Source organism: Neoarius graeffei, chromosome 12, assembly GCF_027579695.1.
Source record: "Neoarius graeffei isolate fNeoGra1 chromosome 12, fNeoGra1.pri, whole genome shotgun sequence".
Classification (NCBI taxonomy): domain Eukaryota; kingdom Metazoa; phylum Chordata; class Actinopteri; order Siluriformes; family Ariidae; genus Neoarius; species Neoarius graeffei.
This window is the reverse complement of record NC_083580.1, coordinates 8900077-8972165: the sequence shown is the minus strand read 5'-3', so window position 1 is coordinate 8972165 and position 72089 is coordinate 8900077. Positions and strand designations below refer to the sequence as shown.

The 72089-nt window shown below is 39.4% G+C and overlaps 2 protein-coding genes across 3 annotated transcripts in view; both read right to left on the bottom strand.

The window, feature by feature from the left end:
* Nucleotides 1-4936, bottom strand: part of cd8a (CD8a molecule) — an 18175-nt gene extending 13239 nt beyond the window's left edge. The window contains exons 1-3 of one of the 2 annotated variants that reach the window (XM_060934983.1): nt 4922-4936; nt 4367-4468; nt 3078-3383 (exon numbers count right to left, since the gene is read on the bottom strand). In XM_060934983.1, the coding sequence (XP_060790966.1) occupies nt 3078-3383; nt 4367-4415 (355 nt within the window). In that variant the 5' untranslated portion in view covers nt 4416-4468; nt 4922-4936. Of the gene's footprint in view, nt 1-3077; nt 3384-4366; nt 4517-4921 lie in introns of those variants that run through there. The other variant, XM_060934982.1, reaches the window with a different exon arrangement.
* A 31782-nt stretch (nt 4937-36718) lies between these two features.
* Nucleotides 36719-52585, bottom strand: cd8b (cd8 beta). Its single transcript, XM_060934981.1, has 6 exons — nt 52401-52585; nt 49514-49864; nt 44621-44704; nt 44445-44531; nt 39325-39358; nt 36719-37145 (listed from the first exon to the last, which is right to left on the bottom strand). The coding sequence occupies exons 1-6, from the start codon at nt 52444-52446 to the stop codon at nt 37127-37129; spliced, it is 621 nt and encodes a 206-aa protein (XP_060790964.1). The 5' UTR covers nt 52447-52585; the 3' UTR covers nt 36719-37126.
* Between the last annotated feature and the right edge of the window lie 19504 nt (nt 52586-72089).

Sequence of the window (72089 nt, the reverse complement as noted above, 5' to 3'; positions counted from 1 at the left end):
TCCTGGATTCTTATACCGGTATATGTCAAATTGGACAGGTTTTAAAATTAAACTGATTGATTTTATGGCCAAAAAAGGCTTGAACATACTGTAAGTTTTATTAAGGTTCATAATGCATATTTGAGCTTAGATGGAGCTGAAACAATCCTGTGCAAAAGTCTTAGGCTCCCTATTGTTTTTTTGTTTCATACAAGCTTTGTTATAGATTTCTATTTTATGACATCTACGTTATCGAGTCAAAACATTAGAAAACATTTTAGAATCCAAACATTCGTATTTTTTCCAGAGCAGTATATTTCAGAACAGAAGAGAGCACTTTTCAGGATAAAAAAGAAAACAGAATGAAGGCTGCTGGGTTTGGGTGCAAAATGAAGACGCGACTGTGACAAAGTGTCCAGGAGAACTGCGGCTGGTTCTGGAAGATGCTCAGTAAAGCCTACAGCTCATTTCCTTATCAAACTGCACTCATTGGACCTCAGACTACATTTTTTTCTTTTTAAAGCAAAGAATTGTCTCACACCAAATATCGACTTTGGGTCATTTATTATGGCTTACTGCTTATAATATCTTTTTTTAAATGTTGAAACATTTCATTTCATTATTTTTTAAGCCATTTTTGCTCTACAGCATTTCTTTACATGTGCCTCAGACTTTTGCAAAGTACTGTGTATATGTCTGGGATGGAGGTCAACCCCTTCTGAGAGTGTTATGGTGGATACCAAAAAATAAATAAATTAATAAAAAACTAAATTAAAAAAAAACGTGTTACATTAATACCTCTAGGTTTGGATTGGGGATTCACTCTTAGTGTTCATGAACCCTTTAGAATTTTTTATATTTTCACACAAGTCCTAAAAGCAGATAAAGAAAACCCAGTTAAACAAATGAGACAAAAATATTATACTTGGTCATTTATTTATTGAGGAAAATGATCCAATATTACATATCTGTGAGTGGCAAAAGTATGTGAACCTCTAGGATTAGCAGTTAATTTGAAGGTGAAATCAGAGTCAGGTGTTTTTAATCAATGGGATGACAATCAGGTGTGAGTGGGCACCCTGTTTTGTTTAAAGAACAGGGATCTATCAAAGTCTGATCTTCACAACACGTTTGTAGAAGTGTATCATGGCACAAACAAAGGAGATTTCTGAGGACCTCAGAAAAAGCGTTGTTGATGCTCATCAGGCTGGAAAAGGTCACAAAACTATCTCTAAAGAGTTTGGACTCCACCAATCCACAGTCAGACAGATTGTGTACAAATGGAGGAAATTCAAGACCATTGTTATCCTCCCCAGGAGTGGTCGACCAACAAAGATCACTCCAAGAGCAAGGTGTGTAATAGTCGGCGAGGTCACAAAGGACCCCAGGGTAACTTCTAAGCAACTGAAGGCCTCTCTCACATTGGTTAATGTTAATGTTCATGAGTCCACCATCAGGAGAACACTGAACAACAATGGTGTGCATGGCAGGGTTGCAAGGAGAAAGCCACTGCTCTCCAAAAAGAGCATTGCTGCTCATCTGCAGTTTGCTAAAGATCACATGGACGAGCCAGAAGGCTTTTGGAAAAATGTTTTGTGGATGGATGAGACCAAAATAGAACTTTTTGGTTTAAAGGAGAAATGTTATGTTTGGAGAAAGGAAAACACTGCATTCCAGCATAAGAACCTTATCCCATCTGTGAAACATGGTGGTGGTAGTGTCATGGTTTGGGCCTGTTTTGCTGCATCTGGGCCAGGACGGCTTTCCGTCATTGATGGAACAATGAATTCTGAATTATACCAGTGAATTCTAAAGGAAAATATCAGGACATCTGTCCATGAACTGAATCTCAAGAGAAGGTGGGTCATGCAGCAAGACAACGGCCCTAAGCACACAAGTCGTTCTAGCAAAGAATGGTTAAAGAAGAATAAAGTTCATGTTTTGGAATGGCCAAGTCAAAGTCTTGACCTTAATCCAATCAAAATGTTGTGGAAGGACCTGAAGCGAGCAGTTCATGTGAGGAAACCCACCAACATCCCAGAGTTGAAGCTGTTCTGTATGGAGGAATGGGCTAAAATTCCTCCAAGCCAGTGTGCAGGACTGATCAACAGTTACCGGAAACGTTTAGTTGCAGTTATTGCTGCACAAGGGGGTCACACCAGATACTGAAAGCAAAGGTTCACATACTTTTGCCACTCGCAGATATGTAGTATTGGATCATTTTTCTCAATAAATAAATGACCAAGTATAATATTTTTGTCTCATTTGTTTAACTGGGTTCTCTTTATCTACTTTTAGGACTTGTGTGAAAATCTGATGATGTTTTAGGTCATATTTATGCAGAAATATAGAAAATTCTAAAGGGTTCACAAACTTTCAAGCACCACTGTGTGTGTGTGTGTGTGTATATATATATATATATATATATATATATATATATATATATATATATATATATAAACTAAAGCAGTGGTTCTTAAACGTTTGTGTATAAATTTATTTCAGGGAAAAAAATTTAATGATTTTTTTGCAGCTATAGGACTTTTTTTATTTCTTGAAATTTACACTGAGAGAAGACATGAGGTCTGAGTTGACTTTGACGCTTGGACCCCTAAATGTAATATCTTTGATAATGTGACATTGGGATTCCACCACTGGAACAAAATAAAAAAAAAAAAGTTTCACGGACCCCACTTTGAGAACCACTGGATTAAAGTGTTGAGCTTTCTATAGAGTGAAGATTATTGTTATCCAACTGCTGGGGAAAAAAAACGCAGGCCAAACTGGAACAACTGGGAGATGGAAACAGTCCCTAAATTACTGCTTTTAATGCAAAATCATACATACATACATGATATAACATTAAAACAAGTAGAAAATCTTAAACATTTATGAATTTATGAAGTAATTAGTTAAGAAGTTTGAAAATAACAACATCTAACAAAGCCAGTCTCCAAGTTTGATCAGCTCTGGGTGTGTTTTGGCATCTAGAGTGTGGCCAGACCAAGCTGCCATCTACTATGCGCTCTGAATGAATAGTGTTGGCATTATAAGAGCTTATTATCTGTGCAGATGTGTGCAGAAGTTTAGTGACCCACCTTTCACTCCACGCAGTTTGGTGGTGCCGCTGAAACGCAGCTCATTGTCGTTGATGAAAATGCAGCTGTAAGTGCCACTGTCTTCCTGCTGCTTAAACCCGATTACTTTCAAAGTTTGCTCAGTCATTTTGAATTTATTTTTGTCACTTGATCTGAATTTCTTACTCGAGGTGTATGTTGCCATGTACTCAAAGTCCTGCTTATTTTCTTTCATCCGAAGCCAATAGACCGATGCCCCTTGAGAATCACATTTGAGGGTCACATCTGCATTCTCCTGTACCTCCTTCTCTTCAACAGCTTCAACACCTAAATACAAGAAATGAAACTGATTAGACACCAAAAGTCATTTATTTACAGAACTAAAAGTTTTAGGCAACTTTTTTTCGGTTTAAATTATATTATAGATTTTGATTTTATGACTTCTACATTATCAAGTCAGTAATAAAAAAAAGATTCCTAAATGTTAGTTTTCCAGGACAAAATGAAACGAAATGCTACAAGAAAATACTTGTACGTCAGTAAAGAAAGCAGCATGTTACATAAGAGACCACTTTTTATTGAAAAAAAAATACAACGAAGGCTGTTGAGCTTCTGTTTTGCTCGAAAACTAAGAAGCAGAGTCTCTCTAGAAGAAGTAGATGCTCAGTAAAACTTACAGCTCCTGATAAAACTGCACTCATTGTACCCGAGATCTCCTCTTTATAGGATTCTTTCAGGTAGAAACATTTAATTTTATTATTTTTGAAGGAATCTTTGCTCTACAGCATTTGCTGAACTTGTTCCATTCGAGTTTTTCACAGGTATATTAGATATAAGAGGCTGGGAAAATCGTGTGGTTTAATTAAAATTAAAATTTAAAAAATAAATAAAACAAACAGCACAAATGTAAGATATTTACAGTAATATAGACTACTGTGAAGTTCAGAGAGTAGGTATGCTATAGGCCAGTACATTATAGATTTATAATAGGTCGGTTCAATTTATTTATAAACAAATCCATAATTTTTTTTTATTATTATTTTTTAGAAAGTGCCTTGGATTGAAAAAGATCTGAAAATTTGAAGAACTAGAATCCAAAACTGATTTTAAAAAAACCTCCTGGTGAAATAAAAACAAATAATTTGAATAACCATTAAATCTCTATTCAGTTGTAATGTACCGTAATGTTCATAATGGTGATAATAGTGATAATGTTCATCTCTTTATTCGACTGATATGAATTGCATCACCTCTTCGAACCTCATATAACTTCAGTCCAACTTTTAAAGAAGAGAAAACACATTTCTTACCATGAAACAGGACCAAGAAGACACCAAAAACACTCCAGATCAGCGTCATTTTCTTGTTTTTTCTTCTTTAACAATGTTTTTTTTTCCAGTTAATCCCAGCACCTAGAACATGAAGAGAGTGAAGAAGAAATGTGTCATGAACATGATCTTCTCTCCTCCCAGTTTCTCATTCTCTTCTCCTTTCTTTTTTACTCATTGCTTCATCTTTGGTAGATTTTTTTTTCTTCTAACATAGGTAAAAAAAAAAAAAAAAAAAAAGGCTTGATATGGACTAAAATAAAAGAAATGTTATTTGAATTTTAAAGTAATATTAGAAAACATTTTAAAACACTGACTGGACTTTTTTATCATAATCTTGATCACATTTAAATTTTCACACAGTCATTTGATTAGTTTACATGATTCGTTTATTTGCATGTGGTGACATTTTTTAATTTGTATGTACAATTTCGGGGTATAACATTTTAAAAGGAACTTTTTTCATGCCTTTTTCCCCCCTTACATAATGATGATCACATACAAGAGCAGCGTTTCTTTAAAATAAAATAAAATCACCTGAACAAGAAAAGATTTTGTGAATATTATATATATATATATATATATATATATATATATATATATATATATATATATATATATATGGTAAATATTTTTCAGACTGGTGCATGGTTTTTGCTGAAAGTCAGTCACTGCTGAAAGACAGCAACATTCTGATCTAATTTCATCCCCAAATGCTCACAATCGAATGTTTCTATCCTATAGACATTTCAGAGTGAGCTTACAGAATGGAAATTGGATAAATGTTACTTGTGATCTTTTAAACATCATGCATTTTGCAGCAGGGTTGCAGAACCATGCACCAGTCTGAGGGTCTTGCAGAGCGCGTGGAGCACCGAAACCCACCAATCAGAAGCTGAGCTGAGACCCTCTCTAAAACCACAAACACTTTATACACATCAGACACTAAACATCATCCATCTGCACTTCAGCCATTTTTATTGTTCATTTTCAGCGCTATAAAGTCACCTGGACACATCTGTATTACTCAACACAGGAAGAAAAAAAAAAGCTGCCTTTTTTTTTTTTAAATAAATCCAGATGGACATGTGAACACAATTTGGAAATGTGTTTTTAACACAATAAAAAACTCACTGTTCAAAAGAAGCAGATTCAAGGTTTAAGAATCAGTTGCTTGTTCAATGCCATGCATGACTGTGAAAGACTAAAGACCATGTGATCTCACACACACACACACACACACACACACACACACACACACACACACACACACACAGACAGTGTGTCCAAATCAACACAAAAATAGTTATCGGACCACAGAATCAACCTTCTACCATGATCATCTCAGTCCCCTGACCTGAACCCCAGGAGTGAACTGAAGATGAGAGAGCACAAGAGAGGGCCTCGGACCCTGGATCATCTGCAGGGATTGTGTAAAGACGAATGCTCTCAGATGCCCTGCTCTGCATCTCCAGCCTTATAAAATGTACAGGATCACTGTATGGCCATAACTGGCATGCCAAGTCTTGCAAGTCTGGAGGAATGAAGAGATGAGGCGACCATACGTGAGCTTGAAAGAATTATAAAGGACCCTAAAAATCCAAATCATGTGTTCCGTCCAAGAATGGTGGCCCACAAGTACGCAACTAGGAACAAAAGTTGTCTCGCGATATCATTATCAGGAACTGAAAGACTTAAAAAGTCTTCTATCTCAAGAGCATGTCGCCTCCTTAACATCTGGACATAGTCAAACTTCATGATTGATTTTTTTTTAGATACGTATTTCCATGACTTTGTTGTTTTTTGTTGTACATTCATCGTATATATTTTTTTCAAGATGAATGAATAAAGTTATCATTATTATTATTAAATGTTATAGGAAGAGACTCAGTGCTGTTTTACTGATACAGGGAGGTTGTACATCCGTCCATCCATCTATCTATTATCCGTAACCGCTTATCCTGTGCAGGGTCGCCAGCAAGCTGGAGCCTATCCCAGCTGACTATGGGCGAAAGGCGGGGTACACCCTGGACAAGTCGCCAGGTCATTGCAGGGCCGACACATAGACACAGACAACCATTCACACACCTTCACATTCACACCTACGGTCAATTTAGAGCCACCAATTAGCCTAATCTGCATGTCTTTGGACTGTTGGGGAAACCGGAGCACCCGGAGGAAACCCACACAGGCACGGGGAGAACATTCAAACTCTGCACAGAAAGGCCTTTGTTGGCCGCTGGGCTCAAACCCAGATCCTTCTTTCTGGGAGGCAACAGTACTAACCGCTCCACCATTGTGCAGCCCAGGGAGGTTGTACAAAGTATTAAATGCAGCGGTGCCAATAATAGTGAAAATAATTATTTCTTGATGAGGGATTTGTTTTTCTCTGAATAAATTTCTTACAATTAAAGGTTGGAGTTTTCTCCGGGTGGCACGGTGGCGTAATGGTTAGCACGGTCGCCTCACAGCAAGAAGGTTCTGGGTTCAAACCCAGCGGCCGACAAGGGCCTTTCTGTGTGGAGTTTGTATGTTCTCCCCGTGTCTGCATGGGTTTCCTCCGGGTGCTCCGGTTTCCCCCACAGTTCAAAGACATGCGGTTAGGTTAATATGGGACAGCCTTGGGCTGGGGTGCCCTTGAGCGAGGCACCTAACTCCCGATTGCTCCCCGGGCGCTGTTACAGTAGCATGGCTGCCCACTGCTCTGGCTATGTGTGTGTGCTCATTGCTCACGTGTGTGTTCACCGCTTCAGATGGGTTAAATGCAGAGAGGAAATTTCACAAGTGTGTGATGAATAAAGTTGTGCTTTCTTTCTTTCTTTTTTCAGTGAAGCAACTTCACAAAAAGCTGGATATTTTCTAACCCTTTTTACGAATCTTTACAAGAGGTGCCAATAATTGTTTAAAGCACTGTGTGTGTGTAATGCATATCACTTTCAGTAATACTAAAATTAATCATAACATTATGCAATTTATTTATTAATTAACTTGTCATTGTTATGAATTATTATTGATTATATATACAGTAACTTAAAGTGCCATTCCACCATTGGATGTATTCTTTGGCATAAAATACAATATATTTTATGACAACATGACTAGACAGAGAAATCTTTTAGCTTCAAAATGATATATCAAACATAATTTTTTGACAACGACAAGTATATTAATTTTGCGACCAAAGTCGCCTACCCTTTTAATTTCCGCGCGGTAGTGAAACGTGATGTCATCGGCAGGTTCCCCTTCTTGTGTACTACGTCACGTGTGACGTGGTACACAAGAAGGGGAACCTGCTGATGACATCACGTTTCACTAAAGTCTAAAGTCCTTCCCGTGCCATATGGCGCATCGGGCGGCGCCGATCTCTGTTTCTGCAGCCCTCGGACTCTCGCCTATTACATAGCTAGGGTTACAGTGGGGGGCCAGTCCTCTGGTAACCATGAGATTTTAACTCCCTTACTAGCATCTGTATTGCAGCGTGCCTTGCCAGATGGTAGTAGGTACCATTTTTATGATGGTCTTTGGTATGACCCGACCATGAATAGAACTCACGATCTCCCGATCAAGAGGCGGACACGCTACCACTAGGCCACTAGCCTGTATCACGTTTCACTACCGCACGGAAATTAAAAGGGTAGGTGACTTTGGTCGCAAAATTAATATACTTGTCGTTGTCAAAAAATTATGTTTGATATATCATTTTGAAGGTAAAGATTTCTCTGTCTAGTCATGTTGTCATAAAATATATTGTATTTTATGCCAAAGAATACATCCAATGGTGGAATGGCACTTTAAGGGTACTTTTCCTTGTCGCTGGGATGGTCGCATTATGTATAGACATTTTGTACTTTGAGTATGCATCTATTAACTACAAAAGTGCCTGCAGTGTCTCCTTAATCATCTTCAATCATTTAAGGTACAAACCCTAAAGGTATACCACATTTATGTATGATGTAGGATAATTATTAAAGGTATAAAAGATAAGAGTATGACCTCACCAACAAGAAAAGTTACAGGTGCAGTACCTTTATTAGTACCTTTTTTTTTTTTATTTTGTACAGCTGGACCGATATAAATGTATTAAATGGTCAATTTTGTTGTCTTGTGGTACAAGAAAATCTATTTTTCTGAGAACTGACAAAAGACACATTCGGTACCATGCTAAAACATAAAAGGTACATTCTAGTTTCATTTCCCATAATGGAACAATTGCGCTTCCTCAATAGCATATGGGACTTTTTTTTAACCAAAACCATCTCACATGTTTCATTTCATCATTTATTTTAAATACTGAAGACTTCATCTGGCTCAACTATACAGTGTATACTATTATTATACATACAGGACACTTTTTCGATGGAATAAAAACGTGTTCTATTCCCTTTTAGCGGGTTTCATTCATTTGGTTCAATAGCATGCAATATTGTTAGCATATCGCTTATCCTACATGTATTACGTCACTCTACCCAATGGAGAATGAGCGTTGAATATGGTTTACGATATTGCATGGTTGTCAAGACAACATGGCGTCACATGTCAGAGACGTAAAACTTTCGCACTAGTGAGCGACTGGGACAATTTGTGAACAAACATGGCTGCCAGGTTTGCTTCGTTAAATACAGAAGACTTTGAGAGAATTTTGAAAGAGAAAGACGCGGTGAACACCCAAAAGGAATGTATAATAATAATAATAATAATAATAATATTGGCTGGCTTTTTTTTCGTGGTATATCAGATATATTCCATTCAGCTTCTCGTCTTCGACTTGTTCAACATCATGCTAGCTGAATGGAAGATATCTGATATACTACTCAATGCCGGCCAATATTATTTAAGTATTTATCTGCACTTTTTAAAAAAAGAAAAAAGAAAACAGACGATATTTTAGCTGTCCAGACATCTGAAAGAAATCTGCAGTTTTTTTCTGGGACACCATATTTTAAGTTTCTGTTGAACTGCTGAAGCTGTGTTTTGTTTTGTTTTGTTTTTTTAATTATTATTTATTTATTTACTTACTGACTTATTTTATGATTGTTTATATATACAGGATCTTGAGGAACTTCATGAAGACATGGTTGCCAAGGTTGGAGTAGAAGACCTTGAGTGTCCCTGTACAGAGCCCAGGTTCGAACCTCACAGCTGATGGAAGCCTTTCTGTGTGGAGTTTGCATGTTCTCCCCGTGTCTGCGTGGGTTTCCTCTGGGAGCTCCGGTTTCCTCCACAGTTCAAAGACATGCAGGTTAGGTAAAATACCAAGGCACTGGGGTTGCACAAGCCAGTGCATACTTGGTGCTGGTCCCAAGCCTGGATAGACTGGGGAAGGGTCGTGTCAGGAAGGGCATCCGGTGTAAAAGCAATGCCAAATCAAATATGTGGAACAGATCCGCTGTGGAGACCCCAAACGGGAGCAGCCGAAAGAAAAAGAATACTACATTATATATCATATAGTACCTTATCGTATCATAGCATCAGCAGTATCATAAAAAAATCTAATAATTTGCTTAAAAATTAAAATCGTATCATATTGTGTCGAAGCCTGAGGTTTGCAACCCTAGCAGCTTCACAGGCCTACAGTGTCACCCAAGCAAATTGCCATCCTTTCTGAAGTACAAACTTGCAAAACTACTAAACAGCCCATTTCACTTCTGCTGTCTCTCACGTAACCTGAGCATAATTTGACCCAAGTGGCATACCATTTTAAATAAGCAGCTTCACAATCGTTCCATTAACTAAAACACATTGAAAACAGCATAGCCTCCAGTAAATCCCATTAGAATTTATTCATCCCATCCCATTTTATCCCGTCCCCTTAATCCCAAGGAGTTAAGGGTTCCTTGAAGAGTAGTACCTCACTCGTGGCCTTCATGGTCTCTCTATACCCATACCCAGCATCATGTGAAGCGTAACCTATGGTCATGCAAGACCTGACCGCTCCAGCGTCTCCATGGTGAAGACCATCTGTTGTACCTTCTCATGGTAACCCTGTTTACATCACTAAACTCAACACGGCAGATCTTGGGAAGCATACCCTGAAAACAAACCCACCGTTTTTACCATCATGGTGGAGCGGCATGAGGACTTGCGACCTTGCCATTTATCCTTCTCACATTGTAAAGTTACATGCCATGGAGAGTACATCCCATTTTCATGGTAACCCTGCTTGAGTTTGCTGTATTAACTAGCCAGAAATGTACGAAGGGTAGGCATGGAAATTTGAAAGGGTAGAGGTTGAACATAGGTTTGGTGGAGACTAGTTTGGATCCTGAACTGAAACACAGTGTGTATGGTGTGTCCAGGGACAACATGTGGCTTACATGTGTATGTTTCGAGGACCACAATGGAAATAAGTATTTTTACTTTTTGTGTTATCTTCCGCAATATTTATATTTATATTATATGTTCACATGTTATGTATATGTTTCTATTGCGAAATCAATCAATCAATCAATCAATGCAACACTTTTTGAATTCTCAAACCTGCTCATAAATAAATATAAGCTCATTGTAGGATATTTGTGAAATACTGAAAGTATTCAGGGAAACTGTGCTTTAGTGGCCATGGTGAAACTTCTATAACATAGACCTGGCTGCCAAGCAAAAAGGCAGGCAAGGAGGCTTAGGTGACTACTGCCCCCTGTGGGCTTAAATTATATCTTTTTTTTTTTTATATCTTATGTCGCTCGTGTCAGACTCCCTCAGCTTCCTGAGTTTAACAACCATACTTTATTCTGTCTGATTGCACTCCTCATTTTAACCCTAGTAATTAGCTTTTCTGTTTGAATAAAAACTTAGTAGTGATGTCGCCCTCCTCAGCGGGGTTTTTGGTGACTTGAAAAGGCATCAGATCACAATGAGTACTGGGTAATTGATGAATGATTATTTAGCATTGTGTAACATTAGATTGGAAGCTTACAAGTAAAGCAGGACAATAGTTATACATACAGTACTTACTTAACTATTTATTTATTGCTTATAGATGTAAAAAAAATATGACTAATAGAGGCTATGGAAAGGATTTAAACCACACATACACACATTACAGGGTCGCAAACAAGCTGGAGCCTATCCCAGCTGACTACGGGCGAAAGGCGGGGTACACCCTGGACAAGTCGCCAGGTCATCACAGGGCAGACACATAGAGACAAACAACCATTCATGCTCACATTCACACCTACGCTCAATTTAGAGTCACCAGTTAACCTAACCTGCATGTCTTTGGACTGTGGGGGAAACTGGAGCACCCGGAGGAAACCCACACAGACACGGGGAGAACATGCAAACTCTACACAGAAAGGCCCACTGGGCTCGAACCCAAGACCTTTTTGCTGTGAGGCGACAGTGCTAACCACTACACCACCATGCTGCCCGGATTTAAACCATTTTTAAAAAATTATATAATCCTATTCTATCTTCTATCCATCCATCATCGATACCACATATCTGTCAGGGTTGCAGATGACCTGGAACTAATCCCAGCTGACTTCGGACAAAAGGCAGGGTTCACCTTGGGCAGGCCACCAATGTTTTCCAGGGCTAACACAGAAACAAACAACCACTCACAGTCACATTCGCACATATGGGCAATTTCAAGTAGCCAGTTGACTTAACCTGCATGTCCTTGGACTGTGGAAGGAAACCGGAGAACCCGAAGGAAACCCACTCAGGCACAGGGAGAACATGCAAACTCTTCACAGAAAGGCCCCAATTGTCTGGCAGGTTCCAGCTAAGAACCTTCTTGCTGACCACTGTGAATAGAACAGTGCTAACCTCTGCACCACCATGCCACCTCCTAGTTCTTATCAAGTAACTTTTATAAATGTTTTTGTTTAATGCATGCCTAGCAACATATTATACACATACGTCTTGGCATTAGTTGAGATTCCTATTTCCAGTAGATGGGTGACTGCATGCTTAAGGAACAAATTTATTCGGTTCAACAAATTTATTTAGTTTAACGAAAGAATCAAAGAGTATAGTACAAACACACATGTACAACACTTAAAATGTCAAATACACTCGTAGACCTATGGACCATCAGAGATAAGTGGAAGTGTCTCACAGGGCACGCAACTATATATATATATATATATATATATATATATATATATATATATATATATATATAGTGCCTTGAAAAAGTGTTCATACCCCTTGAAGTTTTTCACATTTTTCCACCTTACAACCACGAACTTAAAAGTTTTTATTGAGATTTTATGGGATGGACCAACACAGAGCAGCACATAATTGTGAAGTGAAACGAAAATGATAAATGGTCTTCAAAATTTTAAACAAATAAAAATCTGAAAAATGTGGTGTGCATTAGTATTCAGCCCCCTGTACTCTGATGCCTCTAAATACAATCCAGTGCAATCAATTGCCTTCAGAAGTCATCTAATTAGTTAATAGAGTCCTACTGTGTGTAATTTACTCTCAGCATAAATACACTTGTTCTGTGAAGGCCTCAGTGGTTTGTTAGAGAACACTGAAGAACAAACAGCATCATGAAGACCAAAGAACTCACCAGACAGGTCAGGGATAAAGTTCTGGAGAAGTTTAAAGCAGGGTTAGGTTACAAAAAAAATATCCCAAGCTCTGAACATCTCAAGAAGCACTGTTCAATCCATCATTCAAAAATGGAAAAAGTATGGCACAACTGCAAACCTACCAAGACATGGCCGTCCACCTAAACTGACAGAGCGAGCGAGGAGAGCACTGGTCAGAGAAGCAGCCAAGAGGCCCATGATCACTCTGGAGGAGCTGCAGAAATCCACAGCTCAGGTGGGAGAATCTGTGCACAGGACAACTATAAGTCGTACACTCCACAAATCTGGCCTTTTTGGAAGAGTGGCAAGAAGAAAGCCATTGTTGAAAGACAGCCATAAGAAGCCATGTAGGGGACACAGCAAACATGTGGAAGAAGGTGCTTTGATCAGATGAGACCAAAGTTGAACTTTTTGGCCTAAATTCAAAGCGCTATGTGTGGTGGAAAACTAACACTGCTCATCACCCTGCACACACCATCCCCACTGTGAAACATGGTGGTGGCAGCATCATGCTATGGGGATGCTTTTCTTCAGCAGGGACAGGGAAGCTGGTCAGAGTTGATGGGAAGATGGATGGAGCTAAATACAGGGCAATCCTGAAAGAAAACCTGTTGGAGGCTGCAAAAGACTTGAGACTGGGAAGGAGATTCACCTTCCAGCAAGACAATGACCCTAAACATATAGCCAGAGCTACAATGGAATGGTTTAGATCAAAGAATATTCATGTGTTAGAATGGCCCAGTCAAAGTCCAGACCTAAATCCCATTGAGCATCTGCGCCAAGACTTGAAAATTGCTGTTCACAGATGCTCTCCATCCAATCTGGCTGAGCTTGAGCTATTTTGCAAAGAAGAATGGGCAAAAATTTCAGTGTCTAGATGTGCAAAGCTGGTAGAGACATACCACAAAAGACTTGCAGCTGTAATTGCAGCAAAAGGTGGATCTACAAAGTATTGACGCAGGGGGGCTGAATACTAATGCACATCACATTTTTTCAGATTTTTAAGACCATTTATCATTTACCATTAAGAATTTTCAAAAAGAAATTTTGAAGACCATTTATCATTTTCGTTTCACTTCACAATTATGTGCTGCTCTGTGTTGGTCTATCACATAAAATCTCAATAAAAAACTTTTAAGTTCGTGGTTGTAAGGTGGAAAAATGTGAAAAAGTTCAAGGGGTATGAATACTTTTGAAAGGCACTGTATATCCATGAGTGTCTTGCTTTTTTTCCAGTAGCCCATTTCTCATCAGGTTGCCCTGGTTCCTTGACACCTGACGCGGACCTTGTTCGACTGGGCGACGTCCGAGCTGGTATGACTCTTGTTTTTCTGTCTCTCATTGATGAAGTAGCATTAAGGACCTTGCCTACAGGCCCTCACTGGAATTGCCTTCAACCGAGGCATGAACCTTTGACCTCCTGCACCAGAGTGCACCAAGTCAGTAATGCTATCAGGAAGAGCATACATGGAACGCCATAACCAAGTGGCTGGCATAGTGTACAGAAACATCTGTGCCGAGTATGGACTGGAAGTCCCAAGGTCAAAGTGGGACACACCTCCAAAGGTGGTTGAGAATGACCAAGCTAAGATTCTGTGGGACTTCCAGATACAGACGGACAAACCGGTAATGGCTAACCAACCGGACATGGTAGTGGTGAACAAATGGGAGAACAAGGCTGTGGTGATAGATGTGGCAATTCCAAGTGACAATAACATCAGGAAAAAGGAACTTGAGAAGTTCGAGAAATATCAAGGGCTGAAAGAAGAGCTAAAAAAGATGTAGAAGATGAAGTCAACAGAGGTCCTGGTGGTGATAGAAGCCCTCGACGCAGTGACCCCCAAACTGGAAGAGTGGCTCCAACAGATCCCAGGAACATCATCTGAGATCGCTGTCCAGAAAAGCGCAGTCCTAGGAACAGCTAAGATACTGCGCAGGACCTCAAACTCCCAGGCCTCTGGTACCCGAGCTTGAGGGTGGGGGGGAAAAAAAAGACTGCCCGAAGGAGGGGCAAGTGGGGTATTTTATATAAAACTCATTATGTTATCATTGACCAGGACAACTCCATAGAAAGCAAGTTTGAATCTGTAGACAAGCAATAAGCCAATACTTTGTCAACAATGTCACTTTGGAGACATCAGCCAAGATTTGAACGATATTACATCCATGAAGTCACATGATTTTGACCACATGGTGTCACTAACAAGGCAACATTGAAGTCCTAAGTCTTGTGAGGCCAAGAAATAAACAGCAAACACAAAATAAAAGTATCAGAAAAAGGTTAAGACTAAAGACATAGAGTAACTACAATAGAGTAGTGTTTATGCCATTTGACTGAGGGTTTTATCCAAAGCAACTTATAACTGAGTCAGGATACAAGTGGCATCTGAATTCATGACTTTCTGATCAGTAGCTCAATGCCTTAACCACTGAGGGACCACTGCCCTAGCTTGGTGACTTAGAGGAAGGAAAACACCAAAATGTGCAAGGTGTGGAACTCTAGAACCATTTGTGGTCGCCTGAGGAGCCATCTTTGGTTTCCCAAAGAACCATTCAGCACATAATTCTTTGTTGCTTCTGAAATATACCTACCCCTTCTACAACCCCGATTCCAAAAAAGTTGGGACAAAGTACAAATTGTAAATAAAAACGGAATGCAATGATGTGAAAGTTTCAAAATTCCATATTTTATTCAGAATAGAACATAGATGACATATCAAATGTTTAAACTGAGAAAATGTATCATTTAAAGAGAACAATTAGGTGATTTTAAATTTCATGACGACAACACATCTCAAAAAAGTTGGGACAAGGCCATGTTTACCACTGTGAGACATCCCCTTTTCTCTTTACAACAGTCTGTAAACGTCTGGGGACTGAGAAGACAAGTTGCTCAAGGTTAGTGATAGGAATGTTAACCCATTCTTGTCTAATGTAGGATTCTAGTTGCTCAACTGTCTTAGGTCTTTTTTTGTCGTATCTTCCATTTTATGATGCGCCAAATGTTTTCTATGGGTGAAAGATCTGGACTGCAGGCTGGCCAGTTCAGTACCCGGACCCTTCTTCTACGCAGCCATGATGCTGTAATTGATGCAGTATGTGGTTTGGCATTGTCATGTTGGAAAATGCAAGGTCTTCCCTGAAAGAGACGTCGTCTGGATGGGAGCATATGTTGCTCTAGAACCTGGATATACCTTTCAGCATTGATGGTGTCTTTCCAGATGTGTAAGCTGCCCATGCCACACGCACTAATGCAACCCCATACCATCAGAGATGCAGGCTTCTGAACTGAGCGCTGATAACAACTTGGGTCGTCCTTCTCCTCTTTAGTCCGAATGACACGGCGTCCCTGATTTCCATAAAGAACTTCACATTTTGATTCGTCTGACCACAGAACAGTTTTCCACTTTGCCACAGTCCATTTTAAATGAGCCTTGGCCCAGAGAAGACGTCTGCACTTCTGGATCATGTTTAGATGCGGCTTCTTCTTTGAACTATAGAGTTTTAGCTGGCAACGGCGGATGGCACGGTGAATTGTGTTCACAGATATTGTTCTCTGGAAATATTCCTGAGCCCATTTTGTGATTTCCAATACAGAAGCATGCCTGTATGTGATGCAGTGCCGTCTAAGGGCCCGAAGATCACGGGCACCCAGTATGGTTTTCCGGCCTTGACCCTTATGCACAGAGATTCTTCCAGATTCTCTGAATCTTTTGATGATATTATGCACTGTAGATGATGATATGTTCAAACTCTTTGCAATTTTACACTATCGAACTCCTTTCTGATATTGCTCCACTATTTGTCGGCGCAGAATTAGGGGGATTGGTGATCCTCTTCCCATCTTTACTTCTGAGAGCCGCTGCCACTCCAAGATGCTCTTTTTATACCCAGTCATGTTAATGACCTATTGCCAATTGACCTAATGAGTTGCAATTTGGTCCTCCAGCTGTTCCTTTTTTGTACCTTTAACTTTTCCAGCCTCTTATTGCCCCTGTCCCAACTTTTTTGATAAGTGTTGCTGTCATGAAATTTCAAATGAGCCAATATTTGGCATGAAATTTCAAAATGTCTCACTTTCGACATTTGATATGTTGTCTATGTTCTATTGTGAATACAATATCAGTTTTTGAGATTTGTAAATTATTGCATTGCGTTTTTATTTACAATTTGTACTTTGTCCCAACTTTTTTGGAATCGGGGTTGTACATAATGGTTAGAAAATCAAACCGGATGCCATGCATGTCTCGTCCAATAAATTTAAGGGAGGAAATGAAGCGGCATTGAATATTTTTCGCCCTCTGAAACATTCTTTTAAAACTGTAAATTTAGCATAATATAAAAGTTTAGCATGCATTGTTAAAAAGGAACTAATATTGGAGCTGTGTTATGCTGTGGAAAAAAAATACTGCAAATGTCAATAACGTCTTCATGAACGGCCGCTTGCTGAGAACAATGGAAAAGAGTCTTGAGCTCATGAAAGTTTCACATGTGTGTTAGTTTGTGGAAGATAGCCCACTCTGGGCTGTAGGCGTACAGAAATCCTCCGAAGTGTAAAAAGGAAAAGCTGCCTACACTACAGCAATCCTCACTCACCTGACGCTTTTAATGTCGCAATAGGGTCTTGCGTCACGTGGTTTATGTTGAAACTGTTGGTGGGAAAATAACGCAATTTCACCGAGGCTGTAAGTTACTGAAAACATCCACCCAAGCATGACGTTATAAATATAAGCATACTGAGATAAAGTGAATATACAGTACAAAATGAACAACATTTAACATATCAGTATGTAATCCAGTGTGTATTATTTTCCAAAAAAAGAGCATGTCCTGAATTGTTTTTATTTTAATCTAAAAGCTTTTATATTTTGTATCAAACACATCACACACTCAGTTCAATTATAGTTACATTTAATGTTATGGAACATTCACAACAACAACTTAGTTCCTGTTATCGCTGACATTATAAGAGCTAAAACCTCTCTCTCTCTCTCTCTCTCTCTCTCTCACTCGAAGCTAATAATACAAAAACCTGCAACTTGCCATATTTAACAGTTATTCCACGAAATCGCGTCGTACGTGAGCTGCTAGCCGATGAGGTGCATAGCGCTGAGTCAGCTATAAGCCATGTACAACAAGATTGGGTGGAATAACTGTTTTATTCTATCCATATTCACCGGATTTTGAGAAACAGAACATTTTTTAAATTTATTTATTTATTTATTCATTCGCAAATTCGATAAATTAAAACTTTATACAAAACGTCCAACAAAATCATTTCCACTTAGGCGGACTTCTTAAAATCCTATCGATGGCGGCACAAATTAACTTTTTTTGTTGTTGTTTTTTGTTTTGTTTTTTGTAGAAAGTGCCATCTTGCTGTTGTGGCGAGCTATAGACTAGCTTTAGACATTTATTTAATTCTTCCTTGGACATTCCAGTGATATAATTTTCAAACTTCTTTGAGCTTTTGAACCAGCAAGAAAAAAAAAATCAACAAATTTTAATGCTTAAAGATGAAGAATGTAAACAAACCGGTGAAACGACAGGAGCAATTTGTGAAAAATGTGCTAATAATAATTCTTGAAAAATAAAAAGATATGCCATTACCATCAAATACTTTCATTCCATATTTTATTGCTTTTTTTCCCTTTTTTGGGGTTTTGTTTTCAAGTAGCGTTTTTATTTCATCCTTGGTTGCTTCAGCAAAACGCTCCGCCATTTTGTTTTTCTCTACTCATGGTATATGAGTTGATATCCTAGTAGTAGAGTAGCCAATCAGAACATGCAATTGCTCATATCCAGTGAATGTGGATAGAATAATATCAAGTATCCAGTGTGATCAAAAACTGAAACGAAGTCTGATAAGTATTAGATATTCGATATTAGATATAAGCTAAGCATTCAGACCTTTAGCTTAAGATCCTACAATTCACAAGACATGCCATATCAAAACCCAAGCCATGAAGCCCATGTACCTTTGTATAGAATAGAACTCCCTGATCAAATTTTGTCAAGAGATCTGGACAAGAATCTAAAACCATTTCTAAAACTTTGAATGTTCTTATAGTGGGTTCTATTATTGTAAAATGGAAGAAGTTTGGAAACACCAGGATTCTTTCTATCTAAGTAACAGGACTAGAAGGACCTTGGTTGGGAGTGGAAGGGTGTTTGACCAATAACTTAATGGCCACAGCTTGAGAAGTACTCTGTGGAGATGGGAGAACCTGGCAGAAAGACAACCATCTCAGAAACACTTCATCAGTCAGGTGGGCCCTTTCTGGTAGATCATCTTGATGGAAGACTCTCCAAGGTAAAGTGCATATGGAAGACACTTAAAGGACTTTGTGAGCATGAATAAAAAGACTGAAACAAAAACTAAATTCTTTGGGCTGAATTCCAAGCACTAAGGCCAAGTTTACATTAGACCGTATCTGTCTCGTTTTCTTCGCGGATGCACTGTCCGTTTACATTAAAACGCCTGGAAACGCCGGGAAACGGGAATCTGCCAGGGTCCACGTATTCAATCTAGATCGTGTCTGGTCCGGTGCTGTGTAAACATTGAGAATACGCGGATACGCTGTGCTGAGCTCTAGCTGGCGTCGTCATTGGACAACGTCATTGTGACATCCACCTTCCTGATTCACTGGCGTTGGTCATGTGATGCGACTGCTGAAAAACGGCGCGGACTTCCGCCTTGTATCACCTTTCATTAAAGAGTATAAAAGTATGAAAATACTGCAAATACTGATGCAAATACTGCCCATTGTGTAGTTATGATTGTCTTTAGGCTTGCCATCCTTCCACTTGCAAGTGGTAAGTGACGCGCATGCCCGACATGCACTGAGATCACACACACAGCGGCTCAGTCCCAAATCACTGCTCGTGCGCTCCACTCGCGCGCTCTGTGAGCTGCGCAGGGCCGGAGTGCGCACCCTCCAGAGGGCACTCGCTGTTCAGGGCGGAGTGATTTGGAGCGCAGGATGCCTGTGGAGCCGAGCGTATCCGTGTATTGGTGTTGCTGTGTGCAGGCGAATCGTGTATTGGCGTTGCTGTGTGCACACTAATCATTTTAAAAACGTTAATCTGATGATCCGCTGATACGGTCTAATGTAAACCCCACCTAAAGGTACTGCTCATTAACTGGTAATACATCACCATTATAGAGTGAAGCATGGTGGTGGCAGCATCATGCTAGAGAGGTGCTTCTCAATGGCATGGACAGGGAGATTTGAGAATCAGAATTGAGGGAAGGATGAATGGAAATCCAAATGTTTCACCTTTCAGCATGACAACAACTCCGAAGCAGACGTGTGAGACAATGCTGGAGTAGAGCTTCGAGAGACTTACTCAAGAATTAAAGTGTGCAAACACTGAAGGGGTCTGAACCTACTGTACATCACAAGCTATCACCATGACCAGGATAAAGCAGCTACTTTATGAATATGAATGAATAAATGGGTTGTGAAGCGCCATCTACTGGGCTGCAAATTTTTTTCAAGTTGAAGCTAATTTTTTGTAGGGTACAATTGCTGGGTTGCATCGGACGTCACATTCACCTCATGAGATGAGCAAGACACAAAGTGGTGGTCAGCTAAGCTCACTGTTCATCACTGGAGCGCCTCACTAGTCATTAAAATGACTGACGTTTGCATTGTTTCGGGTTGCTCGAATCGAACAAACCGTGAAACTGATCAAATTTTCTTCCGGTTTCCCCTTGAAGTGATAAAAAAGGGTGAAAGAGCAAAGGATTTTACCAAAAGATGATGAGAAAAGTGGATCTTGAACCTTTTGCTGCGATGGAAGGGAGCGAGTTGAAGAACGCTCTAGTTTCCAGTGATTACTTTGTGAAAGGTTTGTAAATTCCTCCGATTTATTTCAGTTGGATTCGCAAATCACTTTTCTTACCATTTTCTGTTATTACCTCACTCGGGACGGAGTCCACCAGGGGGCGAGGTATTGTTTTCGGTGGGGTTTGTTTGTTTGGTTGGTTGGTTAATGATATTACGGGAAAACAGCTGTACCAATCTTCATGAAACTTTCAGGATAGATGGGCATTGGTCTCAAATAGAACCTCCAACATTTTAAGAGTCATCCGGTCAAGGTCACCAAAAAGGTCAAAATCGTTTTTTCGCGATATCTTCCTTCATATTCATTCAGATGTGTTCTGATTGGCTGAGAGCAGTACGGTGTGCAAATGAGAATCAGAACCACGTTTATTGGCCAAGTATGTTCACACGCAAGGTCAAAATCAAGGTCAACGTTACCAAAAAGGTCAAAATCTTTTTTTTTCACGATATTTTCCTTCATATTCATCATAAGTGCTACTGGGCGAGGTTTGTTTTGCCTGGCAACACTTGTTTCATGATGTTTTGAAGTTCAGGAGAGTTTAAGTCCTCAGATGTGTTTTTGTTTACAGTTTGACCATGGCCGCCATCTTGTAAACTCATGCGTATCTAATTCGTGCAACACCCAGGCCTTTAAAGGGGTCTCTGTGGATCTTTGTGAATGAAGAGAAGAGCAGGGAGGACTAATAATCAAGCGATTGGGGTTTGTTTACACCTGATACTAAAACTTGTAGTGTGCTAGCAATCATCACAAAGACGGGTATAAAAAGCCCAGAAATGAAGAAGAAGAAACCTTTATTTGTCACATGCACACTTGAAGCACAGTGAAATTCATCCTCTGCATTTAACCCATCTGAAGCAGTGAACACACACACACACCCAGAGCAGTGGGCAGCCACACTGGAGCGCCCGGGGAGCAGTCAGGGGTCAGATACCTTGCTCAAGGGAACTTCAGCCCAAGGCCGCCCCACATTAACCTACTGTAAACGCATGTCTTTGGACTGTAGGGGAAGCCGGAGCACCCAGAGGAAACCCACGCAGACACGGGGAGAACATGCAAACTCCACACAGAAAGGCCCTCGCCGGCCGCTGGGTTCAAACCCGGAACCTTCTTGCTGTGAGGCGACCATGCTAACCACTACACCACTGTGCTGCCTCCTTACCCGGGCATAAACAATATCTTGTAGTGTCCTGATCCCCAGATCTTTAACCCAGCAACATAAAAAAAAGTTATACTCCTTCATGTTCTTCCAGGTTTTCATCTGTGTGTCCTTGTAGAACGATGTCTGCAGCACCAGGTAGTTTGAGATGTCGGAGAAATCGATGGATTGATAATTTTCCAACTCGTTGGAAAAATCCTTCTTTGTTAGCGTGTAAGGATCTAATCCCATTGAGTGGTTTCTACAACCCCGATTCCAAAAAAGTTGGGACAAAGTACAAATTGTAAATAAAAATGGAATGCAATAATTTACAAATCTCAAAAACTGATATTGGATTCACAATAGAACACAGACAACATATCAAATGTCGAAAGTGAGACATTTTGAAATTTCGTGCCAAATATTGGCTCATTTGAAATTTCATGACAGCAACACATCTCAAAAAAGTTGGGACAGGGGCAATAAGAGGCTGGAAAAGTTAAAGGTACAAAAAAGGAACAGCTGGAGGACCAAATTGCAACTCATTAGGTCAATTGGCAATAGGCCATTAACATGACTGGGTATAAAAAGAGCATCTTGGAGTGGCAGCGGCTCTCAGAAGTAAAGATGGGAAGAGGATCACCAATCCCCCTAATTCTGCGCCGACAAATAGTGGAGCAATATCAGAAAGGAGTTCGACAGTGTAAAATTGCAAAGAGTTTGAACATATCATCATCTACAGTGCATAATATCATCAAAAGATTCAGAGAATCTGGAAGAATCTCTGTGCGTAAAGGTCAAGGCCAGAAAACCATACTGCAGGGGTCTTCAATCCTATCCGCAAAGGGCCGGTGTAGCTGCAGGCTTTCATTACAGCCAAATTGGAGGCTCACTTGATTGTTGATTGGAGACAAGGGTGAAATGATTAAACAAGTGAAATCAGGTGTAGCTCCTGCTTGGTTGGAATGAAAGCCTGCAGCCACACTGGCCCTTTGCGGATAGGATTGAAGACCCCTGCCATACTGGGTGCCCGTGATCTTCGGGCCCTTAGACGGCACTGCATCACATACAGGCATGCTTCTGTATTGGAAATCACAAAATGGGCTCAGGAATATTTCCAGAGAACATTATCTGTGAACACAATTCACCGTGCCATCCGCCGTTGCCAGCTAAAACTCTATAGTTCAAAGAAGAAGCCGTATCTAAACATGATCCAGAAGCGCAGACGTCTTTTCTGGGCCAAGGCTCATTTAAAATGGACTGTGGCAAAGTGGAAAACTGTTCTGTGGTCAGACGAATCAAAATGTGAAGTTCTTTATGGAAATCAGGGACGCCGTGTCATTTGGACTAAAGAGGAGAAGGACGACCCAAGTTGTTATCGGCGCTCAGTTCAGAAGCCTGCACCTCTGATGGTATGGGGTTGCATTAGTGCGTGTGGCATGGGCAGCTTACACATCTGGAAAGACACCATCAATGCTGAAAGGTATATCCAGGTTCTAGAGCAACATATGCTCCCATCCAGACGACGTCTCTTTCAGGGAAGACCTTGCATTTTCCAACATGACAATGCCAAACCACATACTGCATCAATTACAGCATCATGGCAGTGTAGAAGAAGGGTCCGGGTACTGAACTGGCCAGCCTGCAGTCCAGATCTTTCACCCATAGAAAACATTTGGTGCATCATAAAACGGAAGATACGACAAAAAAGACCTAAGACAGTTGAGCAACTAGAATCCTACATTAGACAAGAATGGGTTAACATTCCTATCCCTAAACTTGAGCAACTTGTCTCCTCAGTCCCCAGACGTTTACAGACTGTTGTAAAGAGAAAAGGGGATGTCTCACAGTGGTAAACATGGCCTTGTCCCAACTTTGAGATGTGTTGTTGTCATGAAATTTAAAATCACCTAATTGTTCTCTTTAAATGATACATTTTCTCAGTTTAAACATTTGATCTGTCATCTATGTTCTATTCTGAATAAAATATGGAATTTTGAAACTTCCACATCATTGCATTCTGTTTTTATTTACAATTTGTACTTTGTCTCAACTTTTTTGGAATCAGAGTTGTATGAATAGGCGGGGGCTTAAAGTAGAAAAGGTTGCCGTGTCCGATGTGCTCCACTGTTAATCAATGTAGCCTACATCCTGTGAACTTCATATCTGATTATATCTGTTTCCTGTCTTATTGATGATCTGTTTTCTTTTTTTTTTTAGCTTCCAAGTGCACTACATATCTGAGCCACGCTGCTCTGTGTTGCTCATTATATCTGCAAAACGAAACGTCATTTAAAAGGTCGAGAAAAAAGAAATGATGCATTCAAAATATTATACAGTATGGTCATATAGAACTAGGCAAAAAAAAAAAAGTATCTAAAATAGCCCAGTATAATAATAACGTGCGTTTCTGTTTATCTGTCTCTTCTGTGAAAGGTGGGTGCTGCTAGATTGAGAGTTACCTTATGACTGGTGGTCCACCCTCTGTTTCCATTCCCCTCATGGAGCTTTGAGTCATCACGTCCCTTCTGGTACTTTCTCACTCTGCATTTAGGTCTGACCTGGGGATCCCTGTGTGACTCACAAAACTGAAAAGCTAAGGGTTCCTGCAGAAAATAACACCCATAAACTTGTGTATATGTATATGGTTCTGAAAAAGGAGAGAGACTGTGGGACGGGGATTACCTGGGCATTCCTTTCAGAGTGAGACTCCAACTCATCTCCTTGTGCACCACAATAGAAGAACTGGATGAGTCACACAGCGTCCTACACAGCAGACTTTACTCAAGTAGAGAGCAGAAACAACTCAGAATTATGATCGTAAGGAGACAATAATGAGACACAATCAGTACAGGTGAGGCTTAGATTCAGAATCAAGGTCCAGGAAGAACAGGAACGTCACAGGAACGTCGCAGGAACATCACAGGAACACGAGCACACAAACTAGCGAGGACTAACAGGAGGCTGAGAGCGTGCAAATGGAAACCAGGTTTCTTTATTAAATCTGTGTCAAGTTGTTATTTGATTGAATTTTTTATATCTAGATTTAGAAAAGGAATGCGAGTTAGTTTTCTTGATTATGTATCAAATAGACGTCGATTTTCTGTGTGAGATCTGATATGTTGTCAGTAAATATTTATCAGATCTACACTACCGTTCAAAAGTTTGGGGTCACCCAGACAATTTTGTGTTTTCCATGAAAAGTCACACTTTTATTTACCACCATAAGTTGTAAAACGAATAGAAAATATAGTCAAAACATTTTTCTGGCCATTTTGAGCATTTAATCGACCCCACAAATGTGATGCTCCAGAAACTCAATCTGCTCAAAGGAAGGTCAGTTTTATAGCTTCTCTAAAGAGCTCAACTGTTTTCAGCTGTGCTAACATGATTGTACAAGGGTTTTCTAATCATCCATTAGCCTTCTGAGGCAATGAGCAAACACATTGTACCATTAGAACACTGGAGTGAGAGTTGCTGGAAATGGGCCTCTATACACCTATGGAGATATTGCACCAAAAACCAGACATTTGCAGCTAGAATAGTCATTTACCACATTAGCAATGTATAGAGTGGATTTCTGATTAGTTTAAAGTGATCTTCATTGAAAAGAACAGTGCTTTTCTTTCAAAAATAAGGACATTTCAAAGTGACCCCAAACTTTTGAACGGTAGTGTACTAACTATAGAAAACGCTACTTAGTTAGTTAGTTAGACACCTTTATTTAAATAAAACAACAGCGTAGTCCGATCGGTGGCTCTACACCTCTGCTATCAACAGGATCCCTGCGTCACACATACAGTACAACACACAATAAATCAAAATTAAATAAAAGAAACCAGTTATGATCAATATACACAATATGTACATATCCAGTATATTCAAATTAATTACAAATACAAAAACAGCACATAAAATACATTTGTGAATAAAATTTAAAATACAGAATGCATGCTGTAAAGTTAATCTTTTAAAAACAATACATCCATGATCATAAAAGGATTTCTAAAGGTGTTCGTTTGACATAATATATTTGATCAAATCAAAGAAAGAAGTAATGAACATAAATTTAAAAGAACGTGTGTGTGTGAGAGAGAGAGTGAGAGAAAGAAAGTGGGCGCCATATAAAACCATAAACGTCGGCTAACCTCCGAGGTACATCTGAATATATGGATTTGCTTTGACGAACAGCATTTAATTTGAAGTTTATGCGAATATTTACAAATTCTTTAAATCCTGAAGAATCTTTTTGTTAGATTTTAGCTCATGCAGTTTGGGAAAATGGATCTGGTTGGATTATCTCGCAGTTATGTAAGCATGCATTGATCTTTTTCTCTTTTTTTAAATTTATTTTCTTTTAGTCACATTATTATTATTATTATTACTACTACCACTTGCTTCTTATGATCCATGATCTATTTATGCAGTGTCCTTTGGAACCATTTATTTATTTGCTTATTTAAATTATTGTTGTCTGAAAATGTACAGTACCAGTTGCACAGTGACTATCATGATGTTTCCAGAATAATGTTTAAGTTTGCATATTACATGGAATAATTTAATTCATTTTTATTTTTTATTTTATTATTATTATTATTTTTTAACTGTTATCCATTTTGTAATGTTTAAACCAAATCACAGAATCCATTAAAAGCTCTCGACGGATTAAACGATGACAATAATTCAACAATAAAATGTCCCTTTTCTTGCAAATACAGTATTCTGATATTTATGTACAGAATTTGCAGCCAAGGTCAAGTTCATTTTCCTTCAATTTTTTCCTTTACATTTTGGATCTGTTTTTAAGAAGTTTAAAAAAAAAACATTAGTGTTAAACTGCTAAACTGTAAATGAGTCATGGTGAGCTGAAGAATAAGTACACCATATAACAGGACTATACATTATCCAGATAGAGATCTTTCCTTGGATGTTACGGCTCAGTGCTACACTGAATAATGAATGTGATTTTAATTCTGAAGAATTGATCGCAATGTTTATTAAATAAAACTGACTGAAATCCTAAGTTTGTTTGCAGTTTCTCTGTCTGTACCTTTATCTCATTTTCGTTGCACAATGAACGCACTTTAGGCTCCAGCGTGCTGCTAATTAACGATGGAACGGTGTCAAGAATTCATGGTGTGCTAAGTATTACAGCTCAGTGTTACTGCTTTTGTTAGAAATATATAATCAGCGATGAATAGAGAACACACAAACAAAAAAACAAGCAAGTAAACACATGAATGAATGAATGAATGAATGAATGAATCTACCTATAAGGCAAACAAAGCAACCTCAAATAATTAACAGTTATTCCATGAAATCAAGTCGTACATGAGCTGATATCTGACGAGGCGCGTAGCACCGAGGTGCCTATAAGCCGTGTACGACGAGATTGAGTGGAATAACTGTTTTATTCTATCCACATTCACTGGATTTTGAGAAACGGAGCATTTTTATTTTTTTCTTTAATAATTTAATAATAATAAGACACATTCTTACCATCAAATACATTCATTCCATATTTTGTTGCTCTTTTTTTTGTATTTTTTGAGGTTTTGTTTTCAAGAAGAGTTTTTATTTCGTCCTCGGTTGGTTCAGCAACATGCTCCGCCATTTTCTCCTTCTTCAGGGATTTTTGCCGGTTGGCAAACCAACTTAAAAACTTAAAAGTGCATTACAGCCACTGACTGGGCTGGAGCGTGGAACAGGAGATATTGGGGGGGGGGGGGATATATATTCTTTAAGCTATTTCTGTTTCTTTTAAATACTTGATAAAGTGATATGCGCTCCACCATTTTGTTTTTCTCTACTTACGGTATAGCTGATATCCTAGTAGTAGAGTAGCCAATCAGAGTGCGCGATTGCTCATATATATCCAGTGAACATGGACAGAATAAATAGAGGATATTACACAATTGCGTGAAGATATGAAGTTTATCTATCTATGAGCGGTGAACATAATGTATATATCACAAGTGAGCATAGCGAAAGAGTGAAATATTTTCAACACAAGAAGATAAACTTCATATCTTCAAGCCAACATGTGATTTTCTTTTTATTATATCGACACATTCACAAACAAAAAGTCACCAAATTTACCAAAATAATTCAATAATAGAGGTTTGTGTCACGGTTTTGGTTCTCCATGTCCCAGATGGAGCTCGTATGAAAAATACAAGCGGTGTACATACTGTATTATCCAGTAAAACATTCATGTCCATATAATATATACATTTATTTTTTTCGCGGTGCGGTTTCCGTCAAATCCTGCGCTCTGATTGGCTGGCAAGCAGGTCCGTATCCTACAATACAGACCACAGTTACAGACCCCGGTTACGGACCTCTGGCGACTCACTCATTCACAACAACAAACTTAGCAGAATTTTTGTCAACATTTATCTTTTTTTATAAGATTTATTTCTAAGATTATCAAAAAATCTTATAAATTTTGGCCAGCATTTCTCAGGAGAATAGCATTCATTTTACAGCATGGATAGCGATAACGACAGTGTTCACAGCGAAAGCGAGTTTTACTACCCTGAGGAAGAAGAAATAAAAGAAAACATTTCAGGAGAAAGCTAAAAACCTCTAACTGTTGCTAACGCCGAGCAAAAACATGGCTGAATCCTGAATGACTCAATTTTGTATAAATAGGGGACTACATAGGCGGTAAAATGTAGTTTTTTTCCTGCCATGGAAGTGCACTTGTATACCGAGGAGGAAGCAATTTGCATTACAGCTGTGAATGAGGATTCAAAATGGCGGCTCGGCTCGGTTTTCCCTTTCGGGTGCTCTCGTTTTCTGTTAGAATTTGGTAAAGAAAAAAATAAATATATTATTTACCAGCTTAAGGTCGGTCCGTATGGTGAAACACCGTGACCTCGGCCTTGAATACTGACCTCGGCCCAGAGGGCCTCGCTCAATACTTTCAAGACCTCAGTCACGGTATTTCACAATATATATGTATTTATTTCATTTTTGACCATTTGTTCAATCAATTCCAGTAGAAACTGTATAACGGGAAACGTGTACAGTACAATTAATATATAATGTTAAATTCAAAAATATTTTTTCCAATCAAAGCCATTTGTAAAATGCAAAAAAAAAAAAAAAAAGATACATTGCTAATATTGAGATTTTTGCTGCTTTTCATATATGGGACAATATATAAATCATAGTAACAAGGAATGGAATATATGTACGGTATATTATATAACAATTTATCATATGATGGATTTGGAAAAAAATCATATCTAAAGCACGTGATACATGGCATGGCATTTATTTCATAATGAAACCAAAAATGGAGTTTTGCGTTGGCTGAAAGAGGTCATACAGCAAGTACGCAAACATATACCCTATCGGTATCTGTGTCATATACGGTATACTGTGAACACTTACACACGCAGGATTCATTCAGTAAGATATGTACGAAATTGACAAAACTGACTCGTATCTTTAAGCAAATTTTCCAAAATATTCAGAAATGTAGTTTTTTCAGATGAAAAGCCTAAAATTCTTGCACCACATTTGAAAGGTGACCTTGCACCTGGGGGAAAAAAAAGTTGTGATGTCATCACATGTAGCTTTAAAGCATAAACTTAACATTACAATAAATTTCTGATTGCACCATCATTAGCATATTATCATTCTATACTTTCAAATGAACCTGTACTACGATGTTGGCTTGGCGATAATCTGCTACGTAGTAAAGACTATAGTATCGTAAAGTATAGTACATGCAGAGAGTATAACGAGAGCCTGAGTTGTTCTCTCTGTGCCTGTGACGCTGGAGCTGCGGCCGGGTCTGTGGTCTCTCTGTGGTCGTTTTGTTACAGATCAGCGATAAAGGAGCTCAAAGCTGAACGAGCGATGAGAGAGAGAGATAACGTTCTCGCTGCCTCACTCTGTCACTGCACAGGAAAAGGGGTTGCTCATATAAAACAAAACAGCTGCGGATCTCATCGCAGCGGTACAATGGCGCTAGAAAACCTGTCACGACATCTACAGTACGATCCTCATTACCGATGGTGTTTTCTGCTAACTGCGTTTCATTAGACAGTAAAATAATCAGCATTAGCGCTGAGAGCTGGTTAGAGAGCCTGATACAGCATATTATACTTTTCTATCACGTACCGTATCCTAGTCTTCAAGTATCATAACATAACATTCATGTCATATCGCCCACCTTTATAACACACACACCCTCAGAGAGGGAAACTCATGCTAAGAGTCAAACACATAACCACCACACCGTCAGATATGTAACAGAGAAGCAGTGTGAAACTAACGTGGGGCAAATTCACACTTTATGTCAAAACAATCACAATAAATGCAAATAATAAAACAAAACAAACAATACAATTTTTTTTCCTTAAAGTTCATTTATTCAGTATTTAAAAAAAAAAAAACACTACGCATAAAACCGTGATGTGATCTGATGTGTATTGCAGGTTGCGAAAAATATTTTAACAACGAACCTGGACAGCTTTTTAAAAGGAACAAAATGCAACTTCAATCGAAAACAACAATTCATGCATTCAGATTTGATCATCATTTGGGGCTGAAATAGTTCAAGAAAGGTTAAAACAAACCAAAAGTAAATATAGCAAAAGAAAATACAAGGTGTCTTTTGTTTTAAACAGGAATAGTTTATAACTGAAAGAAGGAAAAAAAATCCCCAAACTTTAGATAACAATATCATTCTGGTGGACGAGCCTAACACTAACACCCTTCAGAAACCACATCAAATCCTGCAGAGTCAATCGAATAATTAATTAATAATACAGGGTTTTTGGGGTTTTTTTTCATTTTCTTTACAAAAATTCAGGGAAGTCATGACCTAATAGTTAGAGAAACAGCTTTGGGACTAAAAGGTTGCTAGTTCAATTCCCTGAAGTGCCCTTGAGCGAGGCACCTAACTCCCAACTGCTCCAGCAAGAGTAGTGGCGTACCATGTGTCTGATTAGCCAAAGAAAAATTAATGATGCAAAAATAATAATAATACAAAAACTTCCCCGTAGTTTGAAATTTAACCTGCTGTAATATTCATCAACATTAAAGCAGAACTGAAGTCATTTTTAAACTTACTTTATTTCTTAATTAACGTCATATTCAATTACGTTTTCGGTTTTAATAACTTTATATCGTGACTCGTATTGGCAACTAATTGCGATTAAACATTATACTGATCGGCCTATTTGGTTTTTAGCCGTGTTGAATTTAGTTCGTTTGGTCCACGGAAGGCGTCCGCGCGATCTTCACGAGACTTCAAAACGTTAAGAAGTGTCAGCGCCGCCATTTTGAAAACTGTTTTCCCAAACGAAGTATTGCCCAAAAAAAAGAGTTTAAATGACAATCACTGCCTACTTTTTTCAAACTTTTCCCGATTGCTATCAAAACAAACAAAACTTCCGGCTTGATTACGTCAGCATTCGAAAGAGGGCGCGCGCGTCTTTTGGCAACGTTGGCAGATGTCGGTCGCTTTGATTTCCGCTGTACGTTTTACTTCCGTCCTACGACGTCTCGCGCAGGTCTCGACGAATCTCGTTTATGCTTTGACATTGCATATTTCAAACACTCGTAACTTGCTATAGCAGCGACAAAATAGCGATCAAAAATGCATTCCGATATTTAATAAAATGAGATAAATAGAATTTTGAGAATAAAAAATTTGCCTTCAGTTCTGCTTTAAGTTTAGCGACAATGTTAAATGTTACTCAGCCTGCCAGCTCGCATCCAGCACACTAACTCACACAAAGTATGACGAATAATAAAGTAGCATTAAGGATCATTTACTAACATTACTCACAGTATTTACGGTAAGCCATGAATGCTGTAATGTCATCATTAATCCATTTAACAAAATCAGTAATTACTGTCTTAACAGATTTTTTTTAAATGTATTTTAATTCATGTATTAAACAATGTTTATAACATTTATGAAAAACAAGAGCGCTCTGAGAGCACAATATCCCCCGCTGGCAACTCGGCCGGAACTCTGGTAAAATGCGACTGAATTGAACAAAATTGTAATATGCGTATTACCGACATTTAACAAAGAATTCTGTCAAGATTCGTGAAATTCCTCCAAAAATTGTGAGAGGAGTTGATTTCAGAAGATGAGTACCCTTCCCAGGATGGATGGACAGACAGATATCACCACGACATACTGTAATTCCCATCCGGGCCTTTCAGCCAGCGGGGGATTTAAAAAAAAAGTCCATATTCAGTTCAAAGTAACATGAATTTAAATAATTAACATGTTTGTCGTTATAAATCGGCAAAATTTATAACCCAGGGATGAGAATGGGACATTTAAAAAAACTGAAATGTCTGCCAAGGGCAAAAAATTGAGCATAATGTCCCCTTACGCCAGCCTAACCTGGCCGGTCTAGGGGGCATTTGCCCAATTCACAATCCCCCTTTCCCATATTATATATATATTAGTGCTGTCAAAAATGTTGCGTTATTAACACGTTAACTTGACTCAATTTTAACGGCGATAATTTTTTTATCGCGAGATTAACGCTCTGTGACATGATGTAGGTTTTTCATAAGCTTTTGAAACTGCCAGGAACTTGGAACAGAGACTTTGCTTAGAAAAACGATAGCAGCTAGACTGTAATGCCCCGCACAGCCAGAGTCCTCTGCCCTCCCCCGAAGAGCCACGGTGCTCGGCTTAGGTTTCGTTTTCCCATCGGCGGCTCCAGACCCACTTTGCAGTGGCTGTGACAAGACGTGTTATGCTCTGCAATAAAAAAAAAAAACATTGGTACAACCAGTGTTCGAACTATGCCGATATTTTCGGGGGGTCCCTTTTTTTCCCTTGGGGGTGTTTGCGCTTGTCTCAGAGCACAGCTCTCCATCGCGCGCTCACTTCGGATATGCAAATGCTTCCCGTTACACACGATTGCTATGTCAATAAACATCATTTTGCCAATATTTTAGAGACCCCCCAACATTTACCAAATCATGTTTTCAAGGGATCTCATGTCTGTTTCAGGGGATCTCAGATCCCCCGAGTACCCCCGTAGTTCGAAGGGTGAGCAAGCCCATTCACTTTTTTATGCTGATAAGAGAATTACAATGGTTTTTCGTGTGACAAAAATGTGCAATTAAATTGCGATTAATCGCGAGTTAACTATGACAGTCGCAACATTAATCGCGATTAAATATTTTAATCGCTTGACAGCACTAATATATATATATATATATATATATATATATATATATATGAATGAATGTTTTCAAATTCACTGATGGTTTAAAACATTTATAAGCTTTAAGATAACAAATCCCTACAGATATAATTTTATATATATCGTGAGCGATAATGGAAGTAACCGTAACGATATATTAGATTCCTCCTGACTCTATCTTTGACAATTTAAGTAAAACGTACCTTTGTGTGCTTTTTTGTTTTGATGTGCTCCTGGATGTTTCTAGCTCCTCTGTTTCCATAATTGATCATATCTGAGCACAGAATACACAGAACCTTTCCCGGCACGTCCACTTTTCGGATATGTTCCGTCAGGCACGTCGTCACAGTTTGTGTCCCTATCTGCACGGTAACACTACTATCGAGCCATGCCCATCGGAAACAGTTCTTTATCCCGTTCGATTTATCGATTTCCCTGGCACGATCCTCATTTTTGCGGTCCAAAACTTTCGCCATATTGGCGAAGTAACTTTGAAAACTAACCAAAATAACTAGAACTTAAGAAGTGATCAAAACCGTGTACGTATAGCTTGTTTCTCTGTGAATTGTAGAAGTGAGAAGATGAAACTAGCGCCAAAACGTTGCCGGAAATCGTCGTGAGTTGTCGTTAGCATAAACATTGAAGAAAGCAACGACGATTTCTGTTATCACAGCTGCAACTAATTTTGCGATGAGCGTTGCCGAAAGATGCTGGCGGGTGGGCGGTCCTGCCTGCTTGTGCCACCACAAGCCTCGCCCCGCCTCAACGGATTTACACGTTTCACAAAAATGACATTTTCAGTGGGAAAAACTCGGAATTCCGCAGATCCACGGAAAATTCTCATCCCTGATAACCCTGGATACAACATACACAAGTTAATGAACATGTATTGTTAACGTTAAGGAGTAAAGATGATTTTAAGAAAACTGTTAAAGAACATTTTATGTCGCAATTATGAAACAACCAAGATGATCTTACGTATTATTCGTATTACTCGTTCTTGTCTTTCCAATTATTGTATATGTTATCAACTTATTTTTTTTGGACCAGTGTACTTTGTTAACATTCTGGTTGTCATTTTCTTTTTTGAGGACCACAATTGCTTTTTTGTGTTATCCTCAGCAATGTATTGTTTTTTATGTATTCTATAGACATGTACTTTTATTGCCAAAAAAAAAAAAAACCACTTCAATGCTGTTATTCTCAATTCTGACTGGACAAATATGTTCTCGTTTCTATAGTAACAGCTTGCACAGGGACTCGTCCTGTATAGTGGATGTTTCTACTTTCTACATAAACGGATAAAAAACCAAATCCTGTAAGTGTTGATGTGTTTATTCAACGTTTACAGAAGGAGTCTCCAGTATCAGTGGGTTTTTTTTGTTTTGTTTTTAAAGTCAGATGTCACGCTGTAACTTCAACGGTAAAGAAGTTTGAGTTTATTTCTTCGTAACAAGACAAGCTGCATTTCTAATGAACGTCCTGAGAATCAAGAACAGGAACGACTTGATATGTGGATGTTACAAACCTTGAAATGTAACCGTAAATGGATAAAAATAGACATATTTCTTTAATAAAGGAAAAAATTGTAATTGTTTGGCAAATTGCTGTGGTACGAGAGGAATAAAAGACTTTGAGACATTGTGTTTTGGGAAAGTAATCAACAGTAAGAGTAAGAAACACCACTGTGGTGTTGATTCTTTTGATTTGATTTCTTACTTACGGTTAAAGTTTAAAAGTTTTTTTTTACAAGTCTTTGGAGCTGAAAAGAATTCTCGAGCTGAATTTTCTTGAGGATTTCTAGAATTTTCGAGTGTTTGCTTTCAAATCCACCAGAATCTTATGAACGTCAGCTAATATATGTTTTACACGTAAAGCAGGACACACAAGCATCGTGATGTTTTCTATCACTATGATGTAAAACTGAAAAAAAAAAAAGACACAGATGAGAAATACGACCCGGCCGTCCCTGCAGCACTAACACGGAAGGTTATTAGTTCAAACGTCAACCAGCCACTTAAAGGGCAATTCTTCAGCAGAGAGGCCAAAATTATAAAATGATTAAAGTGCTGATGACACGTTTTTGACATCTTTGGCGATGTTTTATAACATAAAAAGTAATTCCCGATGATCCATATATTAATTCACGAAGGCGCCTATTTTACAAGTTATGATAAAAAACGCGGCTATTTGGGCAAATTTGACGGGGCTGCAGCACCCAGGAGACGAAGGAGGAGGAGGAGCTATATGACGTCAGCGAAAGAACCTTCCTCCTAACTTACCAGTTTGTTGTTAATGCAACAGATGTTCAGTTTGTCATTATTAGTATTATTATTATACATTTTATATATATATATATATTAGTTATTATGCCTTCGTGTTGTGTTGCCGGCTTTTGCTCCAAAACCCACAAGGATGGGGTAAGTTTATTCAAGTTTCCCAGAGATCCCGAGCTGCATGCGAAGTGGGTGAAGCAAGTCAGGCGCACTCGTGACAAGTGGGAGCCCTCACCAACATCCGTCCTGTGCTCTGAACACTTCGATTTGGATTGTTTTGACACCCTTCCCAGCTTAAAAGAATCTCTTGGGTGTTCAGTTCAGCACAAACGTGTGTCACTACCATCAGCAGTGCCTACACAGTGTTGCCAGATTGGGATTTTACCCACCCAGTTGAGCGGTTTCAAGTGCATTTTGGTGGGTTTTGAACATATTTTGGGTTGGAAAACGTCAGCAGTATCTGTTGCCAGATACTGCTGAAGTTTTCCAGCCCAAAATATGTTCAAAACCCACCAAAATGCACTTGAAACCGCCCAACTGGGTGGGATTCCTCCCAATCTGGCAACACTGCCAGTATTCCGGAGGGGGTCTACTAATAGCTATGCCGGATCCAAAGACAGTCCTCCTGTCAGAACATGTGTTGTGAAATGACATAAGATAAAGGTACGTAGAGCTATAGATTCTACATGATAATCATAAATGTAATCATAAAGTCGGCGTGATATCAGCCATGTATTTGCTTGTGAAAGCTTGCGGCTTTCACGTAACTGCCGCCTAGCAACGAGAGGCAAAGGGTAAAGAGGGTAGGCTATCATAGATTCTATTCGGAAGAGATCAACACAATTCTAGACTCCCAGAAGAGGAAGAGCTAGCACTAGAGAGTTCACCGGCGTTTTCATGCGCCATTTCCATTGAGTAGAACCAGAGTAGAACAGCCAGTGAACCACAGCGTGTTCTCCCGCTGACGTCACAACATGGCCGCGAGCCACGGACCCAGTTTTCTTGCGCTGTGCAATTAAAAGTTGGATATTTGCATAACAACAGCTTCTTTTCACGTAATTATAACAGAAATCTAACATGTTTGCCATGTTGTATAGTTTATTTAAGAAATTGCATAGAGTCATGTTCGTGTCATCAGCACTTTAAGATTGCCTTAACTCGTCAGCTCAGTGATATTGATAGAATCCAAGGCAAAATGGACTGAAAACCAGATTTAAAAATCACCACCCCATTTTTCCTGACATAGTTCCGTAACTGATTTTCTTTCCTCTTGAAAGATTTTGTGTTCAGAGATTTTTTTTTTAGGGTCAAAAGAAAGATACCCCACATACAGTGTGAAATTTTTATTTAACACCATTATCTCGAGTACCGCGACTAAAAAAAGTTACCACATTTTGCTGCGAATGTAATTCCGTTACCGAAGAACTACCCAAAACCTTCACCTGCATGACTCGATGACTGGAACGTAACCTGTCGGTCGTTTCGAATGAAAGCATCTTGCTCGAGGAATAAATAACTACAAGTATAAGCAGGCCATCAGAGAACATGGAGAGAAACAGAACTATGACCCTGATCAATAATCTCTTAATCATGGTCTCTTAAAAAGAAAAGAAAAGAAAAATATGTTTCTTTGTACAGATGATTCATTTACAGGAAGACAACAGAGCGCCACAACGGGGTGATGAGCTCCATCCCAGACACACGGCGTCGAAACAAGACGAGCTGCTCGTCCCGTTTCATCTCAGCTGCTGCTTTCTGGGTTTCAAACAAAACAGAAGGCAACCGCAGGCCATGTTATAACACAATAAACAAACAGGAAGTGAACATTTACAGTCATCAAGAACCAAGATAATATATTTAATACTGAATTTGTTTAAGTAGTGTGGTCGCTTGAACTGAATGAGATTAATCCAAATCTTAATAACTCAAAAAAAAAAAAAAAAAAGATCAACTTGGACTTAATGTGTTGTGTTTCAGAGATAAAACTTTCTCAGGATTCAACAAACAACCAGATTATTACTGTTTAGTACAAATGATTATAGAAAATCACGCGTGCTGATTGGTCGAGAAATTCGGACGATAATCACCTCGAGCAACTTGGCAAAACGGCGTCCGATCGCTTCGTCACCGTAACCGAGGCAGAATTACAAATGATGAAAGAAAACGCTGTTCCGCTGTTCCGAAAAGCACTAAAGACGCTCCGAAGGTTGGTCTCAAACTATTCAAGGGTAAAGTGGAGTTGTGATTTTATTTTATCGATTTCAAAACAAACGTGTTTTATGTGACTCGGCGTAGATAAGTGACACAAGTCTGTGCCACACCTTTATTACATCTGCATGCTGCTTTAAGCCTCGGTCACAACCGGCCGTACGTGCTCCTACGGCCGGTCTACGTGCAAAAAACGCAAGAAACGCACGGAGGGCGCGCGTGTGACATGCTGATTTTCGAGCCGTAGACCGGCCGCAGACGTTCTTTGTCATGTCAGACAAACTCTACGGGCGCTTACGTTTTTTTTCAGGTTGCAAGACAAACTTACGGCCAACGTGCGTCTTTCTCCATGAACAAAAAAAAAAAAAAACGCAGCGATTTGGGAAACGCCAAAAATCGCACGGCCAAAAAATCGTACGTCCGGTTGTGACCTAGGCTTTTGAAGTTTGAAATAATTTTTAATTATTTTTTTAAATAATCACCTGTGTATTTATACGAAAACAATTATCCGCCTCAGGCTCAGTGAATATCGGTGAATAAGAACCTCGACTTCATCTCCATTATTGTTTAAATATTATTATTATACATGCACATCCCTTTCGAGTGTTCAATGCGTCTTTCTCTTTCAAAATTCCCTCAAAATCTTCCGTATTTAACGAAGCAAACTTGGCGGCCAGGTATGTTTGTTTACAAATTGTCCCAGTCGCTTGCTAGCGCGGAACTTTTACGTCTCCGATGTGTGACATCATGTTGTCTTGACAACCATGCGATATCGTAAACCATATTCAACGCTCGTTCTCCATTAAGTAGAGTGACGTAATACATGTCGGATAAGCGATATGCGAACAATATCGCATGCTATCGAACCGAATGAACGAAACCCGCTAGAAGGGAATAGAACGCGTTTTTATTCCATCGAAAAAGTGTCCTGTATGCATCATAATCACCGATATTCATTCAGCCTGATGCAGATAATTGTTAAATATAAGCAAAATGAGTTGAAGATTTGAATATTCGGCTTGTGTTTGTAAAATAACTCCGTACTGATGAGGTCTGCAGAATGTATTTTTTACGCTTATTTAAAAAAAAAAAAAAACCGTCAGAAATCCTGGTTTTACCTGAAAGATCTTGCGACTCGATTTGTTTGCTACAAAAGCTGCGGAACTTTTACAGGAAATTGAACAAACTATAAACCATTTCTATTCTCCATAACACCACCATGCTCAGAACACAACAGCAATAAGTACAGACGGATTATCACAGGTTTCCATTGCAGCTTTGCACAAAATATGGATTTTATTTTATTTTTTTTAAAAGAAAAGTCAAAAAAAGAGAACTGTGAATGGTGTGTGTTTCCACTGAGTGATGTTAAGCCACATGGGTTTTCTCCTCCCGTGATCTCCGAGACCTGATATTTAGCACTGGATTTCAATCACATCCACCACAATAGCCGTGGCAGTGTTTAATCGAATGCGAAAACGTGTTTCCGTCTCAATTTTGCGAAATATTGATTCGCCAAATCGTCTGAAAACCCGAGCGTATAAACCTTTTTGTGATATTTCAGAGTTTTGCCTAAATTCACGTTTCCATTACTCTTTTTTTTTTTTTTAGTGCGCAATTTCAGCAACTTAATAGAAACCTGGCTTTGAAAAATCGGTGTGAAGACGTCGGGGGACCGAGAGACAAGAAATCATGACACATCATCATTTAAAACAAAACAACTCACCTAGTAAAGCGATGTCGGCACTTCTTGGGTAGTCCTGTGTCCAGAAGAAACACAAATGCATGTGAGAAAGACGTGTTTATGGGTTTACATCATGAACATATTATATACTAATGTGTGACTGGAGGAACTAAGTGACTTGGAGAGATTTTAAATGGATAAATGAAATAAAAGGTGCAGCATAATAAAGTGGAATCATGTTAATGGTTTAAAAAAGAAAACAGACGATGGGCTTAAAACATACAGTATACACACTGTCTGAGGCATCCATTTATCATACTTTTATTTCCCGCAGTGCTGAATTCACAGTCAGAATAAGTGACAATGCTTTCATTGAAGCCTAATAATAAACGAGTGGAAAAAACAAAACAAGCTGGGAGGTCCGTATGGTGAAATACCGTGACCGAGGTCTTGAAAGTACTGAGCGAGGCCCTCTGGGCCGAGGTCAGTATTCAAGGCTGAGGTCACGGTGTTTCACCATACGGACCGACCTTAAGCTGGTAAATAATATATTTATTTTTTTCTTTACCAAATTCTAACAGAAAACGAGAGCGCCCGAAAGGGAAAACCGAGCCGAGCCGCCATTTTGAATCCTCATTCACGGCTGTAATGCAAATGGCTTCCTCCTCGGTATACAAGTGCACTTCCATGGCAGGAAAAAAACTACATTTTGCCGCCTATGTAGTCCCCTATTTACACAAAATTGATTCATTCAGGATTCAGCCATGTTTTTGCTTGGCGTTAGCAAGTTAGAGGTTTTTAGCTTTCTCCTGAAATGTTTTCTTTTATTTCTTCTTCCTCAGGGTCGTAAAACTCGCCTTCGCTGTGAAGACTGTCGTTATCGCTATCCATGCTGTAAAATTAATGCTATTCTCCTGAGAAATGCTGGCAAAAATTTATAAGATTTTTGATAATCTTAGAAATAAATCGTATTAAAAAAAAAGATAAATGTTGACAAAAAATTCTACTATGTTTGTTGTTGTTGTGAACGAGCGAGTCGCCAGAGGTCCGTAACCGGGGTCTGTATCGTAGGATACGGACCCGCTCGCCAGCCAATCAGAGCGCAGGATTTGATGGAAACCGGACCGCGAAAAAAATAATATTCAATAAAGAAACAGGTATGATCAATGATATGGTGAAGCTTTCTGTATTCTGAAGCTTTAAAATGATGGGAATGACGTATTCAGGACTTTGTGGTTTCTGGTTTCTCGGTAACATGACAGGTTGTTTTTTTTTCCCCATTTTGTTTTCTTAGTAACTTCAAAAAGAGATTAAAAAAAAAAAGAGACGGTGGTGAGCCGTTGGAGTTTTATTTTTCTCTATTTAGTTGTACTTTGTATGGTTGGTTTGTTTCCTTGGCTGTTTGCTGAGTGTTGGTACTTCAACAGAATATTAAACCAAGTGTTATTCGGTCACTTGGGACTAGAACTTTCTTGTCTACAAGTTCAGCACTTCATGTACCTGACTTCTGCACTTCTGGATAACAGCGTCTGATAAATGCCATGTAATGTAATGTAATGTGAAGGAACAACTGTTTTTATTCTATCCACATTGACTGGATATGAGCAATCGTGCACTCTGATTGGCTGCTCTACTACTAGGCTATCAGCTCGTATACCGTGAGTAGAGAAAAACAAAAATGGCTGAGCGTGTTCTTAAACAAATCGAGGATGAAATAAAAACTCTACTCGGAAACAAACCCACCCAAAAAAGCAACAAAATATGGAATGGAAGTATATAATGGTAAGAACTTTTTTTTTCAAGAATTATTATTATTATTGTACCATTTTTCACAAATCGCTCCTGTCATTTCGCCAGTTTGTTTACATTCTAAGCGGAAATTATTTTGTCGGACGTTTTGTATTCAGTTTTTATTTAGGCCCAAAAAAAAAAAAAAAGTGTGTTTCCGGTAACCCGACCGATCGAGAATTTCCGCATCGAAATTGCCGACCGTAAAGTTTTTATTACAAATTTCCCTCGATATTTTAGTGTAAGCGGCGTTAGTTTGTCATAATTTTTTGTTTCAACGCATTCAAGTTGTGAAAGAAACGATAAAAAGTAAAATGTTTCGCCACTTCTATCAGCCCTCCTGCATAAACATGGAAGCGCACTTGTATACTGAAGGAGGAAGGGAAACTGAGCCGAGCCGCCATTTTGAATCCTCATTCAAGGCTGTAATGCAAATTGCTTCCTCTTCAGTATACAAGTGCACTTCCATGGCAGGGAAAAACACTACATTTTGCCGCCTATGTAGTCCCCTATTTATACAAATAGGAGTCATTCAGGATTCAGCCATGTTTTTGCTCGGTGTTTTTGCTCGACCCAAGTTCTACAGTAGGCAAGGCGAGGCCGTCTGCTTTTAATGGAAGTGGCCTAGCCTAGGACGTTATTTTCATGTTATTTCTTGATAAGGTGTTTTCACGTTATTACATGAAAATATCATGAAATAACGTGATAATTTTGTATCATGAAATTACGTGACGTTATGTTATTACATGATAAATATATTGTAAAAACGTGATAACTTTGTTAACAATATCTTTTCACGTAATTACTTGATTCTAAGCCAATTTTTTTGAGTGTGGCAGCAATACGTTTCTGTAGATCATAACTCGAACTCTCGCGATATTTTTTTTTATTCGTTTAAAGATTTAAAACACTTTTATTTTATTATGATGTGTGGTATAAAGGATTCTGTGCCAAAATACTATTTTGTAAGATGTTTACTTGTGTTAATTTTTTTGAACAAAATAAAAAAAAAAATTAAGAAAAAAAAATTTTTTTCCTACCTACTGACCCTATTTTAGTATTTCATGTTACCGGAAACACACTTTTTTTTTTTGGCCTTATCGAATTTGCAAAAAATAAAAACAAAAATGCTCCGTTTCTGAAAATCCAGTGAATATGGATAGAACAAAACAGTTATTCCACTCAATCTCGTCGTACACGGATTATAGGCAACTCGGTGCTACGCGCCTCATCAGCTATCAGCTCATGTACGACTCGACTTCATGGAATAAGTGTTAAATAGCTGCTCTAACACAAGTGATACAGGGAACTAACTAGTTTTGCAAATGTTCGACGTTTTTACGTCAAGTCATGTAGGATTTTTTGTCATTCTTCTCATCACAGGCAGATGGAATGGAACGAAACGCGAAACACGTAACAAGAAACAAACATCTCATATAGACACGATAGACTATACAGCAAACACAAAACACTTATTCGACACTACTGCTGTTCCAGACTGTACCGCATTTTGATCATTCTCTCTGCCTCATTATCCATGTATCATTACGTTATGTAAACTCAGAATGCTGTTCCTTTGTATGTATATCAATTGACGTTATGCGGTCACATAATGGCTTAAAAATAATGAAATGATTCAACATTAAAAAAATACTGCAAGCAGTAAGCCATAATAAATCAAACAAAATCAGTATTTGGTGTGAGATGATTCTTTGCTTAAAAAAAAAAAAAATAGCAGCCTGAAGTCCAATGAGTGCAGTTTTATGCGGAAATGAGCTGTAGGTTTTACTGAGCATCTTCCAGAACCAGCCGCAGTTCTCCTGGACACTCTGACTGTCACACTCGCTTCTTCATTTTGCCCCAAAACCCAGCAGCCTTCATTATGTTTTCTTTTTTAATCTGAAAAGTCGTCTCTTATGAAATATACTGCTCAGACATTTACAACCTTTTTTTCTGTAACGTTTAAAGGAGAACTGAAGTCATTTTTAAACTTGCTTTATTTCTTAATTAACGTGTTATTCGATTACGTTTTCAGTTTTAGTAACCTTACTGTATATCGTGACTCGTTTTGGCAACTAATTGCAATTAAATATTATCCTTATCAGCCTGTTCGGTTTGTAGCCGTGTTAAATTTAGTTCGTTTGGTCCACGGAAGGCGTCGCTTATCCGCGCGATCTTCACGAGACTTGTGCGAGATTTCGAGACGTGAAGAAGCGTCAGCGCCGCCATTTTGAAAACTGTTTTCCAAACGAAGTATTGCACAAAAACGAGTTTAAATGACGATTACTGCCTACTTTTTTCAAACTTTCCTGATTGCTATCAAAACAAACAAAACTTCCGGCTTGATCACGTCGGCATTCGAAAGAGGGCACGCGCGTCTTTTGACGACGTTGGCAGATGTCAGTCACTTTGATTTCCGCTGTACGTTTTACTTCCGTCCTACGATGTCTCGCACAGGTCTCGACGAATCGCGTTTACGCCCGTTGCTTTGACATATGGACTGATATATTACAGAGCGTATTTCAAATACTCATAACTTGCTATAGCAGCGACAAAACAGCGATCAGAAATGCATTCCGATATTTAATAAAATGAGAAAAATAGAATTCTGATGATAAAAAAATGTGCTTTCAGCTCTCCTTTAATTTTGTGCTGGAAAAAAATACAAACGTTTGGGACTCTAAAATGTTTTGACTCAATAATATAGAAATCTATAACAAAGTTTGTATTAAAAAAAAATAGGGTGCTTAAGACTTTTGCACAGTCCTGTATATCGTCTGATTTTTTTAAAAAAATAAGTTGAGATCAAATAAATGACTGAAATATTTCCTGGGAATTTGTGCCACTGGATTCAGCTACAGTACTTTGAAAGGTTTTAGGCACCATATTTTCGGATACAAACTTTGTAATCGATTTTTATTTCTGCAAAAGCCATTAGGTTTTGGGGCAAAATGAAGACGCGAGTGTGACAAAGTGTCCAGGAGAACTGCAGCTGGTTCTGGAAGATGCTCGGTAAAACCTACAGCTCATTTCCTTATCAAACTGCACTCACTGGACCTGGAAAAGCAAAGGGTCGTCTCATCAAATACTGATTTAGTTTCACTAATAACCGCTTGTGATATTTTCCTTTTAAGTCGAAAGATTTGATTTCGTTCTTCTTGACGTCGTCTTTATTTTACAGCGTTGCTTTGCATGTATCTCAGACTTGTACACGATTCGGTGTAAACAAACTATGCTTTTATTTTCTCGTCGATGTTACGGAGGTTAATTGTGCCAGAAAGCTTCAAACCTTGAAAAAAAAATTAAGAAATGAAGCATTTTTCTAGCATCTGGTTCAACTGTGTGTGTGTGTGTGTGTGTGTGTGCGCACTCACTGCTAAAGTAATACAGCGTTGAGATCAAGACCACCACCAGAAGCAGGACAGCACCAATGCCTGACCACAGTACCAGAGACTTGCAGCCTGGAACACAGCCACACGAACATTTTATTTACAAAAACCACAGGATTTACAAATACACACATTCACTAAAAATCGTCGACTTCCTGTACCTTTCAGAGACTGATTGTTGGACCTGCAGATGTTCGGCTTCTTTTGCTTTTTCACTGTTGTTGGTGCCACAGTGGTTATGATTTCTGGTAAATAAATAGATAGAGAGATAAATACAAAGCAAAATGACCACCAGCAGCCAGAAAGAAACTACGCCACGCCCTTCCGAATGGATATACTCCTGATTTGGCCTGAGAAATGTTTTGACATTTTCTAATATATATCTACAGTGGGGCAAAAAAGTATTTAGTCAGCCACCAATTGTGCAAGTTCTCCCACTTAAAAAGATGAGAGAGGCCTGTAATTTTCATCATAGGTACACTTCAACTATGAGAGACAGAATGGGGGGAAAGAATCCAGGAAATCACATTGTAGGATTTTTAATGAATTAATTGGTAAATTCCTCAGTAAAATAAATATTTGGTCACCTACAAACAAGCAAGATTTCTGGCTCTCACAGACCTGTAACTTCTTCTTTAAGAGGCTCCTCTGTCCTCCACTCGTTACCTGTATTAATGGCACCTGTTTGAAACACCTGTTTGAAATCCCAAACACACCGCCCAGGCAACGAAGGAGTGGCTTCGTAAGAAGCATTTCAAGGTCCTGGAGTGGCCTAGCCAGTCTCCAGATCTCAACCCCATAGAAAATCTTTGGAGGGAGTTGAAAGTCCGTGTTGCCCAGCGACAGCCCCAAAACATCACTGCTCTAGAGGAGATCTGCATGGAGGAATGGGCCAAAATACCAGCAACAGTGTGTGAAAACCTTGTGAAGACTTACAGAAAACGTTTGACCTCTGTCATTGCCAACAAAGGGTATATAACAAAGTATTGAGATGAACTTTTGTTATTGACCAAATACTTATTTTCCACCATAATTTGCAAATAAATTCTTTAAAAATCAGACAATGTGATTTTCTGGATTTTTTTTTCTCATTTTGTCTCTCATAGTTGAAGTGTACCTATGATGAAAATTACAGGCCTCTCATCTTTTTAAGTGGGAGAACTTGCACAATTGGTGACTGACTAAATACTTTTTTGCCCCACTGTATATACATTAGGGTGCATCAGTTGCCCCCTAAAAATGAAAAGTTCCTCTGATCATGATGCATTTTTGTTTTTATGTTCCTTTTGGTAAGAAAACACACTGGGTGAAATATTTTGACAAAATTCAAAAGTTTAATGGTGGCACCAGGAGCTCAAAGTTATGGAAAAAGCTGCTATTTTATGACTTTTATGACAAAATTTCGATCACTTTTCATGAAACATTATGGCACCTTATAGAGTATACCAAATATCTTAGATACACATTTTTAGTCCATATTCTAAATATATTATCAAGCACAGTTTGAGTTTTAGCTGTTCATTGAATCATTGTTCAACTACTTTTAAACAATACAAATGCATTATGAATCACATTAATGCTTCTCAATCCCTTGCAAAGGTTCTTAACATGATCTCTGGCTCACAAGAAATCAATAAATGGAGTCCAACATTGTGATTCAAACCTTACGCGAAAACATAAAATAAGCGTTTTTTTTTTTGGCAAAAAATGAACCTCATGGTGCCACCATTAGACTTTTGAATATGGTCAAAAAATTTTACAGGATGTCTTTATTGGTGAAAAGGAACACCCGAACAAAAATGCATCAGATTTCATGAAAGTGAGGGCAACTGATGCACCCTAATATACATACACACACAGCTAGACAACAAATCTCCAGGATTCACTGTTCTGTTTCTTTTTCACACGCATCTCAACCACAAGTTTTACCTTTTCGAAGTCTGGTTATCCCTAAATTGTACTTAAAAGATTTAATTATGACGCCAGAGAAAGACAGCAACCCACTGATTGTCTAAAAGAAGCCCCTGGCGTTCACTTTAGCATGAAACAGATGTGTATATTTAACAGTTATTCCATGAAATCAAGTCGTACATGAGCTGACAGCTGACGAGGCGCGTAGCACCGAGTTGCCGAAACCCATGTACGACGAGATTGAGTGGGATAACTGTTTTATTCTATCCACGTTCACTGGATTTTGAGAAACAGAGCATTTTTTTTTTTTTTTGCAAATTCAACAAATAAAAACTTTATACAAAACGTCCGACAAAATCATTTCCGCTTAGTGAAAATGCCAAAATAATCATTCTTGGGGGAAAAAAAAAGATACGTTCTTATCATCAAATACTTTTACTCTATATTTTGTTGCTTTTTATGTATTTTTAGTGTTTTGTTTTGCTTTTATTTCATCCTCGGCTGATTCAGCAACGCGCTCCGCCGTTTTGTTTTCCTCCACTCACGTTATATGAGCTGATATCCTCGTAGTAGAGTAGCCAATCAGAGCATGCGATTGCTCATATCCAGTGAATGTGGATAGGATAATTATATTTACCTATCGAAAGTGATCATAGCAGAAAGAAATATTATTTTGTTTGCCAGAGTGATATCGTAAGGGTTTTCCGAGACCACCCCACACACACTGACTTAGAAGTGGTTGAATTTAAAACGTGTCATTTAATTTACAAACAGTTAAAGCGGGAAAAATCACTTCTATGCTCTGATACTCCTGAGAATACAAGGGTGCTTGAACGCGTCCTGCTTCACCCCGAACTCATCTACTAGGTCCAGACTTTTTTTTTTTTTACTCTTATGATCGTATCACTTCTCAGTTTGTTGCCTGAACTGAAATCAAATAAAGTGAAACAAAAGAGAAAGACTTTTTCGCAATACTTTCCTAGAAACCTGAAGTGAAATGCTGAGAAACTGGTTCCTTCAGTTTACCCAAACTAAAACCAGGCACCGTTCTGTTGTAATATTTACTCATCATGCTCGTTTCGTATATTTATGAACACTTATCTATGACATGAGTGACACGCGTTCTGCAGATACGGCTGTGGAGCGAAGAATTTGCGAACTCAATTCAGACAAACTTCAACTTCACAACCTTTCGTACGAATTAAACCGTGCGAGTTCGAGTTGCATCCTGTTTACATGATGTTTCAGAAAAGCTAAAGTCTGTCTTAATATATAATGCGGTGTCAAAGTACCACGACTGGGACCTAAAAACGTCTGCTGTCATCATAAACACTGTCCTGCGCTCATCCCAAGACTAATCTACTCATACCGAACATCCTATCAACACACTTCGAATAATAATAATAATAATCATGTATAATCTCCCTAATTGGTGTCACTCAAAAGAGGATGAGCTCGCTTTTCTGATTCCTCTCAAGATTTCTTCCAGGAAGTTTGTCCCCCCCCACCACCACCTTCTCTGGCTCTCATTCAGGAACTAAATATCTGGATTTCTATTGTTATAAACATAATACAAACAAATAAAAGTGAAGCGAGTTACAGTATACAGCACCAGTCAAAAGTTTGGACACCCTATCTATCTAATTCAATGTTTTTTAAGAATTAAAAGACACTTCTTCACGTCTTAAAGTAATGACGGATATTGTGTCTCTTTTCTTTTTTTGTGCGTGTGTGTAGTATGATGTTTGTTTTTGTCTGCCGGTGGTAGTGTAGCTCCGGACCAAGTTTTCCCCCGTCTTTTGGTAGGACTGTGGCTGCTACACCACTGGAATGGCATCCTGACCTCTATTTGGTGGACTTTTTTCCCCCTTCCTATAACCGTAAAGCGTTTTGAGAAAGGCGCTACATAAATCAAACTTATTATACACTACCGTTCAAAAGTTTGGGGTCACCCAGACAATTTTGTGTTTTCCATGAAAAGTCACACTTTTATTTACCACCGTAAGTTTTAAAATGAATAGAAAATATAGTCAAGACATTTTTCTGGCCATTTTGAGCATTTAATCGACCCCACAAATGTGATGCTCCAGAAACTCAATCTGCTCAAAGGAAGGTCAGTTTTATAGCTTCTCTAAAGAGCTCAACTGTTTTCAGCTGTGCTAACATGATTGTACAAGGGTTTTCTAATCATCCATTAGCCTTCTGAGGCAATGAGCAAACACATTGTACCATTAGAACACTGGAGTGAGAGTTGCTGGAAATGGGCCTCTATACACCTATGGAGATATTGCACCAAAAACCAGACATTTGCAGCTAGAATAGTCATTTACCACATTAGCAATGTATAGAGTGGATTTCTGATTAGTTTAAAGTGATCTTTGTTGAAAAGAACAGTGCTTTTCTTTCAAAAATAAGGACATTTCAAAGTGACCCCAAACTTTTGAACGGTAGTGTAATTATTATTACTTGAGTGGTTCTGGATGTAATCTGGATTACGACAGCTGTGGTGTTGAACAGGGCTATTTACTTACAGTATCGTTATTATTTCCTATTTACTGTTTGATCTCAAACGCTTTACGAAGGCAAGAAGCTCGTCCGCTAATTAACTTTTGACTTGTTAACTGAAGCTGTTTTTTTTTTTTTTTAAATATATTTTTTTTGGCTTTTTCACCTTTATTGGATAGGACAGTGTAGAGACAGGAAATGAGCGGGACAGAGAGACGGGGAGGGATCGGGAAATGACCTCGGGTTGGAATCCAACCCGGGTCCCCGGATTTATGGTATGGCGCCTTATCCACCTGAGCCACGACGCCCCCAACTGAAGCTGGTTAAGATGATCCTAATAGTCTATAAAGCGTCATCAAGATAAACGGTGGCTACTTTGAAGAATCTAAAATGTGAACCGTATTTTGTTTCACACTTTTTTTTTTCGTTCACGACATAATTCCAGATGTTATTTCATAGTTTTGATGTGCTACGATGTAGAAAAGAGTCCAAATACAGGAGTAGGGGCTTTTTTTTTTGTACAAACTTTTGACTGGGATTGCAAGCCTGTATTCGTTGCTATTCACAAAGCTATGCTGGAGATGAGCCGCTTCCTCAATACATGTGGAAATAGAGAGATGGAACAAGACAAGAGAGACCTCCGGGTCGGACTGAATATCCTTCAGGCAGCAAATCTTTGGGCTCCTGCGCCGAGTTCATACTTTTGAGGAAGCACGAGTAGAAACCTGCATCCTCCTTCTGCACGCTAGTGATGCGCAGTGTGTACAAGACCTTTGCTGATTCAAAGGCGGCTGTCTTGAAGCGTATTTTGTTAATGTATGTAGCGTAGTTTGCATGGTTCAAATTGTTGAGGGACACGACGAACTCGGGTGTGTCTTTGTCCTGAAGTAAACGGTACCAGTACGCCTTCTGACACTGATGGTCCGGACAGCTGCAGCTCAGGGTCACGGAGCTGTTGATGCTCGGGCGGTACTCCGTTACTGCACATACTGAAGACATAAAATAAGACAAGTTAGTGAACTGCAGCTACCGTAGGATGACCGTGTAAAAATAATTAGTTTTTTTTTATTTGACACGCATGCCTTTTTAAGAACTGAGTACAAAATGTCAACGAACGATCATTAATGTGTCAAAAGAAAACACAAACACCAACTAAAGTTCATATTCTCAAGTTTCGGATCTACACTACCGTTCAAAAGTTTGGGGTCACTTTGAAATGTCCTTATTTTTGAAAGAAAAGCACTGTTCTTTTCAATGAAGATCACTTTAAACTAATCAGAAATCCACTCTATACATTGCTAATGTGGTAAATGACTATTCTAGCTGCAAATGTCTGGTTTTTGGTGCAATATCTCCATAGGTGTATAGAGGCCCATTTCCAGCAACTCTCACTCCAGTGTTCTAATGGTACAATGTGTTTGCTCATTGCCTCAGAAGGCTAATGGAGGATTAGAAAACCCTTGTACAATCATGTTAGCACAGCTGAAAACAGTTGAGCTCTTTAGAGAAGCTATAAAACTGACCTTCCTTTGAGCAGATTGAGTTTCTGGAGCGTCACATTTGTGGGGTCGATTAAATGCTCAAAATGGCCAGAAAAATGTCTCGACTATATTTTCTATTCATTTTACAACTTATGGTGGTAAATAAAAGTGTGACTTTTCATGGAAAACACAAAATTGTCTGGGTGACCCCAAACTTTTGAACGGTAGAGTATAGACAATAAAAACATATTTTTTTCTTCATCCTCAGGATTAAGCGTGCGCTGAGTAAAACAGTACTTATCCACGAGTCTTCAGGACGCTGCGTCTTGTCACGTCTTATTAACGTCCAAAAAAAAAAAAAGCTGGAGCGATAACGAACTTGTTCTGTTCGTGCGCCACAACGTTAAACGGCTAAAAAGTTCAAATTGTCAGCGCTCACAAATCGCTGTGGTGCAAGAGGAATAAAACAGCTCTGGATTCTGGACGCTTCGCATCAGGCCTCATGACGCGATCATTTTCCTGTAACAGCACGCACTGTGTGTGGTGTTTTAGTCCTAACATTCGTTGCTCGTTTCTCCATTTCGCATCCTGAATCGCTTACACAACAGATTAGAAACAAGAGTCAGGAAAAACAAGGAACTAAAGTCACTAACATAAATCTGTTCCATTCAGCACGATGATTTTGTAAGAACTCAAACTGCAAACCACCAAAAAGGCTTGGCTTGGCTTGATTTGGTTTGGAAAAGGCCACAGATAACGTTTTACAGCGTCCTCTTGCAAAATTGTTTTTCCTCACCCGTACGTCTGAGGCAGCCTGCTGAGGGAAATGTGCTGACACAATCAGGCAGGGGGTTTTACGTGGTTCAAAGTCGAAGTGGTGCAAAAATCTGGGTTGACTAACGAGGCAAAAATGTCTTCGAGTCAAATGAACAGAGTTTAGATTTTAGGCGAATAAATCGATACGTTTCCAGAAAACGTAAATGAAGAAACAAATGTTTACTTTGTTCCTGCATATGCGTCGATGATGCCGCTAATCCAAGATACGTATAAATGAGAAACGACAGCAAGTCGTTATAATCTATATTATAAACTTGCGCGTACGGTAGATGCTTTTATAATCAGTATAAGTACGCGTATAATCTGATTAATAGAGTTTACAGTCAGTACATAAGTGTAAAATTAGTAGACGGGTGTACAATCAGGTTATAGATTTTACAGTCAGTATATAAGCAGATAATGTGTACGGTATATAATGCTTATAACTGGTTTACAAGCGCAGAACCAGTATATAGAGCTTATATCTGGTATATAAGCATATAATCAGTACGCAGTGCCAATAAACAGTATATAAGCATAGCATCAGCATATATAACCAATATTAATGCTTATAACCAGTATATAAGTCAGCGTAGAATGCTTATAACCTGTATTTAGTGCTCATAAACAGTATATAAGCGTAGAATGCTTATGACCAGTATTTAGTGCTCATAACCAGTATAGAAGCATAGAATCGGTATATAGTACTCATAGCCAGTATAGAAGTGTATAACAACCAGTATATAAGCGCAGAATCAGTATTTCGTGCTTATGAGTATACGAGATTAATCAGTACGTATGCATATTTGACTCTCTTTTAATCTTCTTCATTGACAGCTTGCCAAGTCCTAGAATGCATACGGTAATCGCTCTATTTCCAGAACACGATCACAATCTTAATGTTTCTGCACTTTCACACAATTTCTAACCCTGACTCCTGATATTATATCATTGTTAAAAGCATCGTCGGGCCTGGAGTGGAGACCTCACAACATCCGTGCGATATCAGCACTCTTTGTTATACACACACACACACACACACACACGTTATACACGCAGACGTTAAAGAATGATTTAATTTCTACTTACACTCTAAAATAAATTACAAGAACTGACACGAAACCTGTATATCTCTGAGTAGACAGTGTCACAGACGATCAAGTCGATCGAGGCCTACTTAATTGAATTTCAGTGTGAATTGGATTTTAAATTGGATTTAATATCATACCTGCTGTCAGAAAGCAAAAAAAGCTCCAGATGGAATTGAGGGTCATCTTCAGGCATGCAGTTGTGGTGCCAGTATGGGGTGTGTGTGATTGCTGTACTGTTTTTGCTGCCCGTCCTTCTTCTTCTTCTTCTTCTTATATCATACAGCAGAGAGGAAACTGGAGTGTGTCGGGTTCAGCCACACAGTGAACCTATCAGCGTGTGTGTGTCATAGCACACACACACGCGCAAGTGCATATACACACACACACACACACACACCACAGATGCTGACTTTAATAATTATTTGCTGCAAAATACTTAACAATGAATAACAACTACCTAATGAATACATTTTAGATCTAAGTGCTTTATAAGTGTATAACTAAACAACTGCAGTATTTAATATATAGAATACTGTATAACTGTTTACATCGTTCATACAGTATTACAAAACAGTCCATTGCATAGTATGGCATTTTAATATGGGATATCTTGACTCTTTTATTCCTGATATGAAACTTTATTTGCTCTTGATAATACAAATTAAAATACTCGATTTAATTTCTAAGCTAAGACTCTCTCGAGCAATGTACAGTACTGACTTTCCGGACGTTATGATTAAGGTTGGAATATAAAAATGAGATGAGCTGGAAATATACTGTACAGTTTGTGGGGTTTTTTTTTTAAATAAATAAAATTATATACCTTAAAAAAGGTAGCGTCTCTAAAATGCTATAATTATACAGTAAACATGCTTGAAAAAAATAATAAACTAAGGAATATAACTCAGCACTGTGAATCTTCCCAAAGCTTCCGCTAAATCCTTTGACACCAGCATGAAATTCAGAGTAAATTTCACCGTTCTGTGTGCGTTCTCAATCCTAACTCGTGCCCAGGTGTGTGACCTAGCCCAACATCTGCAGCACACCACCAGCAGCAGCAGCAGCCTGCACATCCACACGACTGGAGTTCGAGCAAACCACACAAACACACTTTGTACACTCTAACTAGAGTTTTCAAAACATTTCATGTCATCGTAGAGGTTTTATACAGTATGACGGTACGTGCATCGTGCGTGTGACACCGTCTTTTGTCTTCGAGTTAGTGCGGGAACTGTATGCAGGATTTTAAAAAACAAAAAACAAAGGCAATAACAATGCTGAAATATCTTCAACTGTTATATTGTGAGTTATAATAAAAAGTTCAGACAAAAACACGTCACGATTACTAACTACGACTGCAAACCGAGTTCCAAAACACTATCAACACTCTTTCAGCTTATCTAATGTCTACCTCAGGAGGTCCGTGTGCTGCTGTACTACGACATTTAAAGATAAAAAAAATGAGTACGAAAGAATGGTATCGATCCAGTAACAAGGAAACGTACAAACTGTTTATTGTGAATTACAGTCTCTCAAAATAATCTGTATATTGTATATTCTACAGTGTATACTGTAAAGCTACATATATATATATAAAATAGTGCTGTCAAGCGATTAAAATATTTAATCACGATTAATGTCGCGACTGTCATAGTTAACTCGCAATTAATCGCAATTTAATCGCACATTTTTGTCACATAAAAAAACCACTGTAATTCTCTTATCAGCATGAAAAAGTGAATGGGCTTGCTTTGTACCAATGTTTTTTTTTTTATTGCAAAACATAACACGTCTTGACACAGCCACTGCAAAGTGAAACCTAAGCCAAGCACCGGTGCGGGGCTAGCAAGAGAACCATGAGTGAAGTGATCTACTGCTTGAGTGTCTACAACTCTAATCAGAGAGATAGGTTACACAGTGACGGTAGCCTTGACATGCTTGATTATAATATAAAGTACACTATTATATTAACTTTAAGTTGTTCGTTGATAAATATTGCATTGAATCTGAGCTTTACTGTTTCAGCTCACTTAACACATTTTGTACTTTTACACTTTCTGCCTGTTGATGTGTCGCGCTGTCCAATCAGAGGCGGCCAAATTTGCATATTACAGGAAGGATTTCTGGGATAGCATTGAGTTTACAGTTCAGAGGGATCTGGCTTCTTTAGACGCTGTCTTCTTAAAACTGAATAAATATTTAAAAAGAGCCAAATGAGCCAGTCTTTTGAACGGCTCTTTTCAAAGAACGGATCACAAAGATGCGGATCCCATCAAAGAGCCATAAATCCCATCTCTACTAGCGCGCCCTGCCCGCGCTGGTTCTTTGGGGGGAGGGGCAGAGGACTCTGGCTGTGTGGGGCGTGGCATTACAGTCTAGCTGCTATCGGTTTTCTAAGCAAAGTCTCTGTTCAAAGTTCCTGGCAGTTTCAAAAGCTTATGAAAAACCTACATCATGTCACAGTGTGTTAATCTCGCGATAAAAAAATTATCGCCGTTAAAATTGAGTCAACGCGTTAATAACGCGACATTTTTGACAGCACTAATATATAATGTTTATTTTATCCACATTCACTGGATATGAGCACTCGCATGCTCTGATTGGCTACTCTACTACTAGGCTATCAGCTCATATACCATGAGTAGAGAAAAACAAAATGGCAGAGCGTGTTGCTGTACCAACCGAGGACGAAATAAAAATTCTACTTGAAAACAAAAACAAAAAAAAAGCAACAAATTATGGAATAAAAGTATTTGATTTGAAGAACTTTTTTTTTTCCCCCAAGAATTATTATTATAACCAGTACAACCTTATTGGCTATCAGCTCATGTACGACTCGATTTCGTGGAATAATTGTTAAATACGTATTCTGTAGCGCACTCCATCATCACATTCTTATTTTCTTTTTATTACATTCTATTTTACTCCCGCTCCTTTTTTTTTTTAACCCCCGACTATCCTCACGACCTCCGGAGCATTGCAGTAAGCATTTCACTGCATGTATGATTGCGTATGTGACAAATACAATTTGAATTTAATCTGTAACTGAGTAGCAATGGAGTTGATATAGAGTTTAAGAAAATTAATGACGACCTGCAACACTCTCGATTTCTACCAGAATATCGATATCGTCATATTGTCCCATGCTACAACTTTCCCCGATCTCTCTCACAATACTGACTCTTACAAGAGAAGTAATATTCAAGAAACAAAATCATTTGTGCCTCCTAGACGTTGTTGTTCTGTGGATCCACGGCTACGTGTTGTTTTCTAATTAGTCAGGATGGTATTTGGTGTATAAATACGCAAATTATCACACGGTTACCTCTAATGGTTAATACGATGTACTTGGACATAAATATAAGTCGAAACTGAAATCTGGCAGCTATACAATTCGAGTTTATTTCACATCGGCAAGTCTAGTTGCTAAATTTCTTAATAACGTGTCTTATTACGCGTCTTCTATACAACTTTGTAAAGAACAAACTTGTATACACTACCGTTCAAAAGTTTGGGGTCACTTTGAAATGTCCGAAAGAAAAGCACTGTTCTTTTCAATGAAGACCACTTTAAACTAATCAGAAATCCACTCTATACATTGCTAATGTGCTAAATGACTATTCTAGCTGCAAATGTCTGGTTTTTGGTGCAATATCTCCATAGGTGTATAGAGGCCCATTTCCAGCAACTCTCACTCCAGTGTTCTAATGGTACAATGTGTTAGCTCATTGCCTCAGAAGGCTAATGGATGATTAGAAAACCCTTGTACAATCATGTTAGCACAGCTGAAAACAGTTGAGCTCTTTAGAGAAGCTATAAAACTGACCTTCCTTTGAGCAGATTGAGTTTCTGGAGCATCACATTTGTGGGGTCGATTAAATGCTCAAAATGGCCAGAAAAATGTCTTGACTATATTTTCTATTCATTTTACAACTTATGGTGGTAAATAAAAGTGTGACTTTTCATGGAAAAAACAAAATTGTCTGGGTGACCCCAAACTTTTGAACGGTGGTGTATATGTGGAGTGAAACTCTTTACTTGGTTGATATTCTCTACTAAACCTTCAAGGCTTCTCAACCACAAGTCGAGTTCTACACCGTGTTAAAATCCTCCAAATGACAAAAGGAGGACGTCGCTATTGAACAACCGGATCAAAACGTGATGTTCACAGTGTCAGGAAATCAAACAGGTCGCAAGGTTTGAACCATCCTCATGCAGACTGACTGTTTTTACCACCGTGTGTGTTACTTGACTCCTTACACAACATGATCTGTGCAGGAAGATTAATCTCGTCAAGGCAAGATTAAAAAGGAAACTACGTTTTGGTGAAATATACATACATGTTTTTGCAAAGTAGATATGTCAAAGTATATTACAAACGGGGGGGAACAACTGTGTGGGTGTTCCCAGATCATAATTAAATCACTTTTTTTGTATTGAATCATATTTGTGGCTTAAGCTGTAACAAGACCACCTGTGAGCTACTGCTCACTTCTGTATCCCCCCCGCTCTTGCTTATATCAGAACGCAAGCAATCGAAGGAATAGGACACTTATTACCGTATGAATGTTGACTTCTTCAACAAATAATTAACCGTGAAACAAGTAAGTAAAGAGCAGGGTCTCTCCCCAGGGATTTCAAACAGCACCCTGGTAAACTGTCATTTTGAAATAGCGTCAAAATCCACACTATATGTTTCGTAAATACATTCAGTCGGTAAACAGGAAGTCGATGTGCGACAGACCTGAAAATGGTGTACGTGGTATAGAACCCCAAGCTGAATCTTGGTACCAAATATCAAGCAGTTGTGATTTCTAGTTACTGAGAAAAATGTTACGGAAACTTTGTAAAGCCACGCTATATGTTTCTTAAATACATTCAGTCGGTAAACAGGAAGTCGATGTGCGACAGACCTGAAAATGGTGTACGTGGTATAGAACCCCAAGCTGAATCTTGGTACCAAATATCAAGCAGTTGTGATTTCTAGTTACTGAGAAAAATGTTACGGAAACTTTGTAAAGCCACGCTATATGTTTCTTAAATACATTCAGTCAGTAAACAGGAAGTCGATGTGCGACAGACCTGAAAATGGTGTACGTGGTATAGAACCCCAAGCTGAATCTTGGTACCAAATCTCAAGCAGCTCCGATTTGTAGTTGCTGAGAAAAATGTTACGGAAATTTTGTAAATCCACGTTATATGGTTCGTAAATACATTCAGTCAGTAAACAGGAAGTTGATGTGCGACAGAACTGAAAATGGTAAACACGGTAAAGAACCCCAAGCTGAAGTTTGGTACCAAGCGGCTACGATTTGTGGTCGCTGAGAAAAATGGTGTTTCGGATGGATGGAGATACGGACGGACAGAGGTAAACCAGTATATCTACATACATGTCAACCTATACGGAATGTCCGTATTTTATACGGATTTGATTCAGTAAACATAGTATACGGGCGTACAAATAAAGTTATACGGATTCTTTAAAAAAAAGTTCAATGTTTATTTAGAGCTATAATCAATTCCCACGATGATAAAAGAGCGCATAACATTTACAAACGTACTGTACACCACAGACAGCCAGTAAAGAGTCTTATGAAATCGCACGTTATCTTGTGGTAGCGAGACTTCGTTACACTTTTGATCATGCGCACACCGCATTGCGAGAATCCCGCCAACCGGGAAGTAACATTTTGTTTGAAAAGCGTATTTCCACCTGAGCGACTTTCACTAGCGACTGAAAAGATTCTGAATGGGCGCTCCGGCAAGATCAACACAGACACTTGCTGTGACGTGCAGCCTCGTGAGGTATTGGTGCAGAGCGCTAAAAAAGCTGTCATGGAGTACAATTCAGAACATTAGAGTGACACTTTGTGTTTTTGTCAAACATTGGAGCTTTGTATTCATTCTGAAGGTTTATTGTTATTAATATTGAATAAAAAGTAACTGGGATACATCATTGTTAATTATCATTCAAATTCTAGGTAAATTATTTTAATTTGCATCTTATAAGGATTTTATAAGGGAAATATGGATTTTGGAGGTTGGTTATACAGGTTTGATTGACCAAAGGTTGACATGTATGTATCTATAAAAATTGTCCAAATTGCAAAGGAATCGGAACACAAATCACAGGTGTAATAAACCCTGCAGAAATGAAATGCATTACAAGTTTACTGCAAACTACAGTAAAAACTGGCCTTGTTGAAGTTTTAACAATACTGGATACGTTACTGCGACGCAACAAAATAATTACAAATAGTTCATAACCCAACGAATGATTAAGTACAGTCGAGTAGCCAGTTAACTATATTCATAAAGTCACTGTAAATGAATCACGTTTGCTGACATTTATATGGAATCCACAGGTTCATCGGTTTGATGCTAATTAGTGGCCATAAGCTTCCATTACTCACTGCGTCAACTGGAACTACATTAGTTTCAGTGCAACTCTAAAGAAGCTACATTCTGACACCAAACATAACCGACTTCAGTGTCTTGCACAAGTATTTGCCCCTTAAACCTCCCCCACCCACCACCACACACACTCGTATTTTGTAGTACTTATACTTATGTCTGGGTTCCCTGCCCAAACTGATAATCGCATCATCGGTTTTTCTTTAGCTCATCAGACACAAGGTGTGCCACCACACTTGCCAGAGCACTTAGGGGTTAGGTGCCTTGCTCAAGGGCACTTTAGTCAGTCCTGCTGGTCCAGGGAATCAAACCAGCAACCTTTTGGTCTTTTGTTTCTCTAACCATTAGGCGTGAAATCGACCGGGCCGAGATATCAGGATCCGAAAGGCTTGCATCTCTGTTAAATATCGTCTCAAGGGGTGAATAATTACGCACTCAACAAACGTCTGCGTGTGTTTGTGTCAGAATTTAGAAAACAATATTTTGCACCATCAGAATGTGTTAGATATATCGGGTAAAGCAAATGCAGTTAAATCTATTTTCTGGTTAATGATACAAGGGGGGGAATACTTATGCACAGCAGATTTAAACAAAGAATAAATCTGCCATCTCTACAGCTAAGCCTGGGCAATATGACAATATAATATTGATATTATGATGAATTGGGTCAGAATACAGTTTTCAGAGATGTTGTACAGGTACCATGATATCAAACTTTTTTTTTTTTTAATAATTATGTTTTTTGTATTAGAAGCGGATAAAATGTGTTACTGATGCTTCAAAAATGTAACTTGTAGATTTGATTATTTTCCCTTTAAATTTTCGATTTTCCAGATATTAAATAAATATAACACCTAACTTATTTTTTTTAATACAGTACTGTTTTGCTTATATACAGCAAACCTGTATATATCATGATGCACAGTAATATTGATATATTGTCCAGCTCTAGCATCATGTTCGTCAAACTTTAAGGCCGTGAAAAATGTAATATTTTTTTTTTACATTTAGCTGTGCATTAAACGACTAGAGTTGCACTTTTTTTTTAAAACTGAGTATTTTTATTTAACATAAACTGACATACATTCTTAACACTGAAATGGAGAAAAGTTTAAATGCTGAAAAGGTTCAGCTGCTACATTCTGAGGTAAAAGAGGCTTCATGTGGGAGTTTGGGCTGCAGGCTTTAAGTTTCATCACCCCCCGGCTTCAGTTGGAGGTCTTCAGAGGCATGTGAGCTTACGAGAGGGTCGTACGGGGGGGAGGATGTGGGCGAAGCGCACGCGTTTAGAGGGTCGAAGGTTCGACTGAGACACTGGGAACGTAACCACATGATTCTTTGAAAACAGGAGATCTCAGGGGGCTTCAGAGACTCGCTGAACGTGCCGACGATGGTTGTACGCTTTTGGTTGAAAGGTTTTCATACAAAAAAGCTCAACCATCTGGAAAACACGACGCAAGACGATGCTTCGAGAAGCAGTAATATGAACTGTAGTATCAGTATTTTAAATACTAAAAGCATCCTAGAGCAATTTCAGAATGTTCACTTTGTATTATGCTTTACATCTTTAAAACATCGTACAATAATCTATCAGCTTATGAGAGCAAATTAGTCCCATATACTAATATATATACACTCAACATCTACATAAGGTTATATCTCCTACTCGTGTTGTAGTCAAGACCAACTAAACTGAGACCAAGTCATAACCAAGACCTAAGTGTATCGAGACCAAGACAAGACCAAACCTGTGTCCAAAAGCGCTCACTCGTTCACTACTCACTATATAGGGAATTACCATATACAACCCCGATTCCAAAAAAGTTGGGACAAAGTACAAATTGTAAATAAAAACGGAATGCAATAATTTACAAATCTCAAAAACTGATATTGTATTCACAATAGAACATAGACAACATATCAAATGTTGAAAGTGAGACATTTTGAAATTTCATGCCAAATATTGGCTCATTTGAAATTTCATGACAGCAACACATCTCAAAAAAGTTGGGACAGGGGCAATAAGAGGCTGGAAAAGTTAAAGGTACAAAAAAGGAACAGCTGGAGGACCAAATTGCAACTCATTAGGTCAATTGGCAATAGGTCATTAACATGACTGGGTATAAAAAGAGCATCTTGGAGTGGCAGCGGCTCTCAGAAGTAAAGATGGGAAGAGGATCACCAATCCCCCTAATTCTGCACTGACAAATAGTGGAGCAATATCAGAAAGGAGTTCGACAGTGTAAAATTGCAAAGAGTTTGAACATATCATCATCTACAGTGCATAATATCATCAAAAGATTCAGAGAATCTGGAAGAATCTCTGTGCGAAAGGGTCAAGGCCGGAAAACCATACTGGGTGCCCGTGATCTTCGGACACTTAGACGGCACTGCATCACATACAGGCATGCTTCTGTATTGGAAATCACAAAATGGGCTCAGGAATATTTCCAGAGAACATTATCTGTGAACACAATTCACCGTGCCATCCGCCGTTGCCAGCTAAAACTCTATAGTTCAAAGAAGAAGCCATATCTAAACACGATCCAGAAGCGCAGACGTCTTCTCTGGGCCAAGGCTCATTTAAAATGGACTGTGGCAAAGTGGAAAACTGTTCTGTGGTCAGACGAATCAAAATTTGAAGTTCTTTATGGAAATCAGGGACGCCGTGTCATTCGGACTAAAGAGGAGAAGGACGACCCAAGTTGTTATCAGCGCTCAGTTCAGAAGCCTGCATCTCTGATGGTATGGGGTTGCATTAGTGCGTGTGGCATGGGCAGCTTACACATCTGGAAAGACACCATCAATGCTGAAAGGTATATCCAGGTTCTAGAGCAACATATGCTCCCATCCAGACGACGTCTCTTTCAGGGAAGACCTTGCATTTTCCAACATAACAATGCCAAACCACATACTGCATCAATTACAGCATCGTGGCTGCGTAGAAGAAGGGTCCGGGTACTGAACTGGCCAGCCTGCAGTCCAGATCTTTCACCCATAGAAAACATTTGGCGCATCATAAAACGGAAGATACGACAAAAAAGACCTAAGACAGTTGAGCAACTAGAATCCTACATTAGACAAGAATGGGTTAACATTCCTATCCCTAAACTTGAGCAACTTGTCTCCTCAGTCCCCAGACGTTTACAGACTGTTGTAAAGAGAAAAGGGGATGTCTCACAGTGGTAAACATGGCCTTGTCCCAACTTTTTTGAGATGTGTTGTTGTCATGAAATTTAAAATCACCTCATTTTTCTCTTTAAATGATACATTTTCTCAGTTTAAACATTTGATATGCCATTTATGTTCTATTCTCAATAAAATATGGAATTTTGAAACTTCCACATCACTGCATTCCATTTTTATTTACAATTTGTACTTTGTCCCAACTGTTTTGGAATCGGGGTTGTAGAGGACCTATCTAGTGAGCTCATTGGTACTGTAAAATGGAAAAGAAAAAAAAGTTTTCGGACGCTACTCCGCCGCGCCGTTATTTACGCCATTACTGTAATGCACAATTAAAACATGCCGGATCAGTCAGCTGGTGGGTTTTCAAAATAATAAATGCATATTATACGGAGCGTATTTCCTTCATTAATAAATACAAAGTGTCTGCTGCATCTTTCAGTGCTTTTAAATCAAGGCTGAACACTTTACATGTCGGTCCTGGGATCGAGATGCTGACCTCTTCTGCTTCTCGGACCTGCCTGATCCATCCTGGTGCCGTGTCTGGTTGGAGTCTCATCGCATCGCTCCTGTGGAGGGCGGCTCCATGTGGACAGTCGGGGGTCGCGCCTGGAGGACGCTCTGGACTCTTGTAGTGGTGCTTTTGTGGCTGGGGACTGCAGTTGACTTGCTGAATTTGGGGCTGCGATTGTCGTGGGCGGTTTTGCGCTCGGGTTTCTGTCGGTGGGGGTTTATAGCATCAACAAAGCTGACTTTATGTTAGGACTGTTAATGTTATAGTTATGCTGTCTGTTGTTGCCCAAATGAGGATGGGTTCCCTTTTGAGTCTGGTTCCTCTCGAGGTTTCTTCCTCATGTCGTCTGAGGGAGTTTTTCCTTGACGCCATCGCCACAGGCTTGCTCATTGGGGATAGATTAGGGATAAAACTAGCTCATATTTTAAGTCGTTCAAATTCTGTAAAGCTTCTTTGCGACAATGTTTATTGTTAAAAGCGCTATACAAATAAACTTGACTTGACTTTCTTTGCCGCTGCCTTTTATTAAATCCAATTTGAGGCTTTTGATTTGATTTCTTTCAGCGCGACTGCAATGCATGATGGCGCTGACCATCGGTTGTACACTACCTTTCATGATGCATTGTGGGATACTCCAAGTGCACTATATAGGGTGTAATCATTCTCACTGTACATTCGGACAGCACTACAAAATGGCGACCTCACCATATAGTGCACTATATAGTGAATAGGGAATGATTTCGGACACAGGGCAAGACTTTGAGGGGTTGAGATCAGATCAAGGCAGGGTGAGACTGAGTCAAGACCAGAATCAGACCAATGGGTGTGACAGGGTGGGGGAGGGGTGACATCCGTTAACAGGAAGACACATTTCAAATGAGTCACGTTATTGGTTGCATTTGAAGGCAAGGCAAGGCAAGTTTATTTATATAGCGCATTTCATACACAGTGGCAGTTCAGTGTGCTTTACAGAGGTAAAAGCAAAACAGTAAACAATAGAAAATAAAATTACATAAAATAAAGGGGGAAGAAGAGAGAAAAAAATAATAAGAATTAAACAATAGTAGAAATAAAATAATAAAATGAAGTAAAAGTTCAGTAAAAAAAAAAGCAGAATAAAATAGAATAAAAGTTAAGTAAAGTTTAAAACATGCAGAGACTGTAAAAGTTAAGTAAAGTTTAAAACATGTAAAGATGATGATATTTATCAGTTAGCAGAAAGCATCTGCTTTGAAGCAGGAAGTTTGACATCTAATCACAGGAATGATGTTAACAAATAAATCAGACAATCCTTACAGTTGTGGTCTTGAGACGAAGACTGGTCTCAAATACGAAAACACGATCTATCACACACTTTACAGCAGCTACAAACCAAAGGCTTCAGTTCATGTTAAATACAGCAAACATCAGAACAGGGAAAAAAAAACGTGATCTCACACTAAACAGTCTCTCGAGTTGACAGAATGGTGCAAGAAAAAAGAATCCAGCGAGCGACGGCAGCTCTGCAGGTAGAAAAGCCTTGCTGATAAGACAGGTCATGATAGAAAGAATGACCAGACTGGTTTGACCCGACAGGAAGGCTATGGTAACTCAACCAGAAACTTTTTCCAACCGTGGTGAGCAGAAAAGCATCTCAGAATGCAGAAGTGGCTCCATGAACATGACGATGAGTTCAGCAGCCTCAGATCTGAATGTTTTGGGACGCTGTAGAACGAGAGATGGAGGTGCAGCTGACAAATCAATTGCACCAATTACGTGATGCAATCCCATCAATTGGGGTGTTCACACGGCAACTTTTACTCCGGTGTAGCGCCGGGGCTGCCCCGGTAGAGCGTTCACACGGTACAAAGTTATACCGGTGTCGCCCCTGAAAGCTGCTTAAACCGGTGCAAATCTAACCCTGCTCGGGAGGTGGTTTAAGAAATTTACTCCGGAGTAAATGCTAGTTTGCGGGGCAGCACCGATATAAAATGGGACATCTGAACGCTACAGGGGTAGACTCGCTACGCGTGACGAGAGTTGATTACATACGGGCATTGCATAACTTGCATCCTGGTATTTTGTGCTTCCAAAATGGCGAATGTCAACAACAACAGGACTGCGTGTCTTCCAGTGTTGCCAGATTGGGCGGTTTTAAAGGTCCCATGGCATGAAATTTTCACTTTCTGAGGTTTTTTAACGTTAAAATGAGTTCCTCTGACCTTCTTAAGTCACCCCAGTGGCTAGAAATTTCATAATGTGTAAACCAAACTATGCCCAACATTTGAGAATGGCGCGTCAAAACGGCGCGTTGATAAACTCTTCCCTTGCCTACATCAGCAAGGGAGATGATCCCCACGCCCCCCCTCTGGATTCCCACCCACTGTATGGATTGCCCGCCCAGCTCAAAAGTTGCCACCAAACATGGAAGTTGCGCTGTACATGGATGTGACAACACAGAAAGGAGTCTGTTTTTACTGCCGACGGGAGAGCCCCTGAAGACGCAGTGGCTTAATTTTATTTATTTCAAATAATACGCCATCGAGTCTACCTAAGACGGTGTATGTTTGTCGGAAGCATTTTCCTGAGGAATGTTTCCACAACTTGGGACAGTACAGGGCAGGTTTTGCACATCAACTGTCACTGAAGCCTGGGTCCGTACCAAGCATCCCTGCCGCATCAGCCACAAACACCGAACAAGTAAGTGTATAACTGTTAAGTCGTTTTGCCGTGTTTTAAAATCGGTGCCACGTTAGCCTTGCAATGGCTACATTAGCTGTGCAGCTAACCGCTTCCTGCAGTTAGCCAGGTACTCTGCGCTACAAAACCAAAAAGCATGCAGCATGCTCTGTTATAATAGCCAATCAAAACAGTTTTTACAAAGACACCCACATTCTTTTTTTAAACTCACTCGTTCATTTTATTTGTTTGTTTGTTCAGTAAAAACCCAAACATTTGTTGAATTTATTTTATTTCCTCGCGTCGCACCTTAATGACGTCAGCGCGCGGTATTTTTCCCTTCGCGGTTTGTTCCTTCTCTCTCGCCATAGTAAGACACCCACATCCGCTTGTTCTGACCCACTGGAGGTAGCGTCACAGTGCTGTTAGCCAATCAGAGGTAACACGTTTACATGTCATGAATATTAATGATAAGACCCGCCCCCACCCTCTACCCTTCCCCGCCTCCTGCTTCTCATTAGCAAAACGACGCACTGGGAAAAGCGCTGAAATGGGGCTTTCTCCCAGGAGGCTATATCTACGTGCCGAGGGTTCATTTCGAGAAAGGCTGTGGATATAACATCCGGAAACCTCCACGAGCCCGGTTAAAGCATCAACAAACCACCATGCCATGGGTCCTTTAAGTGCATTTTGGCGGACTTGAACATATTTTGGGCTGGAAAACGTCAGCAGTATCTGGCAACACTGGTGTCTTCATCCACGTTGTTTTCCCGGCGCTTGGTGATGCCATGACAACCGGGAAAAGGAAGTACATTTCATTTCCGCATTATTACTATCGTATAGCACAGTCGCAAAAACTGCCGTGTTAACGCAAGTGGGGCTGCACCGGTGCTAACACGCTTCTCTCTAGTAAGCAGGTTTGTGACGTGTGAACGCTCCACAAAATTTACACCGGTGTAAGATATATCGCAACAAAATACATCGGTGCAGCATCGATGCAAATACCGGTATGTGCCGTGTGAACACCCCTAATATGGACCAGAATCTCAAAGGAATATGTCTGGAACCACGGGCGCAGATAGAGGGGGGGACGGGTGGGATTCGTCCCACCCAGATTTAAATTCACCTCGTTCGGTCCCCCCCACTTATACGGAGGAAAAAACGTCTATGCTGTCTTTCTTTGCATAAGGCAAACCTCACGGAAAACTCAAAAGACTAATTACCATTCGGTTTATTGAGGTGCACAGCAGTATATATAGTTGCAACTGCGCAGACTGCACAGGTTGCGAGCTCGAGCTTGGTTGCTATGGTTACCCACAAGTTTGACAGGCATATCGGGGACAGCGCCTGCTAGTTCAGGACCCCAACACGGCATGATGAAGGGTGCCAAAAGGCAGAAAACGATTGCATCGTTTTTTCAAAAAAAAAAAAAAAAGACTGTAAGTAAACTGTGCCTTACTTTATCATATCACCTTGCAATTTTTTGATACCCTGTTCAAAGTAATGTCGTAGTGAAAGTAAAATCGTACGGAGTAGAGATGCCTTTCTGGTAGCCTCCTTCTTTCGGTGGTATCCTGTAGATACAGTGCTCAGAAGGCAGTTTTAATGTTTAATCTGGCGTTCCCTGCCATCATTTCAGCGAGCATATTGTTTCATAAGGAAACTTTGCGAAGAGTTGTTGACTGACTGCTGCTCACGCAACACACAGGCATAGTTAGAAAGTCAGGATGCACTGGTTTACACTTTACACACACACACGTAGCCCAGCCTCTCGCTATGTTTAACAGTTGGAACTTAGCGGTTTTAAAACTAGTTTTGCAATTTCTGTGCGTGATGATAATGTGTAAACTTTGGATTTCCATAGGCTATGTTAAAATGTTATCATTGTCCTGGCCTGCAGGTAGTTCCTGGTGATGGCAGTGAGGGAGGTGAAATAACATGTATACACACTACCATTCAAAAGTTTGGGGTCACCCAGACAATTTTGTGTTTTCCATGAAAAGTCACACTTTCATAAGTTGTAAAATGAATAGAAAATATAGTCAAGACATTTTTCTGGCCATTTTGAACATTTAATCGACCCCACAAATGTGATGCTCCAGAAACTCAATCTGCTCAAAGGAAGGTCAGTTTTATAGCTTCTCTAAAGAGCTAAACTGTTTTCAGCTGTGCTAACATGATTGTACAAGGGTTTTCTAATCATCCATTAGCCTTCTGAGGCAATGAGCAAACACATTGTACCATTAGAACACTGGAGTGAGAGTTGCTGGAAATGGGCCTCTATACACCTATGGAGATATTGCACCAAAAACCAGGCATTTGCAGCTAGAATAGTCATTTAGCACATTAGCAATGTATAGAGTGGATTTCTGATTAGTTTAAAGTGATCTTCATTGAAAAGAACAGTGCTTTTCTTTCAAAAATAAGGACATTTCAAAGTGACCCCAAACTTTTGAACGGTAGTGTGTGTATATATATATACATATATATATACACACACACAAAATGGAATCATTTGCTGACAGCTCAGTCCCCCCCAGTTCAAAAATCCTATCTGCGCCCCTGTCTGGAACGTGTCTTGATTTTTGATATCGTAAAAGCCTGCAATGCCAATGGTGCTTTTTTTTTTTTTTTTAAAACATCCAGTGTTTATAGAATATATTTTGTCAGCGTGCTATATTTACATTTCAATACTTCATCTTTTCATTCGGGGCAAATGAGGTCTAACCTGAGAGCCAGGTGTGAGCTGTGAAAACCAAGTGTCCTCATTTGCACCAAATGCACCTGTCATACAAGACAAAAACATATTCAAGCTCACACACCATCATAAATGCTCAGCTACAGACACTAATCAAGATCTTTTCCGACTTTTCCGACCAGGAATTATTCCTAAAACACCTTGTCGATATAAAATCATACAAATACTTGTGCTGTCGCAAATACAAGTAGCTTTTCCTCACCGACACGAACAGGACACACTCTTGCAGTCAAACAGCGCCTCCTTGAGCCGGTTTGTCTCACTGCACCTGCCTTGAAAGTTCTACACTGCTGTGCGTAAGTATTCGCCCCATGAAGTTTTCCACATTTTGGCATGTGACAGTTACCTGTAACTGAAATGGACTTAAATAAGCCATGAATTTACCCAAAACTGTGCTTAATATTAATCGAAGGAGCTCCTGGCTGCAAAAAAGAGCATTAGAGGTGCGTCACATCAAGCAGTGTGTTTAAATATAAATAAAAAGCTTTGCGTGTCAATAACAAGCAGAGATGCCGCCTTCTCTAATTACTGAATGAAAGAAGAGAAGTGCTGGTGAGTGTAAACCTGCTGAGCATACTTACATACTACAGGAATAAAAAGAGCAGGAAGTCTGAGATTCGTGAGATTCGTCCACTTCTGAACCTTTTCCAAAATCTACAGCAGGGGGAAAGTATTGGGTCATTTTGTGCGTGTGTGTGTTTATTATTTCATATACTTCTGTTGCATATTTTACACAAGTGATATCTTTTGAATTTATACTTATAATTATGAACAAAAAAGTATTCGTTCATAAGCATAAACAACCTGATCGGGAAACAAGACAGCTCTGAGAGCACAATATCCCCCGCTGGCAACTCGGTCATAACTCTGGTCAAATGTGACTGAATTGAACGAAATTGCAATTATGCGTATTACCGACATATAACAAAGAATCTTGTCAAATTTCTTGAAATTCCTCCAAAAATTGTGAGAGGAGTTGATTTCAGAAGGTGAGTACCCTTCCTGGGATGGACGGATGGATGGATGGATGGATGGATGGATGGATGGATGGATGGATGGACGGACGGACAGATGTCGCCATTACATAATCCCCCTTCAGGCCTTTCGGCCAGCGGGGGATAACAAACATTGTGAGGAAAGTTGATTTCAGAAAGCAAGCACACCTTGATGAAACTGCCAAAGTACAAGTTTGTTAATAATCAAGGGCGTAACTCTGGTAAAACTTACCCAAATTAAACGAAATTTCAATATGCGTATAACAGTCATATAACAAAGCCTTTTGCCAAGTTTGGTGAAATTCCTCCACAAATTGTGAGAGGAGCTGATTTCAGAAGAACCTACATCCTCATGAAATTGTCAAAGTACAAGTTACTTAATCAAGGTTTAAAACTGGTAAAAATTTCACAAACTAAAATCAAATCACAACATGTGTATTACCGTCATATAACAAGGCCTTTTGCCAAGCTTTGAGAAATTCGTCCAAAAATTGTGAGAGGACTTGATGTCAGAAGGCGAGCACATCTTCATGAAATTGTGAAAGTACAAGGTTGTTAATCAAGGGCCAGAACTCTGGTAAAATGCGACCGAATTGAACAAAATAACAATTTGCGTACTACCGACACATAATGCCTTTTACCAGGTTTGGTGAAATTCCTCCAAAAATAGTGAGAGGAGTTGATTTCAGAAGGAAAACATGCTCTCATGAAATTGTCAAAGTATAATTTTGCTAATCAAGGGCTGTAACTCTGGTAAAATGTGACCAAATTTAACAAAATTACAATATGCTTATTACCAACATATAACACAGAATCCTGACAAGTTTTGTAAAATTCCTCCAAAAACCGTGAGGAGATTATTTCAGAAGCTGAGTACCCTTCCCAGGATGGATGGACAGATGGACGGACATCGCCACGACATAATCCCCCTTCGAGCCTTTCGGCTAGTGGGGGATAAAAAGTATTCGGACAGCAAAAATTACCAGCATTAGTACTTTGTTGCAGATTACAGCTTTGAGACGTCGACAGTAAGTATTAATTCACACACAGCATTGTGGATCAATTTTGGCTCATTACTCCTCTTCAGTTATTACCAAAGAGGTGTTTTTGTTTCATCTGACCAGCGTATCCTGCTCCGAGAACTCTGATTTGTCCAAATGCTTTAAAATGTACATCTGTGTTTCTGGTTTTCCGTAAGAGAGGGGTTTTGCATGAGGTTGAAGAACAGTGATGTTTGCAATGCACTTCATTACTTCTGGGTAACTGCTGTTCCTGCTGATTTCAGGTCGTCCTGCAACTCTTTGTGAGTGAGTGAGACAGTGAGTGAGAGAGAGTGAGCAAGTGTGAGAATGAGTGAGTGAGTGAGTGAGTGAGTGAGTGAGTGAGTGAACGAGTAAGTGAATGAGTGTGAGTGATTGTGAGTGAGTGTGAGGTGAGTGAGTGAGTGAGTGAGTGAGTGAGTGAGTGAGGTGAATGAGTTTGTGAGTGAGAGAGTGTGTGAGTGAAGGAGTGAGTGAGTGAGTGAGTTTGTGAGTGAGTGAGTGAGTGAGTGAGTGAGAGTGAGGTGAGTGAGTGAAGGAGTGAGTGAATGAGAGTGAGGTGAGTGAGGTGAGTGAGTGAGTGAGTGAGTGAGTGAGTTTGTGAGTGAGTGAGAGTGAGGTGAGTGAGTTTGTGAGTGAGAGAGTGAGTGAAGGAGTGAGTGAATGAGAGTGAGGTGAGTGAGTTTGTAAGTGAGTGAGTGAGTGAGTGAGTTTGTGAGTGACAGTGAGTGAAGGAGTGAGTGAATGAGAATGAGGCGAGTGAGTTTGTAAGTGAGTGAGTGAGTGAATGAGTGATTGTGAGTGAGTGAGAGTGAGGTGAGTGAGAGTGAGATGAGTGAGGTGAGTGTGTGTATGAACGAGTGTGAGTGAGTGAATGAGTGATTGTGAGTGAATGAGAGTGAGGTGAGTGAGTTTGAGTGAGTGAGTGAGTGAGTGAGTGAGTGAATGAGTGAATGTGAGTGAGTGTGAGGTGAGTGAGTGTGAGTGAGTGTATGAACGAGTGTGAGTGAGTGAATGAGTGATTGTGAGTGAATGAGTGTGAGTGAGAGAGAGTGTGAGTGAATGAGTGATTGTGAGTGAATGAGTGAGGTGAGTGAGTGAGAGAGAGAGTTTGTGAACGAGTGTGAGTGAATGAGTGATTGTGAGTGAATGAGAGTGAGGTGAGTGTGTGAGTGAGAGAGAGTGAGTGTGTGAACCAGTGTGAGTGAATGAGTGATTGTGAGTGCGAGTCAGTGTGTGTGAGTGAATGAGTGAGTGTGTGTGTGTGTGTGTGTGAGAGAGAGAGTGAACGAGTGTGAGTGAGTGACAGTGCGTGAGTCAGTGTGTGTGAGTGAATGAGTGAGAGTGAGTGTGAGAGTGTGTGTGAGAGAGTGTGAGAGTGAGTGAACGAGTGTGAGTGAATGAGTGATTGTGAGTCAGTGTGTGAATGAGTGAGAGTGAGTGTGTGTGTGAGTGAGAGTGTGTGTGAGAGAGTGAACGAGTGTGAGTGACTGAGTGCGTGAGTCAGTGTGTGTGTCAGTGAATGAGTGAGAGTGAGTGTGTGAGAGTGTGTAAGTGAGAGTGTGAGAGTGAGTGAATGAGTGTGAGTGAGTGAATGAGTGATTGTGAGTGTGAGTCAGTGTGTGTGTGAGTGAATGAGTGAGTGTGAGAGAGTGAGTGAACGAGTGTGAGTGAACGAGTGATTGTGAGTGTGTGAGTCAGTGTGTGTGAATGAGTGAGAGTGAGTGTGTGAGAGTGTGAACGAGTGAGTGAGAGTGAGTGAGTGAGTGCGTGAGTCAGTGTGTGTGAGTGAATGAGTGAGAGGGAGTGTGTGAGAGTGAGTGAATGAGTGTGAGTGAATGAGTGAGTGTGTGAGAGTGAGTGAATGAGTGATTGTGTGTCAGTGTGTGTGAATGAGTGAGAGTGAGTGTGTGAGAGTGTGTGAGAGTGAACGAGTGAGTGAGTGACTGAGTGCGTGAGTCAGTGTGTGTCAGTGAATGAGTGAGAGTGAGTGAGTGTGTGAGAGTGAGTGAACGAGTGTGAGTGAATGAGTGTGAGTGTGTGAGAGTGTGTAAGTGAGAGAGTGTGAGAGTGAGTGAACGAGTGTGAGTGAGTGAATGAGTGATTGTGAGTGCGTGAGTCAGTGTGTGTGAGTGAGTGAGTGAGTGAGTGAGTGAGTGAGTGAGTGAGTGAGTGTGAGTGAACGAGTGATTGTGAGTGTGTGAGTCAGTGTGTGTGAATGAGTGAGAGTGAGAGTGTGAACGAGTGAGTGAGTGAGTGAG

What these genes read in the sequence shown, in the direction of transcription:
- cd8b (XM_060934981.1), bottom strand. Translation starts at nt 52,446, where the DNA reads ATGACCCTCAATTCCATCTGGAGCTTTTTTTGCTTTCTGACAGCAG. An exon ending in TTTTTGCTTTCTGACAGCAG is followed by an intron (nt 49,865 to 52,400) that starts GTATGATATTAA and finishes TTATGTCTTCAG; the next exon opens with TATGTGCAGTAACGGAGTAC. An exon ending in CAACAATCAGTCTCTGAAAG is followed by an intron (nt 44,532 to 44,620) that starts GTACAGGAAGTC and finishes GCTGTGTTCCAG; the next exon opens with GCTGCAAGTCTCTGGTACTG.